The 55,511-nt window shown below is 38.5% G+C and overlaps 2 protein-coding genes across 3 annotated transcripts; one reads left to right on the top strand and one right to left on the bottom strand.

The window, feature by feature from the left end:
• Window positions 1–4,298: 4,298 nt before the first annotated feature.
• sytl2b (synaptotagmin-like 2b) lies at window positions 4,299–33,744 on the top strand. 2 transcript variants are annotated; one of them, XM_047392401.1, is made up of 20 exons: window positions 4,300–4,722; window positions 6,564–6,720; window positions 9,747–9,910; window positions 10,052–10,163; window positions 13,784–13,832; window positions 13,948–14,047; window positions 14,125–14,557; window positions 14,635–14,831; window positions 17,210–19,582; window positions 22,736–22,849; window positions 22,939–22,989; window positions 23,085–23,179; window positions 23,274–23,387; window positions 25,574–25,737; window positions 27,070–27,172; window positions 27,263–27,424; window positions 27,565–27,649; window positions 29,264–29,366; window positions 29,457–29,662; window positions 33,474–33,744. In XM_047392401.1, the coding sequence occupies exons 2-20, from the start codon at window positions 6,620–6,622 to the stop codon at window positions 33,620–33,622; spliced, it is 4,875 nt and encodes a 1,624-aa protein (XP_047248357.1). In that variant the 5' UTR covers window positions 4,300–4,722; window positions 6,564–6,619; the 3' UTR covers window positions 33,623–33,744. The 2 variants fall into 2 exon arrangements, with proteins under 2 accessions (XP_047248358.1, XP_047248357.1); XM_047392402.1 differs by lacking the exon at window positions 23,274–23,387 and having other exon boundaries at window positions 4,299–4,722.
• A 1,587-nt stretch (window positions 33,745–35,331) lies between these two features.
• Window positions 35,332–42,190, bottom strand: si:dkey-4p15.5 (zona pellucida-like domain-containing protein 1). Its single transcript, XM_047392403.1, has 10 exons — window positions 42,048–42,190; window positions 41,455–41,570; window positions 41,123–41,349; window positions 40,824–41,008; window positions 38,437–38,509; window positions 38,243–38,340; window positions 38,080–38,160; window positions 37,782–37,953; window positions 37,579–37,678; window positions 35,332–35,853 (listed from the first exon to the last, which is right to left on the bottom strand). Exons 1-10 carry the CDS (start codon window positions 42,173–42,175, stop codon window positions 35,777–35,779), a joined length of 1,257 nt encoding a protein of 418 aa, XP_047248359.1. The 5' UTR covers window positions 42,176–42,190; the 3' UTR covers window positions 35,332–35,776.
• Between the last annotated feature and the right edge of the window lie 13,321 nt (window positions 42,191–55,511).

The raw sequence follows: 55,511 nt of genomic DNA, 5'->3' as shown, positions 1-55,511 counted from the left end.
ATGAAATCAGCATCTCCATAAAACTTGGCTGCAGAAGGAAGCATGAAGTGCTCTAAAATTCTCCATAGATAGCTTCACTGATTGGACTTCAGAAAACGCAGTGAACCAACACCAGCAGGTCACATGACTCCCAGATTATTACTTTCTGGAAACGTCACACTGGACTTCAAGCAGCATGGATTCTGTGCCTCTCCACTCTTCCTCCAGACTCTGGGACCTTGACATCCAAATAAACTTTAAAGAGGAGTTTGGTCAAGATCTTTTTCTTGGCCCAGGTGACACTTCTAATGACACAAGGAATGCAACATTTGTAAGATTCATCTGTGCATAGTGGCTCTTGATGCATTAAAGCCAGCCTCCGTCAAAATGATTTTTACACGACAATCCTGTCAAGGCCATAAGTATCCCAATTGCTGGTGAACCTTTTCTTACCACAGGTTTTCGTTCCACTCAACCTTCAATGAATATGTTTGGATACAGCACTCTGTGTACAACCAGTTTCTTCAGAAATTGCCTTTTGTGGCTTTTCCTCCTTGTGGAGGGTGTGAATGACATCTGTCCAGTCAGCAGTCCATCCCCACGCTGTGTAGCCTACGGACCCAGACGGAGAGACCATTTAGAGGCTCAGGAAACCTTTGCAGATGTTGATTTAATTCTCAAAATATTCAAACTTTGAGTCACTGAATGTTGGGTTTTTATTATCTGTAAGCCATAATTATCAAAATTACAAGAAATAAAGGCTTGAAATGTTTCACTCAAATGAACCTATACAGGTCCTTTTCAAAATATTAGCATATTGTGATAAAGTTCATTATTTTCCATAATGTCATGATGAAAATTTAACATTCATATATTTTAGATTCATTGCACACTAACTGAAATATTTCAGGTCTTTTATTGTCTTAATACGGATGATTGTGGCATACAGCTCATGAAAACCCAAAATTCCTATCTCACAAAATTAGCATATTTCATCCGACCAATAAAAGAAAAGTGTTTTTAATACAAAAAACGTCAACCTTCAAATAATCATGTACAGTTATGCACTCAATACTTGGTGAGGGAATCCTTTTGCAGAAATGACTGCTTCAATGCGGCGTGGCATGGAGGCAATCAGCCTGTGGCACTGCTGAGGTCTTATGGAGGCCCAGGATGCTTCGATAGCGGCCTTTAGCTCATCCAGAGTGTTGGGTCTTGAGTCTCTCAACGTTCTCTTCACAATATCCCACAGATTCTCTATGGGGTTCAGGTCAGGAGAGTTGGCAGGCCAATTGAGCACAGTGATACCATGGTCAGTAAACCATTTACCAGTGGTTTTGGCACTGTGAGCAGGTAGCCAGGTCGTGCTGAAAAATGAAATCTTCATCTCCATAAAGCTTTTCAGCAGATGGAAGCATGAAGTGCTCCAAAATCTCCTGATAGCTAGCTGCATTGACCCTGCCCTTGATAAAACACAGTGGACCAACACCAGCAGCTGACACGGCACCCCAGACCATCACTGACTGTGGGTACTTGACACTGGACTTCTGGCATTTTGGCATTTCCTTCTCCCCAGTCTTCTTCCAGACTCTGGCACCTTGATTTCCGAATGACATGTAGAATTTGCTTTCATCTGAAAAAAGTACTTTGGACCACTGAGCAACAGTCCAGTGCTGCTTCTCTGTAGCCCAGGTGAGGCGCTTCTGCCGCTGTTTCTGGTTCAAAAGTGGCTTGACCTGGGGAATGCGGCACCTGTAGCCCATTTCCTGCACACGCCTGTGCACGGTGGCTCTGGATGTTTCTACTCCAGACTCAGTCCACTGCTTCCGCAGGTCCCCCAAGGTCTGGAATCGGCCCTTCTCCACAATCTTCCTCAGGGTCCGGTCACCTCTTCTCGTTGTGCAGCGTTTTCTGCCACACTTTTTCCTTCCCACATACTTCCCACTGAGGTGCCTTGATACAGCACTCTGGGAACAGCCTATTCGTTCAGAAATTTCTTTCTGTGTCTTACCCTCTTGCTTGAGGGTGTCAATAGTGGCCTTCTGGACAGCAGTCAGGTCGGCAGTCTTACCCATGATTGGGGTTTTGAGTGATGAACCAGGCTGGGAGTTTTAAAGGCCTCAGGAATCTTTTGCAGGTGTTTAGAGTTAACTCGTTGATTCAGATGATTAGGTTCATAGCTCGTTTAGAGACCCTTTTAATGATATGCTAATTTTGTGAGATAGGAATTTTGGGTTTTCATGAGCTGTATGCCAAAATCATCCGTATTAAGACAATAAAAGACCTGAAATATTTCAGTTAGTGTGCAATGTATCTAAAATATATGAATGTTAAATTTTCATCATGACATTATGGAAAATAATGAACTTTATCACAATATGCTAATATTTTGAGAAGGACCTGTATAATACGAGGTAAACGTTGGGAAATGAGTGACAAGATATTTAACTTTTTTACGATATTCTACGTTTTGGAGCTGTACCTGTATAGAACAAGTATTTGTCAAGCTAACAGTGCCCTTGTAACCTTTTCCTCATTCTGACACAATGTATTTTAGTAAGATTCATGTGAGAGATGCACACAAAGTAGCATATTACTTAGAGGAAGAAAAAAGTGCCTTGCATTTGCCACCTTTGAGTGAATACTTTGTAGAATGACATTTTGCTGCTGGTAGGTGAACATCTGTCCTAGTCTAAAGTTTGCAGCTACTTTCAGGTTTGCGCTGTATTTAGCACCATCCATCTTCCTATCAGTGCTGACCTGTCTCTGCTGAAGGGGATTCCCACAGCATGATGCTGTCACCACATCCTCTGAAACCTTCACAGAACAACTATGTTTATACTAAGAGTAAATTACACACACGTGGACTCTATATAATAATTAGGGGATTTTTTTTAAAGGCATTTTGTTTGAATCTTTAGGGATGTGAATGCAAATAGATGTTTCACTTCTCAGATTTTTATGGATACAAACTTTAGAAAGCAATGTATCATTTTCTATCTGTTTTTTAATTATGCATTATCTTCTGTTGGGCTTTCACATAAGATTATAATACACTACACTGACGTTTGTAGTTGTATATGGACATGTTTGGAATGAAATGTGAAAAGGCTGAAGGGGAAACAATACATTTCCAGGACGATGAACAAATGAAAGACCTAATCTTAATTGAACATTTTAGTAACAGTTTTCAGTAATTTAAAACTCACCTGAGGTATATTTACCCATTTGCATCCAAATTACCTGATTTCTCTTAATTTCTTTAACTCGCAAGATTAATGCCTGTTCACTGTTTTGTTTTTGTTAAAAGGTTGCAAGTAATTACAATACCAGTCAAAAGTTTTAGAGCGCCTTTCTCATTTAATGGTTTTCTTTATGTTTATGACTATTTACATTGTATGTAGATTCTCACTGAAGGCATCAAAACAGTGAATATTTTAGATTCCTTTAAGTAGCCGCCCTTTGTTGTGGTGACTTAAATATTAACCTTTGGCCGTCTCTCAATGAACCTTCTTTCAAGACTCTTTGGAAAACCATTTCAGGTGACCACCTCATGAAGCTCAGGGAGAGAATGGCAAGAGAGCAAAGAAGTAATCAGAGCAAAGGGTGTCTATTTTAAAGAATCTAAAATATAAAAACGTTTAGTTATTTCACACTTTTTGTTCACTACATAACTCCATGTGTGTTCATTCATAGTTTTGTTGTCTGTGGTAAAAATCTACAATTTAAATAGTCATGAAAATAAAGAGACCCATTAAGTAAGAAAGTGTATCTAAGACCTTTGACTGGTAGTGTAGATAAAAATGATTCTACACTATAATTCATAGTTTTTAAGTACCATATAAGTTTAAAGCTGCCGCTGTGTTATTTTATTTGCTCAGGTTTATTTGGTGTATGTTTTTCACACCAGCATATTCCATTGATTCCTAACATTTACACTTTTTTTCACATACTTTAAAAAAAAACGATAAATTGACCCTAACATTTGATTGGATAATCTGCACAGCAAGTAAACTTCATACCAGTTAGTTTAACTAGAGCAGGTAGCCCTTAAGACTTACCGGTAAAACAAATTCAGTGTTTGTTTTTACAGAAATAGTGACGTAATATTATTTTTTATTAACAGTATTTTTTATTGTAATATGTATTTGTTTTCAGTATTAATTCATCAGGAGAGTGGTGGACGGATCCTTTAATGTGTCCTGAAGGTCATAGTATCACCTCAGAGTCGCAGTGGGGATGTTTAATCCTCCAAACTGTAGCGCAGATGGTGAAACAGCTTCGTGTTGCGCGGCTTTAATTGCTGTTTGACCTCAGCCTGTCCCGATCATTCTGCCTGTCGGGAAGATGCTCGCACCCTTTCGGTCAGGCACTGCATATCCAGCACCGGCGACCCCTGCTGGACGCTGCCTGTCATTGCAGGCCATAACAATCAACGCCTGTCTGTGACTTCACTCTTCGTGTGCTTTGATAGGAAACCCAACAATGATCATCCAGAGCTGCATTAAACCACAGGACGAGGCCGTAGAATGATATGGAGGTGATATAATACAATGGCTGCTCCTCATCACTGCTCGTCTTTGTCAGATCCTCCCCATCCCTACGCTGAGAGTCCGCCCCCTATCAGTTCCTGTCCGAGCGCATCCAGCAGCGGCAGCAGACCTGGTGGAGAAGTTAAAACTTTGTGCATTTATCCATGTATCCATATAAGAGGCTCTAAAAGCTGCGAAGGGCGCCTGTAAGGTAGGTAAAAACTATACAGCTGTTTTCCAATAGTTTGTGACGTGACATATGTAGATTTGACAGTTTCACGTTGCAGTAAATTCGTACCTTTTTCGTCTTAATTAATTTCTTCAGAAATGTCTTAAGAATCAACCTTTAGATGAAGAAAAGCAGCACGATTATTTGGAGAGGACAAGAAGTTGTCTTACCTGTGGCATCAACTACCTGCTTCTTATGGATTGTTCAGTTGTGGGGTCTTGAGATCGTCTTCAGAAATTTAACTTAATAATAAACACTGTAATGGGAAAAGCTTGTAAAAGCCATTATTGTGAGAGACGGAAGAAGGACTTAGAAATAGATAAAAGCAACTAGCTTTTGATGCTGTTTCTTTTGTCACGAATGTGGTTCAATTCGCCAATTTGAATCTAAGCCTTGTGATCTCATTTCATATGTGTAAACAAATTATCTTGTTGTAATTTGGCATTTTACTGAATTGTGGAGATAATTGTCGCGAAACTCCTCTAATCTAAAATATAATTTCTTTGAACTGTTTATCATTGTCTGAAAATTTTGTACACTCTGTTCTCATTTGGTTCTGATCCCACTTGGGACACTTGACCTTTATAAAAGATGACTTATTTTGACTGATCAAATTAACACCAAGTGACCTCCTGCTTGTAGATAGTATTTACTGGCTGTCATATAGCCACATTTCCTTACAGTAGATTATTTGTCGATTTTAAATCACTGGTTATCCAAATGGGCACAAAACGTTCTAGTGGCGGGGATTATAATTGATGCATGGTTTGCACGAAACATTCCGATGGGGCACTGTTTTGTACCCAAGAAGTGGAGTATGAAACGACTAAAGATGGTATATTGAAGGAGTTGGTTCTAATTGAATCCCTGTTTAATGTTTGTATCTTGAGTTTCATCCCGTTATTTTGTGGGCCAGAATCTTAAACGTTTAGGAACTCTATAACTGAGAAAGCACACCAAGAAGTGTGGCGTAAGAACAGCACTGTTCATTTTATGGTTTTGTAGTTTTGGTCATTTTGTACCCAGTTTTCTCAGGTATGAAAATGAGACCTGATAAAATGAAATGTGGTTTCATCACCCCAATTAATATTCTATATATTCTAACCGGATGAGACCACTTTGGCTTGATCAGGGGTCACGACCTTTCCATTTTATCATGGGGTATAAATCTTTCTTAGAAATTTAGAGCGCAGATGTGTTTATGACCTCAATATTAAGGTGAATGCATTCTGGTTGCAAGGCAGAAACCAGTGGGATTCACTAACCATGCTGTTAGAATTACAAAACAATAACATGGTATTTCTCTCCATTTAACATATTTAAACACTAAATCACCATCTCCACAAACTCCACAAACAGAACTGTGAGAGCCACTGAGATACAAACCTCCAGAAGTTCTAAAACAATAGTTTATACCTATAATTTTTTTTTTTTTACATTTTATATGCCCAGCAGTCTAATTTGATTTTAAACTGCCCGGATTTTGCCCCTCCAACTGGAATTGGGGCCCTAAATAAAACTTTGCTTAGGGCCCCATATAACCTTTGGCCCACTCTGGTTGCAGATGTTTCTAGAATACACATAGCCAGTGGATACCAAGATCTATCAGTCATAATTAGAAGATTGTTGTTGGCAACAAGTCTGAAAATAACCTTTATTGGCTTAATTTTAAGTAGTCCTTCACATGAACTCTGTACGCTTTGAGAGCATTCTTCAAGAACCTTTTTCCTCTCTCTGTCCTTTTCATTTTATTGATACTGCACTAACTACCTGTGTGTGAATACATCCTTCTCAGGAGGTAAACAGGTGTATTTGTTCAACAGAACCAGCAGAGGTTGGGCGTTTCCACACTTGAGGGAAAGCAGCAGGAGGAAGAAGCATGATCGACCTGAGCCACCTGACGGAGGAGGAGCAGGAGATGATAATGATGGTTCTGAAGAGGGATGCCGAACTGAAGCGGGCTGAGGAGGAGAGAATCAGGTGGATAAATTCAAACATCTTTAAACAGTCCGCATTTCTGCAAGACTTTTTTCCGCTTGCTTATTTGACATTAGCTTCAATGTTCTTGGCCCAAATTAAAGTTAATCTCCTGAATTTGAGTTGATGTCTTTTTATAAGTACTTGCCTAATCCCTCCAACACTAGACCTTATGAAGTAGAGTCTTTGCTTGACACAATTACACAATAATAGCCTATTTGGGGGTTGGATGCTGCCTCCGCTGCAGAGATGCCTAAATGTGATCAGAGAAATTATATTACACTTAGGCTGCCCCACAAACAAAGAGGAACAGAAACTCTGTGATAGCCTCAAACAAGCTCAAAGCGCCTTATTTAGGCTTAAAATGCGAACTACTGAAGCGTTTGATTCCTGGTTCTCCTTTGGACCATCAGGAGAATTTGAGGATCCATCTCTAAAAACCAAATCTCAATTCAGCCGCAAAAGTTCACTGCCAAACAATAAATACACCTGATTTAGAAATGTGTTTGATTTAATTTAAAAAGTGAGTTTTGCAGTAAAACAAAGAGCTTTTGATTTGGAGTTTTAATAGAATTGACCTCATTACCTGAATGCTCGCTGTGTCTGTCCAGTCTGCTGTAAAAGGATTAGGCCACCAGCCTGTAATAATTTGCTACCCCTTCCTCACATGACGGCCATGACTCCCCAACCAGGGGGAAGACGAGATGGAATGGGGATTTTTTACACGGAAGGAATTTGTTTTGTTCCCTCTTTGATTTCATTTTAACTCGACTGAGATGTTTTCCAATTTACTCTCCTGAGATTGATCATGTGAAACTGTTATATAACGATGTTGATGGGGATTTTAATAAAAATGACTGATTCATGCTGTTGCACTATGAATCAAATATCACAGAGTACAAAAACATAACAAAAAAAACTCTGACTTTATCTTTATAATCCACAGCACAAAGTAGTTTCCCTTTCAATTCAATTCAATTCAGTTTTATTTATATAGCGCCAATTCACAACACATGTTGTCTCAAGGCACTTCACAACAGTCAGGTTCATACATTCCAATTAATCCTAACCATTGAACAGTGCAGTCAGATTCAGTTATTTATTCAAATTGGATAAAAAGTTTTTCTATCTAAGGAAACCCAGCAGATTGCATCCAGTCAATGACTTGCAGCATTCACTCCTCCTGGATGAGCATGTAGAGACAGTGGACAGTCACTGGTGTTGACTTTGCAGCAATCCCTCATACTGAGCATGCATGTAGCGACAGTGGAGAGGAAAAACTCCCTTTTAACAGGAAGAAACCTCCAGCAGAACCAGGCTCAGTGTGAGCGGCCATCTGCCACGACCGACTGGGGGTTTGAGAGAACAGAGCAGAGACACAAAAAGAACACAGAAGCACTGATCCAGGAGTACTTTCTATGGGAAGGAAAAGTAAATGTTAATGGATGTAGCTCCTTTAGTTGTTTTACCTAGAAAGAAAGAACAGATAAACTCTGAGCCAGTTTTCAAGGTTAGAGTCTGAAAGAGAGCACATAGAGTTTGTAACAGTTAAGGTCAGTCAATCGCCATGTGTAGGAGAGAGAAAGGGTTAAACACTAAAAGACAGGGCCATGTGGATCATCGGTAGAGGGTGAGCATTAAGTTGTTGCCAGCAGAAGCTCGGACGATTCACAGGTAGACACAGAGCCTAAATTCCTTCTGTGTTTGCCTTTTTGTCACTCTTAAATGTTTTGGAGCATCAAACAACGTTTAATATCAGATAACCTGAGCACATATAAAATAGAGTTTTCAAATGATGATTGCATTCATTAAGAGGAAAAAGCTATCCAAACCAACCTGGCTGTATGAGAAAAACTAACTGGCCACCTGTGCCAAACAATGAATTAACTGTGATTAACCACATGTTTTGTTTCTAATTCGCTAGCCACACCAAAGCCTAATTGCTGCAGACCTATAGAGTTAATTAACCACTTAAATAGAACCTGTCTGACAACATGAAGTACGCTGACAGATTTCTTAAAGCAACAAATTATGCACTGATCAGATAAAATTCAGGAACAGATGAGAAAACAAAGTGATTGCCACCTATCAGTCTGGACCATTCCTCCAGAAGAATAGTGAAGAATTTCCATGTGTGTTAAGGCAAACGAGCAAATGCTTTTGGCATACATTGTACAATATAAGCCTGAAATCAAAGTAACTCTAAATTGCAGCAAAATAACATACCACATTTAATCAGTTTTAACTCACTCACCAGTGACTTTTTAGGTACAGCAACATCAGTTCAGTTTCTGGACAGCATGTGAAACTTTGTGCCAGTAGTTTCTGCTGGACAGCTTATATTTATCAATGTATAATGGACTTGAAATAAATTACCAGCTTTCCCATAGCTAACAATGTTTTCGTGCAGTTTGCTGAAGTGCTAGGCTAAGTTAGCCATGTTAGCTTGTTAGCTAACCGTTTTCATATGACTTGTTGATTTTGCTTATAACAGATTTCAATGCGGTTCCAGTTGTTTTCCTGCTTATAAACTAAGTACGGTACTTTGCTTTGAACGCTGTAAAATGTTGAATAGTGTTTTAGCAGCTCTCGTTTAATGCCGACAGCTGTCTGAGCACCTCAAACAGAGCAGGTCACATGACGCAGGCAGACAGGAAGAGGCAGCAGCCAATGCAGTCTCTCTTTCACTGTAAACACAATTCTGCCTGTTTGTGTTTGGTTTAAGTTAAAACTTTTTGAATTTGCTTGTCATCTTTGTAGCATTTTCTTTTAAATATTGGTTTTATGTGTTTTTAAACTCATTGGTTTCTTTTATTTGAATATTAAGCAGCATTTTTCAAGATTTCTTATTGGAAAATTCTAACAACACAAATGATTTTGTCTGTCTCCTTTTTGTTTGCTATTTGCTATAATGTCAGCTCATATTTTTAACTTTAAAGGTGTCTTAAAACTATGTCAATGCAGACCTAAGTCAACATTATTTCATGACAATCCAGACAAAAATCTTACTTTTTTTTTTTTCATGACAGGAAATTAGAAAATGTTCTGCACAGTGGCTCTCAGTCAGATGGCAAGCTGAAGTACCTGTCAGGGGAATGGTTCTACGAGGCCAAGTCTCAAAGACACAGCGACAAAATCCACGGGTCAGAAATCATCTTGGCATCCATGAGGCAAGGGAAGGCGGCTAGTTTAGGTGTGCTTTCTTTGTGCTGTTGACAAAGGGTTGATTTCAGTGTTTATTTTTAATCCTAGAAAAATTGTAACTCAAATAACTGTTTCTGATAATAGCACCTGAGAGTAAACTTTACAACTCTACAACTCCTTTCCGCTGCAGATGGGTCTCTTCGACTCGAGAGAACGAAGACATCCAGCAGCCGTGGCTCAGATGTAGTGTCTCCACCAAAACCGGAGAGGTGTTTTCAATCATCACAGCCACAGGAGATGAAGTACACTATCAGTTTGATCAGTCTAGAGATGTTAACCCTGTTTTCAATTCGCAATTCTGATAATGATAATGTCTTATCATTAAAATAATATCTTCTCAAAATTGTTTTGAGATTCAGACAGGCTCCCTGACATCTGGAAGACGTTCTTTCTCTCTGCCTTTAAATGTCGGCCCTGTCAGTATGAAGACAGTCTTGTGACTCAGCTTATGTAAACATAGGTGGTACTGCCTGGAAAAAGTCTGTTTTATAACTTACTTACTGTGCACTCCAAAGTGAATAGATCAATAGCTAAGCAACGTGTTTAACATTGTATATGAACTAAAACTCTTTGAAATGGGCTTGCTACCCCACTGAGACTATTCAAAATAATAAAACAATTCCATACTTTGTAACTATGGGCACAGCTGAGACTCTGTCAGCACATTTCAATGAAAACAAAGTCAATATTTGATTTGGCTGGGCTGTAAATTCTCTAAATCCTTGTCAGGTATTTACATTCTGACGAAGGCTGCAGTTACTGTGTACTTTTTTAATTTATTAGTGCCTCACATGAGTTTTAAATATAATCATATTAATTAGATTACGCTCATTATCTTCTATCCTAATCTACCACATTTACTTTATTTGGTCCTTGTTTGGAGTTAGTGTATATTATGTTATATTTAATTTGTCTAAAGTGATGTTTTCTTGATTTGCAGTGCCATGGCGTTTTCATATCCCTGGAACTTCTGTCTTGTTACAACCACAAACTTTAGTGGATTCTATTGAGACTTTGTGTGATGGACCAAAATAGTGGACAATTATGAAAGGGGAGGAACATTATACATGGTTTTCAGTTTAATTTTCGGGAGCCTAATAGTTTATCAGAGAAGCAGGCAAAAGCTGCATGGTAACTCTTGAGGAGCTGCAGATAGCCACAGCTTAGGTGGGAGAATTTGTTGACAACTATTAGTTGCGGATTTCACAAAAACAAAATAACCGCCATCATCCTGAACAACCCCAGGCCCCCCACTGTGAAACAAAGTGGGGGCTGGGGGTAAACATATAACCAGAGCTGCAATGCAATAGTTTAGTTAAAATTTGTGTGTTAGAATGGTCCAGTCAAAGTCCAGATCTGTGGTAAGGCCTAAATGTTGATGTCCACTGATGTTATCCATCCAATCTGGGTTAGGGTTGGAGCAATTTTGCAAAGTAGTATGGGCAAAGATTTCAGTCAGTAGATATAACCGGAACAACCTGCAGTTGTAACTGCAGTGAATAGTGGTTCTCAAAGTATGAACTCAAATGTTCTTAATACAAATGCATGCCACAATTTTCAGATTCTTAATTGTGAAAACTATTTTTTAAACCATGTATATTTTTTCTTCTGCTTCAAAATGATATGCTGCTTTGTGTTGGTCTATCTAAAATCACAATGCAACATGTTGATGTTTTTGGTTATAAGGTGACAAAATGTCACAGTTCAAGTAGTGTGAATCATTTGGAAGGTACTGTAGTTATTTATGAGGGTGTAAACAAAGCTAGTCATGAACACCTTGCAGTAATTTTACTTTTGAGAGAATCGATGTCTACCTTTAAAATTACCATGTTAAAATTTATAATCCTGATCAACGTGATTAGATTTCATAAAGAAAAACTACATAAAGATCACAAAGTTTTGTGAAATAGAAATGTTGAGAGAATAAATGTTTTAGATTACTCAATGTTATGGCAGAGGTTCAGGTATGAGGCAGCAAACCCCAGCTGTGTGACTTTTGAGTATTTATTATGAAAACAATAAGAAAAATGAGGAGGAATGAATAAACATCAGAGACCCCTGCTGCTGTAGTAGCAACAAGAGCATGACCCAAGGATGTAGAGTAATGAGCAAGTTTTACCCACCATAGTTCTTATTATCAACTGACAAACAGTATCATGTTGTCTTGTTTGAAATGTCAGTCAGTCATTTTCTACCGCTTATTCCATAGTGGGTCGTGGGGAAGCTGGTGCCTATCTCCAGCAGTCTACGGGCGAGAGGCGGGGTACACCCTGGACAGGTCGCCAGTCCATCGCAGGGCAACACACAAACAACCATGCACACACTCATTCATACACCTAAGGGCAATTTGAGAGTGACCAATTAACCTAACAGGCATGTCTTTGGACTGTGGGAGGAAGCCGGAGTACCCGGTGAAAACCCACGCATGCATGGGGAGAACATGCAAACTCCATACAGAAAGACCCCCGGCTGGGAATCGAACCCAGAGCCTTCTTGCTGCAAGGCAACAGTGCTACCAACTGTGCCACCGTGCAGCCTTGTTTGAAACGTTTCCATCAAAATGGTTTCGTGTGCTTAGGCCAAAAACAAATTTTATTTCTTTTATTACTACTTTATTTCTATTTTTAAGCCATGTGTTTCTTAAGTTGGATGTCTGCTTCACCTTGAAACTAGCTCTCTGGTGCCAGTGAACAAATCTTACTCAGAAATACCTTAAATAGGATTTCATCATTCCTTTGATCCAATGGGTCCATCCAGAAGGAGCAGAGCAGACCCACAGCAGACAGATCTCAATCTGTTTCATTTTTAAATATAAATTCTTGACCTGTCAGCTGTATTCCTTGGTCTTCTTGATGCTGTTTGTTCACTGATGTTCTCTAAGCAGCATCTGAGGTCTTTCCAGATCAGTTGGATTTATATTGAGAATAAATTACACACAAAGAGACTCAACCGATTAGGGGACTTCTGAAGGCCATTGGCCACACTGGATTTTTTTTAGAGGTATGGGGCTGAGTACACATGAACCACACGCTTATTATGATATTTGTAAAATATTTTAAAAACCATATTTCCTTTTCCTCATCACAATTATGCATGGCTTTCTGTTGGTTGTTTACATGAAATCCCTAAAATACATTAAAGTTTGTGGTTGTCAGGACCATTTAGAGTTGTGACATTCTTAGATAACATTAAGAACTGATTAGGTCGGAGTGGCGCATGCCGTAGCGCTAGAGCGTGTGACCCATACACAGAGGCTTCAGTCCTCATCGCAGCTATCCTGGGTTAACAAAAATAAAGGCCTATAGTGCTGCAAAAAAAAAAAAAAATCTAAAAAAAAACCAAAAAAAACTGATTACATGAAGATTTGTGCATCTTTGATGAACAGCATTTCTAAAGCTCCCCTATCTTCATCTCTGTTTTATGTTGTAAAGCCAACATTTATTATAAGTTTGGAAAAAGTAAAGTTTACAGACTTTATTACATGTTTTTTGATCTAAAGATGAATATCTAAGTTTCTAAAGCATGTAAGGGCTGTAAATATTGCTTTATATATGGGTGGCTTTCTTCATATTTTATTAACTAAAGCAGAGAACCCACAGGTGTATACAAACTATTTTACAAAATTAAAAAGGCAATATCAACTAATTTTTAGGCTTGTAGATTCTTTTAGACCAATATTTTAAACTTGACTTAGTATTCACGTTCAAGGAAAATAAGAAGAGCTGGAGTCTGTAAAATAATCTTTTACTGCAGTCTTAAAATGGTATTTGTGTCAACATTATTAGAGATCATGTTTTACATTGTACCCTGTGAAATCATCCCTTTTATCTAAGAATAATAACTATTTATTTTCTCCCTGCAGTGATGCAGAAAAAGAAAATCGATATTCAACCATTCGTTCACCTAAAATGGTAGGCATTTGTCTTAGAAATAAGATGTTAGCTCTCTGTTGTGCATTTTTTAGTTTTTTTGTAGCACAGCTGCAGCTGCAAATTAAATCATTCATCCTTTTTGTTCCCCTTCCAGCCGAGACCCAACCCTTTTAATCGTGCTTCCCTCATTGTTTTTGAACCTCCTGAAAATAATCATACAACCACCCATCTGGACCAGGACCCACTGGAGTCAGGTTGGAACTGACATTTGGAACAAGCATATTTGTAATAGAAGTCACAGTGAAACCTTAACTATCTTTTTTCCACCCAGAGCCGATCTCGCCTCTGAAGACTCACCCGACCAGGGAGTCCAGTCAGACCTCGGGGGGCTCCATCGCATCAGAAAGCTCCTCTACAGGTTTCAGGCCCGTACCGAAGAAGAGGACATTCCTGTCAAGACGCAGCAGCAGTCAATTTCAAAGCAGCGACCAGCAGGGGTTACATGCTCAGGTAAGGCCTGCGGGGATTGTTCCTGCCCCGAGACGAAGCCGCCAGCAGGGATCCATCGGGAGCTCTAACCAGTCAAGTCTGAAGATTACAGATGAAACACCTCAGGAAAGTGTTTATATTCCGGTGATGGCTTCGGCTCAGCCTTCCAAAGCAGCAGATACAAATTTCCAGCAGCCACTGTGTGCTGTATCTCAGGCTTCCTCTAATTCAAGTCTGGAGAGAGACAAGGCTATTGCTTCTATAACAAGAGAGCGGTCAGTAAAAACATGTACTTGATGTATTTAACCAGAGCCTCCTAAGATTCCAGGTTGAACTCTCTGTCATATTTTAGAGCCGCTGCTTACACCAGGACTGAAGTGACCACTGACAGAGAAACTTCAGAACAGTGGGTTGAAGCTCGAGATGATCAAACAGTGCATGCAGCCTCTAACATTTTCAACCTATCCAGCAGAAACATTCAGGGCACCAGCAGCAGCATTGAAACAGCAGGGCGACAGGAAGAGATGAGTTTACCTCCAAACACAGTGGGTGAGTTCACTTTTAATCATGAGATCATCTTTTTTGTAATTCTCTCAGCTTTAATGATACTCTGATAAGGCCTTGTTGCATTTTCTGTGATTTATTCTGTGACATTTAAATTTTTTTTGGCCTCCCTGGGAGAGTTCCTGGCAAAAGAATTTCCTGATAAAAAATAACAAAAGGGTCAGTCTCACATTTCTCAAAAAAAAATAACATCTTGAACAACAGCCAATAGTCATATCTTGGGATCACTAAAGTTTTCAATACAATGAGGCACCATTTATATATCAAGTGGTTGTTTGGGAAGAATGCCACTAAATCACAAAGGTAACAAAGAGAGTTTGCTAAATTTTGCTGAGCCTTACCTGAAACCGTGTGTTTGGTCTGTTAATTTTAAGACTGAGCATTTCTGCAACAAATATTCTTGGTCTGGCATAAAACAAAGGATAATTTAGAGGATAATGTAGGAAAGCTTCTCATCCCCCTTTTTTAGCATGGCAGATAAACTGTGCTGTCGGCCAGTTTCTCTTCCAAAGGCCATCGGAACACTGTTGGAGTGCATAGCATCATAAACTCTTTGAAATTCCAGGACAATATGAATAAATATCTGATGGACTATGCCAGAAAACTGAGAATGGGCCACCATTGGGTCTTTTAGCGAGTTAATGATCCAAAACATATAATCTAATCACCATATAAATGGTAGGTCAGACACAGAATCAACCCTTCCCTATGGTCATCCCAGTCCCTAGATATACACAAAAAATGTTAATGGGTTAACATCTTTATCAGGGATACCATTTAAAGATGGAGTCAAATATTGCCTTTTTTCATTAACCTTGAATGAATTCTTTTTGACAGAGCCCAGAGTATTTCATGTCCGGTGTCACATTACCTTGATTTTAACTTAGCAGTATTCATCTATTCATGCAAATCCTACTGAGCATTTCAAAATAAAAGCTCTCAGTAGGCTGAACACTGCTAAACACATCCTTTTTCAAGAGGTGTCAACAAGTTAAATTAACGATGATGTGGTTTAAAAGCAAATCTGACTCCTGTTGTCCTCAGATGACATTGGTTATACTGTTATCTAAGAAATTTATGGGTAGACTATAACATAATGAATGCATTTAATATGGGCAGAAATGTCTGTATTTCAACTTTACTAATCTGGTTATTATTTTATTTGGATGAAAATGAATATCATGTGCTCTGGATCAAAGATGAAAATGACTATTCAGGTCATTTAGACTTTGCTGATAGCTGTATTAGAGTCAAAAATGTTTAGGGCAACATATGGTGCCCTCAGGGCATATTCTGCACGCATTTTTTAACAGGACAATGCAAGACAGCTTTCGGCACACATGGCGTAGAAAGCAGAGGAATAAGATTCTGGACTCGTAAGCATCCAGTCCTGACATGATACGTGTGAAAAAGCCAGTATTTGAAGAAAACAAACTATGTGAAAGACATGGGCATACGGCATAGTGGTGAACGATTTAAAGTAAATCTGGATTTTATGGAAGAGTGGCAAGAACAAACCCATTGTTGAAAGAAGGTCGCATTTGCATTTTGTCACAAGCCATAAAGGGGACACAGCAAACATGTAAAAGATGTTTTGGCCTTTATGTAAAATGCTATTCATGACTGAAAACTAACTCTGCACATTGTCCTGAACATATTCTCTCCACAGTTGAAACATGGTGATTGTAGCATCATGCTTTAGGGTTGCTTTTCTTCAGCAGGAAAGGAAAAGAGCATCAGAGTTGTTCGGAAAATGGAGCTAAACACAACAGAGCAAAACTGGAAGAAAACCTGTTAGAAATTGCAAAAGACTTGAGACTGGGGCAGACGACCACCTTCCAACAGGACAATTGTTACAACTCTCTAAACAACAAAGATGTTGTCTGACTCAGGGTGTAACACACATAAAAAGCCATTAAATAGTTAATGTCAGTAGAAAGACTAGTTCGTCTTGGAAGGTGTTCCACAAGGTTTAAGAGTGTGTTCATAGTTAGATGAGAAATCCAGAATTGCCTCCACTTTAATTCAACACAAACCTCAAGAAGGCTGAGGTCAGGACTACAAACATTTAAATTTCTATATGTGTAAAGCTGGTAGGGACATACTCCAAAACACCTGCAAAGATGGTTCTACAATAAGTTAACTAGTTTGTTTTAGTCTATGACATAAAATCCCCATGAAAAACATTAACGTTTGTCGTTGTAACATGTGAAAAGCTTGTCGGGTGTGAATACTTTAGCATGACCATGTATTTTCTTTTGCAGGTGAGCTGTTTTTGATGCTGAAAAATGTAATAAATTAAAACAAACCACAGATGTGGCAGCCCTTTGAGTAATTATCTTCTGTGCTTCTTCCTTTTCCAGATCCAATTCCTCCTATGTCATATGATCTCCACTTCATTGACAAGTCCAATCAGCAAGCTCAGAAGTCTGATCAGATTAATGTTTTCAAACTGTCCACTCAGAGAACAAGTCCCACTAGTGAAGAGGAGGACTCTATTACAAAGGTGCTCGACTGGTTCAACCGCAGCACGGACAGCAGCGATTGGCTGGACTCAAAGGACACACCAAAGACCTGCAATAGCTTTGATCGGCACATATCTGTCAGCAAATCGAGGGAGGAAGAGTCGTTTGACAGAGACATCAGTGAAAGAAATGGGGATAGATTTGAAACAAGTAAGAACCACTTACATAGACTCACCAATAAAGATAATGGAAAAGGAAGCAAGGAGCTGCTTGATACTCAAGATTTGCATTCGCAAGACATTACAGATGTTTGTGATGAAAGCCAGCCAATGAAAATTTCTCATTTGAAATCATTCTGGGAGCAAAGCAACACGGGCCCAAAGATACTTATCAGCAAATCTGTGAGGCCTTGTGACAAAGTAGTAATCTCTGCTCAGGTTTCTGCAGTGAAAGGGTCTGATATACAATTTGTTCCTGGAAAGTACAGTGGAAAGGGGATCTATGGTAAGCACACCCCAGATCCTAGTAATGAAAGAGAGCAGCAGCCATTGAACAACAAAAAAATAAAAATGGTGAACTGTATTCACCCAGAAGCTGTGGAAAAATACACGAACAATCCCCAGTCTGCCAACAGAAGAATTTTGGATGGGGAAGCTTTATGTGCAAACAGACCAAACCAATCAGAAAGGACAATTGTAGATCAAGAGTTCATGAACGATTCTGCAGTCAAACCAAAGTTACACCCACACAGCATTTCAGGATACAAAGAATCATTACTGCAAGACCTTCTGTTCAAGACCACTCCTGCATCTCAGCTATATGCAGACCTCCCAACGAAGGTTGGTTTAGACTGCGAAAAGCTTAGTTTGCCCAGAAACTGCTCACTATTGGATGAAAATGAGGAGCAAGGCACAACAAAAGCCAAAATTTACAGAGAAATGGTTGAAGACATGACATTGAGAGATATCGAGGATAAAAACGTACACTCAGGCCTATCTCCCAAAAGAAAAGATGATGCAGCCAATAGGGACAGGACTGGCAGTTCAAACAGGCAGCCATCACAACACCAAGAAAGCACAGCAGAGAGGATAAAGCAGCTGAAATCTTTTTGGGAGCAGGAGCTGAAGAAGCCAGTGCTTTACACCGGTAAACCTAAAGCTCCTGGAGAGGGGAAAGTGACCTGTGGAGTAAATCAGGCAAAACTGACTAAAAGATTCACGAAGTCTGAGTTCGACTTGAGATCAATTGCAAATGATTCAGGAAGCGACGAGGAAGGTGGTAACAAGGAATACCAAAATTTTACTGTCCTACCATTGAGTCATAGGTTAGATAAGGTGAATCCCAGTCTTGGAACCAGTCGTGCTCAGTTTACCTCTCTGCGGGAGTTCTGGGACGAGGCTACCTCTGACTCCAGGGTGTCATTAAACTTTGACAAAACCAAAAGCCCCAAAAGGAAAGAGCCCCTCCGTGCTCAGCTTTCATCCCAGGAGTTAAAGTCTAAAGATCCAGAGATTCATCATGTAAATCCTGCTCTTGGGAAAACAAGAGGAGCTGTCATGAAGTCGTTTCCTTCTCCTCAGAGTCGGTCAAAGTCTCCACATGATGCACAGGTGGGATCTGGGTCAAAGTTACAGAGTGATGACAAAAGTAACTTGCCGAGTTATATACCAGCTGAGCCAAGGCAGCAAAAACAGACCAAAAGGAACCCAAAGGACTTCACTCAAGAAGAGAAGTCCACAAAGCCTCAAAGCAGTGTATCCAAAGAGATTCGATCTCCGAAAAGCAGAAAAGAGAGTTTCCACTTCTCCAGCAGCCGTGGAAGTTCTCTGCGTCGTGCAACGAGCCTGTTTGCTCTAAGTGTTGATGAAGAAAAAGATCCAAACCAACTGAGAATAGACATAAGCCCTGTCCGGTCTCAGAGCAGAAAGCACAGACAGCTCGAGCCGGAGTTTGTGATTCCACGAGCGCGGGCTTTTGTTCCAACAGACTACCGCCACTACCTGGGAATGACAGACAAGACCAGCATTCACACTACACTTGCACCAGCCTTAAATGAAGAGAGCCCAGAAGTCAAGTCTGGGTACGATCTTGATTTGAGTGGACCAGTAAAGGCCAGCATGCCTGTGGGCTCAGAGGAGCGTCATGGCAAGAAGACAAACAAGATGAGCCAGTGGCCAGTGTGGCCGAATCACAGCAGCTCAGACACAGGCCCAGAGTCTTCTGTCAGCAGTACATCAGAAACATGGTCCAACATGAGGAGCAGTTCAAATCGTAAGCACTAACTTTATATTTACTTTCTAACATTTACATAAATCTGAGTTCTTCTCCTGGGTTGTTGTTAAATATTAACCATAGGTTTACCTATGCAGTAAATTTACCTGTTTACCAATAAAGCTATGTCTGCAAGACATCATATATTGAACTGAAATCTCTTTCCAAAGATCCAGTGGTAAATGAGTATTACATATGGCAGCTAAATTTCTAGAAAATCTGCTATTGCTTAAAAAAAAAGCAGTTTAAGAGTAAATGTGACACAATGAACACAACAATGATTAGATCTGCTGTTAATGTGCTCAGTGAAGACAATGCATTTAGCAAAGTGGCAACTGGGTGATTAAACTCTGTTTCAGTTGTGAGAAAATATCACTTTTTCTTTTAGAAGTGAAGAACTTTTTTAACTGCATATAAAGAATGCTAGAAAGACAATTTAAATGTCTGTAGTGATGCTATAATATATTTAAAATAAGCCAAAACAACATTTACACATAAAATTTACAAAACAAATAAAACTTAAAAAGGAAAAAATATTTCTAAAACTGCCACACCCTAAAACAAAAAGTTGTGAAAGAGCAATGAGTGCAGGTGAAAAGCTAAACCTTAAACGCTGTGAGATTTATCTACATTACATCGATTTTGTACAAATATTTGGCTGAAAATATTATTTTTGGAGCTAAAGTAAAACAGATGGCACTTCAGATAATACTGTCACAAAAATATGTAAATTAAAATATCCTAACAGAAATATATGAAGCTGTGGGAGAATTAAGCGGTACTTCCAAGATTTTATTTTAAATACTTACAAAAATCTTACTAATGTAAAGTTATACATTAACGAAGTAAAATAAAAATAAATAACCCATAAAAACAAAATTTCACAAGCCTTGATGAAAGTTGGTGTCTCTGATCATTGTCAGTAGCTCCGGGTCAGTTTGCTGGTTTCTATTCCTATTTTATCTCAACCGTCTTCCAGTTCAATCCAGTCTGTAAACAAACCATTTTCTACCCATTTACATTACTACTGGGCATCAGTTTACTTCAGTTTATACTGTACAAGTTTTATGCCAAAGAGTAAGTCTTTGAATGGAGGTGAATTAAACATAAAAAATGTACAACCCTTTAACTTGGTTATTTTAATCAGCTGAAGTAAAGAAATCAGAAAAAATAAAACTTGTGATTGATTATAGTTATATAAGTATTTTGGTGATTTGATCAAATCATTTTTGTGATATAAAAAAAAAAGGTCTCTTAATCTGAGTTTCTGTTTATTCTGTCTGACAAAAATTGCTCTTAAGGTCTAAACTAAGTGTCTGTTTCTGCTTTTCTCAGTTCTGAAAAGGTTACAGTTAAAAATGATCAAATCCTTACAGGATAAGTTAAATTATTAGATCCTGAAAACACAGCAATTTTATACTAAAATCTCACGCGAAGTCTGAGCGAAAATAAGCTTTTTTTTTAAATTATATCAGTGGTGATTTTTGCCATCAGCTCATCTGCTGCTGCTGCATCTTGTCTCATTTATATTATAAACGTCTCCCATTTCTGGGGCTTTACACAGTTGTTTTGTAGATGTGAATTTGTCTTTCTTTATGAGATGATGGAAAAGCATCCTGGGTTTCAGTCGCCTAATGTCCAGGTCTAGCAACACCTACGGCCAGTACAACACCTACGGCCAGTACAAAATGCCCCTTGGCCTTTTCATACCTAAAAATGTCAGAATAAAATCACCAAAAACTACAAAATTGCCAAAAAAGGTGAAATGATCTGAACCTGATGAATACTTCATCTGCACAATAATGTAAAAATGTAAACATATTATCCATCAGCTTGTAACTAACATCAGTTCACATCCTCAGATTTATAAATGTAACCTGCTTTCTGATGCATTAAATCACCTAATCAGGATGTTACTTACTGTTAAATGAATGGGCCCATGTTTTTTTCAGTGTGGCGTCAGTGGTTGGATGATTCTCATCCTACCATGTGGTCTCAAACAGACCCCATAAGGCATAGCATTCTGACTACATTGGGCACCCTAACTAATTTGAGGTGTATTCTGACAGCGTTCTAGCAAAAACAGCATTAACCTTTGCTCCCTGCATACAAGAATGACTCTGTTACAGGTTTACCACTGTTCCATCATCGGATCCTTCTGCAGTGATAATGATCAATTCAGATCAGGAACACGTCAAAACAGTTGCAGTGTTGGAGATGCTCTGATGCAAACTTCTGGCCATCCTGATCTTGTCCCATGTCAAAATCGTTCAGATTTGGAAATTTACCCATTATTTCTGCGTCAAACACATCAGCTGTGAGAATAGAGGGTTCATTTACATCATTTTATCATTGTGGAAAGACGGATTGTTCATAAAATGAAGAACATTATGGAGAACCCTGAGCATCCTCTTCATGAGACTGTCCTACAACAACAGAGTGTCTTCAGTCAGAGGCTTCTTCAGATCTGCTGTAAGACAGAGCACTACAGGAGATCCTTCCTGCCCACAGCCATCAGCATCTACAACGGCTCTTTGAGGAAACCTTCATAATATGAGCTATAACAACATTTAATTTCCCTTTGGGATTAATAAAGTATTTTTGAATTGAATTGAATTTACTGTGTAACGCTTTCCCAACCAAATGAATATAAATTAACACTATTCACACTGAATAAAACAATAACACAAGACGCTTTAAAGCACCACTTCAAGTACAACGATGATATTACTATAATGCTTTAGTGCATAGACCTAAAAAATTCAGCTTAAATTAAAATGCACTTTAATTATGCAGACATTTTCAATCTTGAAAACAATATTTTAGTTAACAGGAAAAAAAAGCAGTAAGCCAATGAAGTCAGATTTTTTTAAATTATTGAGTAAATCCAAAATCTTATAAATATAGACTAGACCTTTGATAATGCAACTTTGTGTTGGGATATTATTGAAAAAATACATTCACCTTTAACATTATTTAAAAGTTTATGGAATTGATATTTAATATTCAGCATTTTATTGTATTTATATTTATGCATCTGCTTAAATTCTGGCTCATTGGTCTAATGTGAAAGAGCACTGAGCTGTCAAATAACATCTCCTTGCGAAAATCTATCGTCTCGCCAAGATCATAGCCTTTTCTTTTGTAATGCAGGGGGAAATGATGAAGATGAGCAAAATCCAGTGAGGAAGGCGCTGCGGCGAGCAGAGACACGACCTAAAAATTTGGCTAAAAGTATGGAGGACATCACTGCATCTGTAGCACCACGTGAGCACGTCCTTCACCCCAGAACTTTTCTATGTTGTGCATCTGTAGAGGTAAGTGGCATTACTGTTTGGTTTTCTTTGTTTTTGCAGGACAAGAAAGGAGAGCAGACCCGGCTGCTGATCTCAGGCACAACAGTGAAGGTAGAAATGCACTAAACCTTCTTTATGACGGATATTTGACATCCGTATGGCAAATTTACTAATTATTCACTTGTTTCTCAATTGATACTCCATAGTTTCAACCGTCTCTTCGCCTTCCTCCTCCTCTTTTTCGGATCCGGACCACTTAAAGAAGATGAGCAAATCTGTTCCCTCGTTCTTACAGAAGGAGGTAAAACATTTCCTGTTTCCTTAAGTCCAGAAGGACAAATCCTGCATGGCCTCCAGGTGCACAGAGATTTCTTCCCCTACTGTCTGTGTTTCAGGACCATGACATTGACACTGACTCCTGTGAGCGCAATAACCCTCTAGGAAGACAAACAACAGGCAGCTCAATGACTATTCTGAGCAGCTCCTCTGGCATGACGTCTGTGTCTTCTGTATGTTCACACACTACTGAATGGACTGCTTATGCATGAGCATCCTTCACTGCTTTCATAAACAGTTCCTGCTACACTGCTTTTGTTCTTAATCTTAACAGGGTTTTCATGTATTTTCATGCAAAAATTGCACTAAAGCTCCCCAGCAGAATAACGTAAATACAATAAATGTCAATAAATAAATAGTAATAAAACAACATCACAAGCTACCGGTCTGGCTTTTTCCCATTTTGTCACGTTTCTCAACTTCTAACTTCATTGCTTGTATTGTTTTGGGAAGGAGACTAACACAACGTAATGCACAATTGTGAATTGGATTAAAACTGATACATGTTTGCAGCATCACAGAGTCACTCATTTGTAGAAGTACCTTTCGGTGCAGTTACAGCTGCATGTCTTTACCAGCTTTGCTCATCTGGAGACTAAAGATTTTGTGCATTCTTATGTACAAAATAGCTCCAGCTCAGTCAGAAATAATGGAGCACTTCAATTTTCATTTCTTGTCAAAATTCTCACTCAGATATAGGTCGTTGTGAACCATTCTTTTGTGGCTGTGGCTGCATGTTTTGGGTTGTTGTCCTTGTGGAACCTCCGCCCCTGTCTCAAATCAGGTTTTCTTCCAGTATTGTCCTGTATTTTGCTATATCCCATTTTTCTTTAAATTTGCACTGGATTCCCTGTCTCTGCTAAAGCACAATGCTGCCATTACCATGGGGTTTTATGGTAGAAATTAGGTGTTCGGGTGCATCATAGTTTTACCAGCAATGCATAGTGTTTTGCCTATATGCCAAAAGGTTCAGTTTTACCCTGATCTTCCACATTTTTTCCGTGTTCCCTACTTGGTCCTGTGGGAAACATGACGTCTTATGACTATTTTCAACAATAGCCTTCTTCCGTTAAGGCCAGATTTGTGGTGTAAACAAGTAATAATTATCTTATTGAAAAGACAACTTTTGGAAAAACCTTAGCTGTGGATCTCTGTGACTCCTCTGGAGTTACCATGCCACTCTTTGACTCTTCTATGATGATTGCTCCTTTGCATGGCCACTCAGCTTAAATGGACTTTTGTTTTGTAGCTTTTTTTTAGCTTAGGAGTTGTGCCATTCTTCCATTTTTTAAATGATGGATTGATCATTGCTCAGTGAGGTGTTCAGTGCTTGTGATGTTGTTTTATCACCTAAGTCTACTTTAAACTCTGACAACTTTACCATTGATCTCTCTGCTGTGTTCCTCTGTTTTTATTAGCTGTTTGTTCACTAATATTCTCTAACAAACCTCTGAGGCTTTCACAGAACAGATGGAGTTATATTGAAGTTAAAATACAAACAGGTGGAGTCTATTTACTGATTAGGTGACTTGTGGTAGCAGTTGGTTGCAGAGGATTTCTTGCGCGTTAAAATAATAAAAGTGGATGATTATCTCCACATTTTCAGACTTTGATTGGTAAAACTAAGTCCAAAAACATGAATGGTTTTCTGTCTACCTCTCAGTTTTGTTTCTTTGTGCTGGTCTATCCCAAATAATCTTTAAGTATTATATAGGAGTTTGTGGTTTCGCAAGACATTGTGGTACAAGGAATCCTTCTTTTTTTTAGTATTTTTTGGTCATTGTTCCACAGACATGTTTCTTCTTCTTTTTTCAAAAAAGGGGAATGTATTGAGAACAAAAGATTTCTCTCTCATTTGACAGCTTGACATTTTCCTTTCCTCTAAAACCTAAACCAAGAAATAAAATTATGGTTCTTTATCAACGAAACCATGAAGTGGTGGGTATAACACTTGATGGATAATCTATTTCCAAAGGGTTCATTTGTGGTTCTAGAGAAATCTTTAGTAGAAGCAAAGCCAAAAATGGCTCTTTGGTTTGCAAAGGCTGGTGAAATTCCTAAATTAATAAATGTCGTTAGTTTGAAATTTCTATAAAGTCTCCAGGTTCCCTTAATGCTGGAATGAGAGATTTCCAGCTAAAAAAAACATACTGTAAAGGTGAAGTGACTTCAAGCTGTAACTTCCTGAGCTACAACCGCATATGATCCTAAGATGGTAAATCTGGTATAGCCACTACAAATAGACATTCTTCCTTCATGCCAGAACCTTTCTTCACACAACTTAACCTCCTATTTTCATAAAACTGTAAACAACTGGACTGATCAAATTCTAATTTTTTTTTTTTTTGTCTGCTCTCAGCTGAGTGGAAGTGTGATGACCATGTACAGCGGGGATTTTGTTGAAGTTCAAGGAACAATCCAGTTTTCCATCAACTACATCCAACGGCTTCGGGAGTTTCACATCTTTGTGGTGGAGTGTCGTGATCTGGCTCCAGTCGATTCAAAGAGGAACCGCTCCGATCCGTTAGTACTAAATTCTTAATAATTAAAACCAAATCATAATTATACTCATTAACTTTAAAGTTAAGTTTGTAAAGTAAAACGTGGTTGAAACTGTTCATAAAACGGAATCATAAAAAGTAAAAAAAAAAAAAAAAACAAATTCTGAAGTATCTGCCAGTATGAAAGCTTTGAAAACTGATGAATATAAAACTGTCAGGCAATGTAGAAATTAAAGTTTTGCAGAAATTGAACATTATTTCATAAATGTAACTAAGGTCAGTGGCAATTATAAATCTCACACGTGATGTAGGTGAGATGTAGGATTCCTCACAGCTCCATTCTCAGGCCACTTTTATTCAATATCTACATACTCTCCCTAGCTCAGATTATGAAGTATTACAGCATCTCTTACTATATCAATGCTGATGACACACAACTTTATATCACCACATGACCACTGTCCCTTACAGTGTCTGATGGATTAGAATATCCTCCTGCTTAGCAGAAGAAAGACAAAAATCGTCAGAAATGAGAAGATTATTGTAATGGTGTCTGTATTGCTGTTTCTAGAATTATATATCTTAAAATCTCTTTATTGGTCTATTGGGGACTAAACAATCACATTTATTTTCTCCGCTCCTCAGCTCTAGGTTCAGTTCCCTCTAAACCTGAGATGCATTAAAACTGCTGGCTACGTCTACACATAATTCTTTACTGCAGCTTTCATGTAAAAGCAAAAGCTAATTTTCAAGCTGCTTATTTGAATTTAGTTAGCATTTTATTGGTTATTATTATGTAACCCATACCTTTTAATAAGAGTTTTCCACAATTTAATATAATCTTTCATTAATTGTATTTTTTTTTTTTCTGTGAAGCACTTTGAACGCCCTCCTACACATTAATTAATCATTTTGCGTTCTGTGTTTAGTGCAAAAGTTTAGACTATTGCTTTGGGAAGTATGACGATTTAAAACCCTCTTACTAGACTTTATCACCTTGTGATTAAAGCTCATATTACTCTTTATGTTGCAATTGTGCAACACAAGCCTAATTGAAGGAAAACCCTGTTAAAAAGATTAATCTCTAACTCCCATAATCTCTAAATGGAAAGTTATAGCAATGACCAACAAAAATGCTAACTTGCAATTGTGGTTTTCTTTCATCTGGAATGAAAATAAATTTTTTTACATGAAGCAAATGTGGAGTTTTGGTATTGCTTGCTGATGATAATTGTTGGCTAAACTTAGAAATTAAGTCAATATAAATAGCTTTCCAACATTTTGTTAATATCTTATAGAAACTAAATAGAAAATGCATTCCGCTCTGAGTATAATTTTTTTGTTTCTTTTTAAGGTATGTCAAAAGTTACCTACTTCCTGACAAAGCCAATCTTGGAAAGAGGAAAACATCTGTAAAGAAAAAGACACTGAATCCGACCTTCAACGAGATCCTCCGGGTAAGACCGTGGGCTCAGACACAGAGGATTTTTTTCCACACTGTAACACTCGACCGACAGCAAACAAAAGCATCTCCCCTGTCCTTACAGTATCGTGTTCGCATGGAGTACCTCAGGACCCAGACGCTCATTCTCTCTGTCTGGCATCACGACACCTTTGGTAAGAATAGCTTCCTGGGCGAGGTGGACGTGGACCTCTCCAAGTGGGACTTTGACCACACCCAGATGAATCACTTAGCGCTGAAGGCTAGGGTAAACACCAACACACACACACAGTTATACAAAAGCCGCGCTACTTCTGTTCTCATCAAATAACAGACGTTTTCCTTTTTGTTCAGTCTGTATATTCATACCCATCAGTCTGCTGATATCACACATTTCCTCCTTTTCAGACGCTACCTTCTATTGCACCATTAAATGGACGTGGGGAGATGAGACTGGCTATACGCTACCTGCCGCAGATCACCCACAGTAAAGGTCTTCGTACAATCATCCTCTGTTTTTTAAAAATTTGGTTATGGATGTAATTTATACATTTGAGTGGAAAATGTGCCATTATAAAGGCCAGCAAGAAAAAGTGGGAAGAAAACCAGATTTAAAATTACTTTATTGTTTTAGCTTCTTTCAACTCTTTTGTCCTGTTTAAATGAACCTGTTACAAACAGTGAGGAGATTCTTATTTGGTCATTAAGGACTCTTGTTCAGTGTTGGTTATTGGTCAAAATTTGAAACAAGACATATTGGCAATTTAACAATTATTTAATTTAACAAATAGGGGCCTCAATATACGCAGGAGAACTGAACACAACCACAACGCTCTGGCGCCTCCAACTCATACCGGTCACCAGCTTGGTCACACACTGCTGTGGAATGGCATCCCATTCTTCAACCGGCATCTGTTGCAAGTCAAACAGTGTGATTTTGTTTGGTCACTCTGGCACAAACAGAATGATGAAGCTGATCCAAGTGTTCAGTGGGGTTGAGGATAGGCCAGCAGGCAGCCCATTCAATCATCTCCATTCCAAAATACTGGAAGTGGTCAATGATAAACTCGGCTCTGTTGGGTGGAGTTCTGGTATCTTGGATAGAGTTCAGTCCCCAGGAGTAGAGAAAATAAACAGCATGAAAACAGAAAAAAGTATGGCACAACTCCAAACCCACCAAGACAGACACCTCCTCCTAAACTAACAGGCCAGACAGGGAGAGATGCAGGTCCATAGTAACTGGAGGAGCTGCAGAGATCAAGAAGAAAGTTCTTTTTGAAAAAAAAAAAGCCACAAGACATTCTGTTTGCAACAAGGCCCGTGGGACGCAGGCACCAAGAAAGTGGTCTGGTCAAGTGAGACAAAAACTGAGCTTTTGGGCCTACAGGAACGACTTTATGTATGGCTAAAAAACATTATACATCACTCTTAACACAACATTTTCACTATTAAACATGGTGGGGGCAACATCATGTTGTGGGAATATGGATGGAGCTAAATACAGAGCAATCCTTGAAGAAAACCTGCTAAAGGCTGCAAAGACTTGAGACTAGGGCAGAGGTTCAACTTCCAGCCGGAGAACGATCCTAAACAAACACCCAGAGTTATAGTGGATTGCTGTAGATAAAAGAATATTTGTTAGAGTGGCCCAGTTAAAGTTCGGATCTAAAACCAGTTGATTATCTGTGGTCAGACTTGATAAAAGTATGTCTCTATATGTACAAAGTTGTAAAAGGCATACCCCAAAACACCTGCACAAGTAATTGCAGCAGAAGTTGGCTCTACAAGGTTTTGGTTAATGGGGGCTAAAAACGAATGTACACCCCACTTTTCAGATTATTGTTTGTGAAAAAAATAAATAAACCCTGTATCATTTTTGCCTTAATTAAATTTTCCTTAAGTTCCTTCTTGTTGGTTCATAACAGAGAATCCCCAAAAAATACATTAAAGTTTATGGTTAGAATGTGAAAAAAAGGGAAAGGTTTTGTGCTGTTGCTTTAAAAAGTACTGTTTGGTACTTTTGAAAACGTTTGCAGGTCACTGATGCCCTTCAGAGGTTTTGTCAGTGTGGTCCCAGCTTCATGAACACATTTCCCTTTCTTTAAAGGTGTGACGAAAGATGTTTCCAACACTGGAGAGATTCATATTTGGGTGAAAGAATGCAGGAACCTGCCTTTAATCAGAGCCATCATCGACCCTTATGTTAAGTGGTATGCTACAGATAATTAATCACAAATAATATTAACATTTCACGCCTGATGTCTCAATAAATGTGACCCATGTTTCTTCTTTATTTCAAGCTTTGTGCTGCCGGACACAAGCAGGAAAAGCCGTCAGAAGACCCGTGTCCTGCGGAGAACTGCAAACCCAATGTTTAACCATACCATGGTGTATGATGGCATCAGTGAGGCTGATCTAATGCAGGCCTGTGTGGAGCTCACTGTATGGGACCGGGACAGGCTCGCAAGCAGCCTGCTGGGGGGGCTGAGGCTTGGAGCAGGAACAGGTAGCGATGGATGAACCTTGTATAGTACCTAACAGGTGTCACAATGTTTACCTGTGATTTTTACTTTTCTTCCAGTTTGCCAGACTTTCTTTAAATCATTTAAGTGGTCGCGATCAATGGTTATTAAGGCTTCCGAGGGTCTTTCAAGGTTTTTCTTTCTTATTGGCTGCTTTTTAGGACGCTGGCTGCCTGTCCAGTTTATGTACTCGATCAGGGGAGCATATCATACAATTTAAACTTAAAAATTAGGTAAATGTTTAGGAGAATGATAAACAAAGAAGTGTCAGGCTTTCAGGCTTACTATTTCCACCAGATGAACAGTATCTGAACTTCGTGTCTTTAGAAACAAAAAAGAATAAATCCAGCAAACAAGACCTGAGATTCATTAGGAATCTCGTTGTTTATGCTAAAATGCCATTTAAATTTATTTTTCATGGATTCAGCTAAAGGAACAGAAACAAAACGTGTTCTTTGGACAATCTGCCAGCAGCAAAGAGCCAAATATCTATTATTGAAATAAGTTGGGTTGTATATTGTGTGTAGACACAAGCCTGCTTAAGTCTAAAGAAAATACAGATCAAAATCTCTTCAATTGATTATGTTAACGTCTGACTAATTTCGTTGTCCGATGAGCTAACCCCTCCCTCCTACTTCCCCAAGTCTAAAGGGATTGCTCAAACCAGCTCTCCATCCAATGGGTCCTGACTTCCCCAAACCTGAAAGGTCTTACTAAGCAGGTTTACTGAAAGTTCTGTTTAAGCTGGTGTCGGGAAATGACTCGCCTAGCCTCTGACAGCCTTCATCCAAAAGTCTCGCCCTTCTTCAACTGGAGGTCTGGACGACTGAGTAGCCTATCGCAGTCATCCACACTTTCAACAGTCGCTTTTGTTCACGGCTGCTCATTCCCTAATTTTACAACTGGCTCTTGGTATATGGGCTAGGTTAATTTTAGTGGCTCGGCACGAGCCCCAAGGGCGCTGTTTTAACAAATCTGGCTTAAGGCAACCTCTAAAAACCTCCTAAAATATCTTAGAACCAGGCAACAAGACTTTTTACCACTTATGAAAAACCAAAAATACGGTGACTCAAATAATTGAATGTCCACGATTTAACTAGAATTTTATATGCTTTCTTTAATTAGTAATGCTTTTGCAGGGGTCAGTAACAGCTTAAATTCAGCAACACAAAATAATTTAAATTATAAAAATGAATCAATCAACTCAACCTGTCTTTCCCTGATGCCGAAACTAGTGGGTTTGAAGAGGCTTTGAAGACGGATGCTCATCCATGCACCTGATGGAGAAGATTCTTCTGGTAACAACGAGTGGTTTCTTGAAGGGAATATGACTTAATCTTCAGTTTTCTTCCTTTAAGTGGCAGGCACTGATGCTCCAGACTTTGATGGTTAAACAGGATCTTTGTTGTTATTTGTCTCAGAAGACAGTAGTTTCCAGAGGTTGAAGAGTTGAAGGAAACCCGGAAACATAAATGAGGTTGATTCAGGACTTCCAGAAGCCTGAACCTTAGAGCAATCAGCTGTTCACCAATCAAGTCCACTTCTGTTGTCTGGATAAAAAGCCTTTAGATTAAATCAGATTCTTAATCTTGAGGCACGGTCCTTTCTGGGTCCACGGGTTGATCCTCTTTTTAATGCAGTCGATCAGTTGGGCTGTGTCTCTGTTCCTTTTCCATCTAAGCTTCTTTTCTCCGTCCGAGCTTGTTCGCTGGTCTTCTGCGAGGAAACAACCCCGTTCCCTCCGTCAGCATTGCTTTTATGGTGCTTGATGCTTTCACCAGTCAGCCCCTTATTAGGCTTCTTAGTTATTGCGCAACCTATTCAGCTCAGCTTCTTGATTATTGCTCAATACTTTAGTCATGGTCATTGTGACCTACTGATTCTGCTTCTCAGCCTTGGAGATGCCGGTAATAGCCACACAGCTGGTCTGTAGTCGCATCCTCCCTTGCTCCCGTTTGCCTTGAAAAGGTTCGCTGTCAGCATGTATCTGGCTCTCGTCTCTCCTTGTCATCCTACAGTTCTTTCCCTAATCTGCTCAGTTTTAAACTTTACACAGTATTACACATTTCATTCTTCAGCTTTCAGCATTTACTTTAAAACACAGTTGCAAAACCATCACTTCATTCTTTTATTCTTGCTTCACAAATGATTAACGTTATATCTCTTTCATATATAGCTGATTGAGAATGTCAAACCTTAATGTTTTTTTACTCTAATTCTCAGTTCTTACCCACATTTCAATCATATGTCTTTTAACTTGTTAATCAAAGGTTACTAATTTCATTTAATACATGTGAAAGAATGTAAAATCATCATACATCATTGGATACTTATTGTTTATACTTCTGCAAAAGATAAGACAGATAATATGTGGCAGATAATATGTGGCTCCACACAGGCCTCTCCAGTCTCTCAGCTCCAGAATATGAGAACATGATTGTTTCACTCCCCACTGCTTCAACTGTGTGTTTTAATAATTATTGCATGGATTACACATAAGCATATTTATTGTAACTTTTATGGAGTTAACTGTGAGCAGTTACTAAATGTTTTATGGATTACATGGAAAGATGTCACCTTATTTTCACACTAACTAGAAGGAATACGTAAAGACCAGGTACAGCATTTAGTTCAGCAGGGAGCAAAAGCCTTGATTTTCCAAAAACAATTATCATCAAGTCAGATAATGGAAAATAAAAATAATATTAACTAATTTATGATAATAGGTTTTAAATCTGTCTACTAACTACTTATAATTAAAATATAACAATAAAGATATTTTTTAAAAACAGTATTATTACATTTTCAGCTACGAATCCTTAAAAACATTCTTGCCCACATCATCAACCCGGTGATTGGTTGGCTCGATTTTTAGCTGCACACATTTACTCCACACACTCAAAATGAAATAAATATAAACGGAGGACAAACATTTAAATGTGCCGCTGAAGTCCAAAGATTTTTAAAGACTGAAACATTATGAGTCACTTGATATTCTTATAGGACATTTTTTGTTAAAGCTGTCTGAGCCTTTATTAGGTTTTCTCATTTGAAATCAGCTGCAGGTTTTCTGACTGGCTGCTTTCCAGAGTCCTTTTTGCTAAACAAACTAAAAAAAAAAAAAAAACAATAACCGCATGTGGATTTCAATTCAATTCAAAAATACTTTATTAATCCCAAAGGGAAATTTTTGCTGCCTAAACACTGACAATGACACATTCTATTGAAAGCTTTGGCAAAAAAGATTTTTTTTACAAATATATTCTCCCTTGGATTCATGTTTGGCCGTCTAACTTCTTAGAAAACAGCCAAAATGAACAGAAATGCTATTGTATCTTTCCACATATTATATAGTTTGTTGTTTTTTAAAGATTTTGAGTATTTTACACATTTTTGTGAATGAAATCTATGTTTAAAAAAATGAATTTTGGTCACTTTTACTTAATGGGCCCCACCAGAAAAGTAAACACAGATGAATCAAATTTTACTATAACAAAGTCTAGAAAAAATGTCAGAAATCTAAACCACAAGGACGCTGTGATCTATTTAAGATTTGAATTATGTTTTAAGATCAAAGTGTTGAGAAAATAGCAAACCCTAACCTTCATAAAAAAGACATTAATTAAAACACATGACACCAGTGAAAATGAAAAGTAATTCTAAGAATGCTGTACAAAAAAGGCTAAATATTTAAAAGTCTTATAGTAAATATAGCTGAGCCTGTTATCCAGACGTTACCACCGAATGATCCTGTATTTGCTGCATGTTTCTGGATGTTTCCTTCTCTCTGCGCAGGAAGAAGCTATGGAGCCCTGGTGGACTGGATGGATTCTGGCCCGTATGAGGTGGCGCTTTGGGACCGCATGATAGCCTCTCCCAGTGAATGGGTGGAGGATGTGCTGCCGCTGAGAATGTTATATTCTGCTAGAACAGCTCTAAAATAAGTACACCCAACTGCTATGGGAAGTATTTATTTGTCTTTGTTAAATTATTGTTTTAAACTCAGTTACTGAAACTGTATCAGGATCTTTATAACTATGTTTGAGAGGTTTGAGCACATGATGCAGAAAAAGCGAGCAATTATTTGTATTTTTCGCATTTTGAAGTAAGAGTGTAATACCACTATTTATTACTCATTTGCCATTTTGTCAAATGAGTAATAAAAGCAGGTTTGGATACTGCTGTGAGTTTTTGGTGAATTTATATTAAAAGGTAAGAAAAGCTTCTATTTAATTTTATCACAGCACCTTAAAGCTCTTGCTGTGACATTTAGATCTTGCAGCTCGTACCTTGTGCCAAAAATACTCAAATATAATACAAATGAACCACAACGGGTCATGTATTTTGTAATTTTTAAAACTTAGAATGGGATTGCTTAACTTTCTGAATTATGTTACACATAGCCTACTTTGAGTCACAAAATTCTGGGAAGTCACATTTACAAAATATGCATCTTCGCCATTTTCCTTATACAGTATATATCTAATGAGATATTATGATCCGAAGCTGTTTGTGTTTTATTATTACACCTACCTGTTTTCCATGTAGGTTTCTCACCTTAGCTGTATTTAAGGTCCTGTTTTCTGTCCCTTCATGTTCGGGTTGTCTGTTGTCACCATTGCTGTCTATCTGGTTCCTGTAAGTTCATCATTTGTTACAATAAAATACATCCATCCACCAAGCACCAGCTGATGTCCTATTGCCACTTCGGTCCTGCTCAAACACAGTCCGTGACAAGGTGGCTCTTCTACATGATCATGCTGATATGTTAGCTGTCAGTGTGGAACCCATACAACTACAACCTGCTGTTTGGTACCTTTACGATACTTATTTTAGAATCAGCTTTATTGGCCAAGATTGTGTGCACAAACAAGTTGTTTGAGTTCGGTTTCAAGAGCTCAAAGCGTACAGACTTAAGTATGAATATATTAACTTTAGAGGAAATAAAGATAAAATAAACAGTATGTACATGTACTGAGTGTGTATATACAGCCATTTTTTTATGTAAAGAGAAAGAGAGGTGGGTTGTGATAGTACAAATATACTTATTTTTGTTTCACTGTAGAGTAGCTGACGACTCAGGCTGTAAGGTGTTCATCAGAGAAACTGGGGGAAAAAAACTGTGTCTGTAGTGGCTGGCTTTTTGCAAATAGCACTCTTTATATTTGTCATTTTGTCTGTAGTGAAACAGCCAGTAGATTTTATTCTGTATCCTTGCTTTGTTGCTTTAAAACTGTAATTATTTCAGCTGTAACTACTAAAAATTCCTTTGACTGAAGATGTCTCAATTCAGTCCCAGGTATTGTCTCTCCAGATTGAGGTATTTTTAAATACTGCTGTGTTTACTTTCAAAGGACCTGGAGATGACCTATCCTCTAGCTGATTTCAGCTAACAGCTTTTTGCAGCTAAAATTCTATTTAATATATATCAAAATGTATTTATAGATGTGACCAAAGACTTAGCAACATATTGTGTCTTTGTAACATTGTGACAGGACCTGAAGATCCAATTTGAAATATGATCTCTACAAATTTGTGTTATTTGTGGACAAATTATTTAATCCTTGGTGTAAAATTCACAGATCAGTGTTTTAAAAGCCGTTTTACTGTGTTTTCGTTAATTCAGAGTAAAGAAAAAAACTACAACAGAAACTGTTTTGCTTGCTTATTGATTCTTATGATCTACATACATATACCATACATATCTGACTTGACAAACAGGAAGATGTAAATGAAAGGTTTACACCAACATCTTGTCAAAACAAGATTTGTTCTGTCTTTTACAAAAGAGTTAAACACTTTTTGTTATTCCCAGCAAAAAACTATTAGAATAATAGATAATAATAATCATTAAATACTTCAACTTGAGAACAATAAAATGATCATGACGTACAATTCACTGTTATTTGACACCAGCTGAGCCCTTGTTTTCTTATTAACAAATAATAAAAATTATATTAACTGTAACATTGCATTTAAATTTCATGACTACTTCATCTAGTGTTGATCTAGTGTTTTGCAGATGATGCTGTGATGGGTTTTAAGACGGCCTTCGTTCTTAGTCAGATACTGTTAGCCCATGAGATCTCTTTGTCATCTTATGTGGAACACCAAGCAAGCACCAATGAGAACAGCAGTGATGAAAATGCAGACACAATACTCTGAGCTGATGAGGCTAGAAGGAATAAAGAGAAAATGATACAGTAAGTTATTTTGCTTATAGCAAAAAAGGGAAAATCTAAACACAAACATCAGTTATAATTAATTCTTACTTTGAAAAACTGACATGCTTTCATCATTTTCAAAACAAAGAGCAAAGAGAATATATTCAGCGTGTCAGTAACTTAATCATTCAAATATGTTGACATATTTAAATTAAAACTGTGAATATTGCATTTTTTTTTCTTTTATTGACGTGATTAAATAAATAGTCACAAGGGGAAAATCTTTTTAATAGTCTTAGAAAACTGAACATTTTAGGAAATATTTTTATTACAACATACATCATTCCCAAAGGTCAAATAAGCAAATTGTAAAAACCACTGAGGGTTAGGACAAGCTAGAATGTCTTTTACTATTATTTACATCCCTTTTAAAGATGTCCCTAAACATTATGGAAGCTTGGTGACCCATCTAGATACCACTTTGCTGCAGTTCCCAACAATGAGCTTTGGAGATTCTTTTTTTTTCCTTTTTTTACCATCCTGATCGCTCTGGAGGATGGAAAGATTAACATCCTCTTTCAGTTTACCAGAGCTCCGTTTAAACTGTTCAGTTATTAATCTAACTGTCCATACTGGACAGGTTTAGGAGACTATTTTCTTTCACTCAGTTTCTGAACATTGGTGACCAATGCACATGCATGCGTACTTAAATTGTATGTTTTCTTCTATTTCCCATTTTGAAAAATGACTGGGGCATATGTATTATGTCATACCTTCTCTTCTCTCACACGCACATATTTTAGTGGGCATACAAGGTTAATTACAGGATTTAAAAGGTTACTTAAATCTTTCAGAAACATGGCAGAAAACTTGAATAAGCTAATTTCTTCAATCTAGTATTTATTTATGTTTTGTTATTTCTCAGTAAAGAAAAAAATGATTGTAATATTCTGTAGAATATCTTTGTGCTGAGGTTTTTTGCAATCTCAAACTGTATCCTGCTAAGGATAAAGTGTGAAATATGATTTTTTTTTCCTCTACTTACCTAATGTGGTCTCTTTTCTCATCTAGCAAGGGCAGCGCCTGTGAGTGGGCAGCAAAGCCTCGGTGACCCGTCCCCCCCTTGTCTTGTGTCATGATGTATGTTTGGATGGGTTGTACTGGAATTCTAATTTCCCCTCGGAGATCAATAAAGTATCTTTGAATTGAATTGAATTGAATTGAATTGAATTGAATTGAATTGAATTGAATTGAATTGAATTGAATTGAATTGAATGCAGCCTTTACTTTCCCAGAACTAAAAAGTTTCCCAGTATTTTCTGGAAATTACAAAGTACTTTCCCAAAACGTACTAAGTACGTTGCTTGAACCTTTCTGGAACTACTTTCTCAGACGTTACCAGGTTTTTTCCTGGAACAGGTAATTTTTCCAGGATGTTACTTTAAAGTTTGGGAAAGTTCCATGAAGGTACCTCATACGTTCCATGCAGGTTCCAGAAAAGTAACTTTTACATTACCAGAAAGTGCCAGGAAAGTATCTGGTTAGTTCAAAGAAAGTTCCTGGTAGGGTTCACGAAAGTTACCTTTAAGTTCTGGGAAAGTACAGGTTGTGTTATGTAATGCTACCTAATAGTTGTATTCATAAATTTTACAGCTGTGTATTCTTTTCGTTTGAGACTTTGTTACTCATAGTGTTGGGGGAATGAATTTTTAAAGTGTTTTAGTTTAAAGACGCACCGGTGGTCTTTTGGTGAACAACTATGGGACGAGAGGTGATTGTAGCATTGGCCGGCACATCCTCAGCTGCTCTTCTTCTACGGCCTTGAGCACCACAGTTCTGTTGTAAAGAAAGAAAAAGAAACATCAAACTGAGGCCTGTTAATTCTTCCTGCAAGGCTGTACATAATCTTTAAATTGTTATTGGATTTTAGTTGGCTCACAGGCAATAAGGAGCTACATGTGGCTGTCTCACAGAGTCTGGTGACGCAGTGCAGGAAGAAAGTGGAAACTGTCATATTTTTGTGCTCCACGAATCTGAAGGCTTCAAAGTTGAATAGAGCTTTCTGCGAAACTCCGTTTGCCTCTATTTTAGTTTGTGAGTCACGATTACACCTTGAATGCAACAAGACACGGGTGGTTTGTTAAAACAGTAAAAGTACAAAGGGTTCCCAGGAGGGTTGAGTGTCATATCAACAGGAAGAAGTTGTCTCTTGATGCTGTGACATGTGTCCGACTCACCCAACAAAGAGGTCATAATAGGTCGTTTGCATGGGATAAGGAGTTGTGGTGGTGTAACATCTGTCCAGCAGCAAGTTGAACCTTTAGGCAGGAGAGGTACAGTTTCAGTGTTTTTCTTCTTTTGCACTGATGTGGTTGTTTTAAATTGTCAAAGATGAAATACCTCTCTGTTAGATTGGTCGCTTCTACTGCAACATAAATCTTGGTTTTAAGGTTGAGTCCTGTTGATGGAATTGTTAGTAATTTTGTGTATTGTGAATCCTGTTTTGGGAAAAAGGAAAAAAAAATCAAATCAAATAAACTGACCAATTTCAATATTAGGATTTTTAAAGAATTCAAGACGAGAGCAGCTCTTACTTGGTAGAGTTCCATTCTCAGTGTACTGACGAAGCTACCATTGTTGTCTCGTATGGCAACATTAACACCAGATCTGAATGAATAGAAAAACGCCTATGTGATTAGAGGCATCAAAATATACCAAGAAGTTTCAAAATAATTACCGTTTCAAAGACGCTAAAAATTTCTGTTAAAATAATTTTAATGAGATGTCTACAAAAGTGAGTGACAGGAGTTTTATCACTGTGTGGGTGATAGACATAACATACTGCTTCCCTCGCCTACCTGTTGCTGCTCACTGCAATTCAGCTGGCTAAAGAGGCCAATGTGTTATTCTGTGAAGACCACAATGACTAAAAGTTGTATTTTGGACCATAAGCATGTTTACTTGTTAAATTTTGCAGGTGTTTCCATTGTCAAAGGGGCTGCATTGTAGGAATTATTCATTTGTCGCTTTTTTAATTAAAACTGGAAATACTTTGAAAAAGTTATTCATAATTATTAAAATGATTGAATAATTTATGAAATACATAAATGTATGTTTGTTTATAATGATTACATGGTTTCTGAGTATCTTCTACTTTTTCTTCCTTATTACTCAGTTCATGCTACCCCACAGCTGCAGCAGCACATTTGCTAAACTATATTCACCCGTTCCACGCTCCAGAAATCATAGTCTCATTATTTAAGCTCCTTCAACTATGACTTGCTGGATTCTATTGTTGTTCCTCCCAGGTTTCCTGTATTACTCTGCATTGCCTTTGTCCAGCAGTGTTTACAAGTTCCCATTTTGTTTCATATTAAACAGCTCCTCTTATGATTCTGCCTTCCCTGTGGTTGTGTTTGGAGCCTCCAACTCTTCAATTCTGTCAGTTGTCTAATTATTTCATAGTTCTTGTACTACATTGCACGGCTACATGATTTCAGTTGTTACTTTAAGTTATCACATATGCCTCCCCCATCACATGTTTTATAGAAAGTAAGCTTCAGACCAATGAGCATGAATTGAACAGTTTTAGCACCATCTTTGACAGGTAAGGTTGACATACTGTATACAATTATTTCATGATGAGTCCCAGCACATTATTCAGTACTCCATTATTGAGTGTCTCAATGCGACACATAAATTAATTATTAAATAAGAGTTTAATCATCTATGGGTCATGACCGAAAGAACGAGATCTCAGATACAAGCGGCTGAAATGAGCTTCCTCCGTAGGGTGGCCGAGCACTCCCTTAGAGATAGGGTAAGGAGCTCGGCCATCCGGGAGGTGCTCGTAGTAGAGCCGCTGCTCCTCCACATCGAGAGGAGCCAGTTGAGGTGGCTCGGGCATCTATACCGGATGCCTCCTGGACGCCTTCCTCGGGAGGTGTTCCAGGCACGTCCCACCCGGAGGAGGCCCAGGGGACGGCCCAGGACGCGCTGGAGGGACTATGTCTCTCGGCTGGCCTGGGAACGCCTTGGGTCCCCCCGGAGGAGCTGTAGGAGGTATCTGGGGAGAGGGACGTCTGGGTGTCTCTGGTGAGTCTGCTGCACCCGCGACCCGGTCCCGGATAAGCAGAAGATGACGAGTACGAGTGTTTAGTCATTCCACAACTAATTAAAAAACAATTAAAATTTAAATCCCTCAAATGTCAAACCATATATAGTTATTTTATGGTTCCTGCTGTGCAGTGCATCATGGAATAATATACTAAATATAATACTACTTTTACTACAAAGAAAGTGCCAAATGCTCTTTAACATCTGATTGGTTAGCCTGCACAGCAAGTAAACTTTAGGGCAATCGCTTTGTTAGCTGCTGCACCTAATTAAACATTGAAACAAGTGCATATTTTTTGCAGCATATATAATTGAAAATGTTTTCAATAAATTATCTACAATTTTGTATTTTATTTTGATTAGTAAGACATTCAAATAATCCTAGCATAATTTAAAAAAATATATAAACTGTGGCACCTTTTGATATTTATAGTTTGTGACCAAAAAATGAATTTACATATGTATTTAAAATTACATCATGTTAATCACATGTTTAATAATTACATATTTAATATTAGGATTTGTTTTTTACTGTATTCTTTTCAGTTACACATTTGAGTAATTATTAATTGGTGGATTTATATAATAATTTTGGATGTACGTTTTATAGCCAAAATAATAATTAGAGATAATTAGATATATAATAGATAACATTATTATAGCTCTAATAATCATATTGTTAAAATATATCAGCAGCAATATTAATATTTGTTTCTTTTCTCTTTTGAATAAAAGCAATTACATCATGGTGCACATTTATTACCTTTTTCATGTAAAAACCATGAAAATGCAGTGTTTTTACTGAGTCATCATCCCCCAGGCTCCCATATGAGTTACACATATGGCTGTCTCCTTGCATACTCACACACTGAGCTGAGTGTTGTTGATCAGGTACTGCATCGGGTACTTGCAGGAGAACATATATTGGATCTGTGGTCGATAGGTGATCATGCCTGCAGCTGGGTCTACAGAGATGATACTGCCGGAGATGTTCACAAACTGGACCTTCGAGAAGTCTGAAAATTGTCCGGTTCCAACCTGATCGGTTATCTGTTAAATAATGATATTTAACACAAAATATAAAACACAATTAAAAACTTCAATAAATATTTCACTAAAATGTACTGAATTTCAACCATGTTGGAGGTGAGGTGAATTAAATACCTGAAACTTATTACCGCAGTCTGTGAGAGATGTTTCATTTATAGGGAATCTAAATTTTAAAACTGGTGGAGTAACATTCCAGTCGGCTTTTCCATAGCATTGAGGGTTCTTCATTATATTGTTTGGGACCATCATTGACTCATTGTACTGAACATTATAAACAGGACAAATGTAGATGCTGAGGTCCATAAATTTGGTGCCACAGGTTACGTTTATATCAGAGTTGTCTGGAAGTGGTAAAAAAAATAAATAAAAAAATAGAAAAGGGTTGTGGATTGAAACAATGAAAGTTAAAAGAAAAACATTAATACATCCAAGAAAAGAAGTCGAACCTGGAGGTCTATAAGTACTGCTGAGAAGGCAGGCATCTGGAATCTGGGCATCAGCCTGCAGAAACAGGCCAAGCTGCCACACAAGGATGACCAGCATCATTGAATTCAGAGTAGATCTGTAGGAAAGCAGCAAACAATATATGAACTGAGGCTTGCACCATGTCATTGAGAGTGCTAGGGCTTGTGAAGGACACTTTTTAAAAACAGACAATTTTTATTATTGTCACAGTTGCCTGAAAGAGTCTAAAAGACACGTTTGTTACATGACAGTTTTTGCGACAGTTGCTTAAAGTTTAAAAAAAAGTTTAAAAATATGCTCTGTTGAGATTTTTTGTCTTTGTTAATTTTAGAAAAAAAATCTTTCTTCACATGAAGTCACTGATATGACCCAAATTCAATAACATTCCAAACTCTTGTATTTCAGGAAAATGTAAAATAACATTGAATTACATCAAATAGATCTTAAAATTGAAAGAATGTTTGTAATTCTGTTTTTGCAAAACAAAAAAGGACATGAGAATTTTACTGCAGTATAATAATAATAAATAAAAATCTGAAGAAACAGACTAGAAGAGATTTTTTTCCAGACTCACCTGTATGTCTTCATCTTGTGTCTTGCTCTCCTCTGTGGCCGAATCCCTCCATTTATGTCTGGCTCTACATGGGTGTGAGCACCAACACAATAGGGTAACCTGAACTGGCTTTTAATTTCATTTTTCATAACACTTGACGTATTCTTCTGCTTCTAAGTTTCTGCTTCTATGAATAGTTTGTTTTTTGAGTGAAAAGTTGAAACTGGACATTTAATTTTAAATCTGATTATGTTTAGTCACCAGAACTTTTGTAAATATTAACCATTTTTTGCGTATATGGCCACTGACAGACAAAGTCAATCCATCGCTGTCATTGTATTTTCTGCTGCTTCAAAATCCTAGTTGAAGACAACGGGAGAGCTCCTCCCTGACTAATAATAGTAACAGAGACCCCAAGAAATCAATTAACCTCATGCAAACAGCAGATCTCTATCAGGACCCTCTTACATGCTTTAATCATATTTTTAAATCTATTACATATCTGGATCAGTGATTGGATGTCAAGTGTTTATCTTTCAGTTCTTTTCAACTGGTAAAGGTCTCCCAATTGTTTTGTGGGAGCGAAGGTATTTTTAAGGGATCCTTTTTTTTGTTATGGCCTCAGGCTGTGAACTTTAAATAGAAAAATAGAAAAATGTCCCAGCTGTTTTGTACACTCTGCAAACAAAAGACACACCTATCTGAGAGGTATCCAAACACTTTTGTGGAGCATCCTGACACCAAAAGGAACCATGATTCCCAAAGGATGCTATCATAATACAAAAGCCTGAATGAGGGTTCCCAATAGGTTACTTGAAGTGTATCTAATGTCAAATACCAGTTTTAGTCTCTCTGTTATTATTGATAAACAGTATTTGTCTCCCAGCAATACCATCTGTGTTAGTGCTGACACAAACCCTGGAGCCAGAAGCACTCATTGTAGTCACCCAAGGGGGAGAGTGACAAAGGAATACAATATGGGTCAGGACATGTACTCAAAGATGAATGTACATGCAGGATGTTTTGCAAAAAGCTTGTGCTTTATGTCATCTTAAAACAAGAAAAACATTGGGTTTTAATAAAAATATGGCTAAAATATATGGCTATGGATTTCGTAAAGAATTTGCATTGTTATATCGTTAAATACAACACTTAAATACAGTAAATTCATTAAATGCAGAAAACCTGAAATGTTTAAAGCAAAAAAGGCACGCAGCCAGTTAAAAGACAAACACCTTTTCACAGTGATACATCGAACTGTAAGGTTGGTGGAAAAGAGAGCCACTCCAAAGATGTCATCACAAAGGAGGAGTTTGACATGATCTGAAGGTGTGTTATAACTGAGGTAACAGTGTTCCTAAAAGACATGGTAAGCCGTTGGAGTCCAGAATCAACCCTGTAAAATCTATCAAACAAGGTATGAAGATGGTAAATAATTTCCAACACCTATATTCTGTTTTAATCTTTTTCTTTCTTACGGTTTTGAACTTGAGAAATTATTAAGGTTTTAAAAGCAGTATTATTATGGTGTGAAAATTATTACATGACTTTTGTTTTGTTTTGTTTTTTTAAAAACATTTTATTAGTGTTAGTCTCTGCCCGAACCTGCCTCACTCCTGTCCAAACACTAACCTCTGAACCAAAAATGAACTGTTGAACTCTGCCTACCAAGAGGAACCCAGTGACTCTTTTCACATGGCTGATGACTGATGGTTAGCCCCAAAGACTGTGAACTTCATCTCATTCTTCAGAACTAAAGGGGGGATGTTGGGACCACAGCCATGGTTACAATGTGAAAGGCCAGTACAAACTTTTTTGGAACTTTCAAAATAAATTGCATTAACCTACTTCCGGCACAGCCAGGAAACGGGGTAACTGCGGACTTCCAGTGACGTCACTGGTCAAATAAAAGCATCGCTCTTGCTACATCCTGCCTCTTCCACACGGCCTCCAGAGGGACCGGATAAGGGAATGTTGAGTGTTGAGGTAATGCTATCACTGATATTCTTGCGGCCTCAACCTCTCCCAGTCCGGATGTCGTGAGAAAGAACAGATGAAGAGCAGGAAATTAAGATTAATGCAAGTTTAATTTGGAAGATAATAAGTCCAATGATTTCTAATGCAAAATGAATATACAAAATAACACAAAGAAAGAAAATTACATTAGGCCCTTACGGAGAGAGATCGCAGATTTCAGCAAAGCATGGCTGTCTTTACCCAGATGTCTCTGTCATTACAAGTTTCAGTACATCTTTATACCGTTGACTTCGAAGCTTACTGACTATGCCTTCCCCTTTTGCCGTCTGGTGTTGTAAATCAGCCAAGCTCCCTTGTGGTGTCTATACCATGCCCAAAAGTTTACCTTTATTGCTTTATTGTCCCTACAGCCAGCTTTTACTGCTTGCAGCTGTTGAGAACTTCCTAACCTCTGTTTCACCCTTGTTCTATCCTGACTCCTGCTGTGATCTGTGATCTCTCGTCAAGGCTCACTCATGTTAAATCTCAGTTTAATGTTCTCACATGCAAACTAAACTAATAGCATGAAATTACATGATTTTAATTCTCAACAGGAGGCAGTGCGCTAATATCTCTTTGCTGGCAAACAGACATAAACTCTTCAAACTGGATCCAAGGGTGTCATAAGATCATGCGATCATATGCACAAGTTAAGTACTGATGAATTACTGTTGAAAGAATCCGGTATTCATTCATAAAAGGGAGATTAAAGTATGAGCATTGCTTTGCTTTCTCTCTGAGGCCTGCAGAAGCAAACTGTGTTCCAGAGTTCCCTGCAGAGACGCGGTCTCTACGAAGCTGAGTCTGAAGGAAGGACAACAGGAGCCTCATCCTGTGGTAACGTGCAGTGTGGTCAGTGGACAGAACGGGCCGCCCATCCACAGCTACGGAGGTTAGCTGGAAGCTAACCCTTTGTTCACAGGGGACCTTTCTTCAAACGTCGTCGTCACCTGGACAACTCCTAAGCACAGTTCATGAGGTTAGGTTTTGGGCAGCGAGATAGAAGTGATTTAGAATGAAATAATCTAAACATTTTTCCATTTTATGAAGTTTGGTTTTGTTAGTGTTGAACTCAGCAACTTGGTGCCAGCGGACCATCTGCAGCACACATGCTCAGCTTTGTGTTCTGTGTTTGTATGTTTTTAAAGTTAAGACAAACTTTACTTGAAGGGTGATTTTAAACAGAAGATTGATCATAAAGCGCCGTCCGCGCTTATGCATTTTAACCCTTTTATTGACGGCATTTTTAAAGGTGTGTGTTTGATTCTGGTGCTAAGCTATCAGCCTCCTTTGTTAGCTTCAACTGCTAACAGCTAAGGACACGTGCTTGCTGCCAAATAACATTTAACAGAATTGTTGTTAGTTTTCAAGCTAGTAAATAATAGTCCCTAAACATTATTTTACTAAATCTGATAACTAAGTAAACACCATTAAGCCCCATTTCTCCAGAAAGATTTGGCTCTTTTCCAAAATATTCCCTTAATATTTCTTTAAATATGATTTTAATAAATAAAGGCAGTTAATGAGACACCGTTGAGAATTAGTCGTCCAGAAGGTTGGATTTACTCAACAGATCATTCTTTAAAACATTATTTTAATAAAATAATATTTTATCTGATCTTGCATTGTGAAGGGTGGTCTAAAGGTTTGCTGATTATTGCCTAAGTTGGTTCCAAGATTAACTTCACTTCCAGATTCTTCAAGATAATCCTTGGTTCTCAAACATAAACATTGCATGGTAATGTTGCATCACTCTTTTGGTCATCATCTTTAATCAACTTGTTTATATTGTACATAGCCAATTAGTCTTCGTTATTCTTTAATTCTGCTTGGTAGTTTAGTTGGATTGTTTTAGCATAGTAAAGAGTTTGTTGATTGAAATATGTTTTGACTTTGAGTTGACTTATTTTTGTTAATAAATTCTTGTATTTTAAGAAATTGTGTGAATTCATTCCATGTGTGTGCAGAGTTTATGCTGTTCAATAATGTCAGAGCTCGTCTCACATCTTTCTATTTTGTCCTAATACCATCGCCTTACTGGACTAGTATTCACAGGATAACCCTTGACAGACCGAAATATTATTTGATAAAATATTAATATTAAATATTGAATAATATTCTTAGAATCATAATCACAACACGTTTTACAGCTTTCTTTCAGGAATGGCCTTCTACAGGCAAACTCGTAGCATACATGACTAGTAGTTGCTGTATGAGCAGATTCTCCGCATAAACTTTGGATTCCTGCAGCTCTTTCAGAGTCACCATGGTCGCTTCTCTAATGAATGCTATCCTTGACTTGTTTACTGTAGTTGTATGACCATATCTCCAAATCTCCATTTTTGGAAAATACTTTAGCCAGTGCTCCGTAAATTGGTTTTCAGATTATTATGACCTGAATACCACACACTGTATTCTTAGAGACTAAAACAAATTTTTGCAGTTGTATAGAACTTTATGAGAGATAATATTCTTTTATTTTTTTAGGTGACTAACAAAACAAAAGCAGTGGAAAATATTCCATGTCAGTATGTTGCTAGATACAACATCCTTTACTTTGGCACCAGCTTCACATTTTATAAAGAACTGAACATGTGTGTGTCCATAACTTGATCCTTTGAGATGAAGGAAAATAACAGAAACAAACTTTCATTGGCAACAAGAATGGACGATAACAATGAAGGAAGAATGGCAGTTAAGGTAGTGTCATATCTACACCTGTGACAGAAAAGTCAGTTCAGTGCACATTCATGTGAGATTCTCCAGGGAGTATAATTCGAAAAATGTTAATATTTTGCAACTCAACACAACTTACGTGTTCTTATAATTTGACAATGATGTCTTTGTTATCTCTCAGACATTGTGAGCACCTCATTTTGTTGTTTGGACAGCCCATTAGTCAAAAAGAACAACTTGTATGGGAAAATAAATAATGACCTCCACTCTTCTCATCCGTTTATTTTTTATGTGTTTTGTGTGCGTATATGCAGAAAAAAACATTTTTTTTGTGTACCAGAGCTTATTTCTTGCATCCATCCAGATCATATTCCTTTTTTCCCGCTTTCTTTGTCTTTTACATTTACAGGATCAAATGATGAAAAACGTATTGAATTTAAAATGTTTAAAATACAATAGGGTTCCAAAGAACAATTGACTGTAAGTAGACCTTGCAGTACTATGAGTCACTGCTGAAAAACATCTATCTAAGTCCTCAGTAGCATAGGTAACATAGAAGAGGCTCTCCATTTTAAAGTGTCATATCAGGACACCTGTTGCATTGTAAAGGTAAACCAATCCCCGTTGTGTTCTTTTATATAACCTTAGTATTTGTTCTTCTGCTGATCTAGTTTCATTTTAGAAATATACCTTTAGTTTAGTTTGTGCGTTGCCCTGCGATGGACTGTCCAGGGTGTACCCCGCCTCTCGCCCATAGACTGCCGGAGAAAGGCACCAGCTTCCCCGCGACCCTCTATTGAATAAAAGGTAGAAAATGACTGACTGACTGACTGACTGACTGACCTTTAGTGTACATAATGATCTTTGGGTGTGGGACGACCGGCCTTGTGGGCATGGGGAGAGCACCATGCGGTGTCCCCCCTCTGCTATATTTGGCCTGTTCTGCACCTCAATTTTAATGCGCTAGTGTTACGATGGGGTCATAAGGTGCTGTTTTTTATACATCCAAATTTTATTGTGTAGGTGCCTATCCGTGATTGGTGGATCCAGAAGATTGATGAATGCGGACTGGTTGCCTGGATGGAGACAATGCATAAAAATAAACTGCTGCGAACTGTCCATCATCCATCCTCTGCTCATTCCAACGGGTCACATCATTCTTCGTGCACACTTTGACGAGTTTGCAGGGGTAAGCTGCCATTTTGTTTGGTCCCTGTCTTCTTTATTGTAGTTAGCAAGGTAAAGTTATTGTCATTTAGTTTATTTATGTTTACTGGGTCAGTTTGGTTGATATTTCAGATAGTTTCCTTTTGTTTTTTGTTTGGGTGTGAAGCTCACCCTGAGGTGAAATCCAACTCCTTTTTTCTACGTAAAACCTCAAACAAAATAACAAATAGAAATAAATTTTTCTAAACTTTTCAACTTTGTCCTGTGGCTGCTTGAGGTCTGACAAAAATGAATCACCTTCATGTTGTGATCTAGCCACCCTAGACAGATCATAACAACTAGAGACACTTAGGGCTTTGGGGTTGGGGCAGCCTCTGCTATCAACAAGCAGTGGGGTTTGGCGGTGACTCGTTGGCCTGGGTGCTGCTGCTCCTGTGCCTTACTGGCTACCTACTTCGTTGCGGGGAGCATGGCTACCCTGGGGCGATGCTTTGTGTCTGAATGCCTGGGACTGCTGCAGCCTTACTGAGCAGGGTATACCTGTCATTTGCTGCTCTTTGGTGATGTGGATTGTGGGCCTTCTACCATTCTTCCCACACTTACAAATGTACACTAGCACTCACATACACCCACTCAACACACATACTTATTTCTACACATATGCTCACCCTCACACACACACACAGACCAACACAAAATGACTCTAAATGGTTGATGGTCATACAAACAAGAGTTACTATAACATCAATGTGGGTTGCCTAGAGCAAATCTGAACTGCATGTCTAAAGGTGAACTTGGGACATGCAGCGAGACAATAATCTGCACGTACACCTCTCAATGATTAAGAAAAAGCCAAAAGAACGGTTTTGGAGGGGTATAATCAAAGTCCGAACTGAAATCCGACTGAGATGCTGTGGCAAAATCTAAAACAGGCCATTGATGCTCAAAAACCATCGAATTTGGCTGAATAAAATTAAAAGTGATGCAAGTGGAGTTCCGGTTATGGCACTGTACTGAACACACGTGTGTTGGAGGTCCCGTGCGGAATCTAGAACAATCAGTCCTAATGCCTCCGAAACAAGCTGCAAAGACATGAAAGCAGCGATTGAAGAGCTAGTCTCAAAGTGGACGACTTAAAAAACCGAGCCCGCTGCTCGAATCTTCGCCTGGTCGGTCTCCCAGAGAAGGTAGAAGGATCTGATATGTGTGCCTTTCTGGAAAGGTGGATACCCGAAGTGCTTGGTGAACATCATTTTCCACGACCCTTACTGATTGAGAGGGCGCACAGAATCGGCGGAGCCGGCGTTAATGATGCTGAGGCAGGGGGCCGCTCTGGTGTGCGTCCCAGAGTGGTTATAATGAACATTTTAAACTACGCGGATATGTTTCGGCCATGAAGGCTGCCAGGAGCAAGGGGGAAATACTCTACGATAACCAGAGAATCATGTTTTTCCCCGACATTTCCGCGGATCTGGTCAGACGGAGGAAAGTCTTCGACTCGGTGAAGAAAGAGCTGGCTTCCCTCTCCATCTTGACTCTGCGATATGGGATAATTCATTCACTATTAAGGGGAGACAACACATCTTTGATACCGCAGTGGGAGCGAAGGATTTTGTGCGTGGTTTGAAGGACGATAGCCTGGGATCCGTGGATTTAGAGACAATCTGAGACCTGTCTATTTGGCTGGTATGTTTAAGTCACTAAACTTTACTTTTTTGACCTCACAGGGAGTGTACCCAAACACTGTTTAATTTGTGCAAAATAACTGTTTGATTGATGCACACGTAGTTTTACTTATGTTAATGTTATGTCATGCGGGGCTTTACTACGGTGGTGGGGCATGCTGTTCCACGCTGCGTTGAGGACGTGGGTGGACCAGATAGGTGTCATGGTTTGGATGCGTGTTCTGTGGGAGGTAGGGGTGTATCTCAGTTGGGGATGTACACTCAGGTATGTTCATAATGTCCCTGGGCACATATTTTTCATTTCTTTATTCTTTTTCTTTTTTTCTTTTATATTATGTCTTTAGTTTTCAGTCATTTCAAGTTTACTACAGACAACTTTACTGTCATTACAACATGTCCTCTGACCTTCAGTTTACATCTTGGAATGTAAGGGGTTTAAACAAACTTGTCAAGTTAAAAGTGGTTATGAGTAGGATCAAACAATTAAAAGCTATAATAGTTTTTTATCCAGGAGTCACATTGACCCCTGAAGAGGTAATCAAGGTGAGGAGGAGGTGGCCTGGTCGTGTATTCTCAGCTTCTTTTAGTTCACACTCTCTTGGAGTAATTACACTGATACAGAACTCTGTGCCTTTTCTTCTTGTTAATGTGGATGAAGATCGATTAGGCAGATACCTCATTATTCAGTGTGAAAGTTTCTCAGTTCGATTAAATGAAGATAATCTGTCCTTTTTTAGACACCTGTTTCTCTCTTTGGCTACTTTACCTGGTAACTTTATCATAGGTGGGGACTTTAATTGTGCTCTACAGCCTGGAATGGATAGATCTATTGGAATTGATGCTTCCCATAATCAGACAAGAAAAGAGCTGCTACAGTATATTAAATAATTTAATCTATTTGACATCTGGAGAAAGAATCTCCCTGACCAACTAACTTTTTCATGTTACTCTAGTACATGTCAGACATTTTCCAGAATTGACTATTATTTAGTCTCTGCCTCCTTGGTCTCTACAGTCTCCAAAATTTATAGAGTTCATTGGTACACAAATTGATTTTTATTTTGAAATTAAAACCAATCAGACATCAGCTGCTATACGGTTTACAGTTTATGGCCTTTTTGAGGGGCCCGATGATAAGCTTTACAAGTTTTAAATATAGACAGTCTAGGTTGGAGATGGAACAATTGGAAAAAAAAAAGATAAAGGATACTGAAACGAACTACTTTGCAAATCCTTCTTAACATTTATTTGTGGAACTTAATGAGCTAAGAGCTAAATACAATGTTTTATCTACAAATGAGGCAACTAAAAATTTGATGAAACTAAAGCAGTCCTATTACGAACAGGGTGAGGAGGCTAATAAACTCTTGGCATGGCGTATTAAACAGGTGGAAACTGAAAGAGCAATAAATACAATACAAACAGATGAAGGCTTGTTATCTAGTGACCCTACAGAAATTAATAAGACTTTCTCAAGCTTTTATGAAAATGTATACCGTTCGGATTATACGACTTCAGCTTTTCAAAAACAAAAGGAATTTCTTGATTCATTAGACTCTGTCCCCCAAAAGAAAGACTCTCAGGCGGCTCTTGAACCGCCTGAGAGCCGGCTCTTGAGCTTGACCTAGAAGCCGAAGAATTGTATGTGGCTATAAATAGCATGAAGTGGGGAAAAACCCCTGGACCGGACGGGATTCCCATCGAGATATATAAAACTTTTAAAACTAAACTAATGCCACCTCTGTTAGGGATGTATCGTGAATCTTTAGATAGCGGATCCCTTCCTCCTTCTCTTAATACAGCAGTAATTACTTTATTGTTGAAACCAGGGAAGACACCTACTCTCTGTGGATCTTACAGGCCAATTTCACTGCTTAATAATGATCTCAAAATCCTTTGTAAAGTATTGGCTAGACGGCTTGATCTCAGTTTGCCAGAAATAATTCATTCTGATCAGAATGGCTTCGTGCAGGGAAGACCGGGTTTTCACAATATCCGTAGAGTACTTGATATAGTGTTTAATAAATCTGGCTGTACGGACACTGCCATTCTGTCTTTGCATGCCGAGAAGGCCTTTGACAGGGTGGAGTGGGTGTATTTATTTGAGACTCTGCAAGAGTTTGGTATAGGGGGGAAAATTCTTAGCTGGATTCAACTTCTTTATGCTGCTGCACAGGCTGTAGTTCTAACAAATGGGTTATTTTCATCACCTTTTTAACTGCATCAGGGGACAAGACAGGGTTGCCCCCTTTCGCCTCTGTTGTTTACCCTTGCTATCGAGCCACTTGCTATGGCGATTCTAAAAAGCACCAATCTGAATGGAATAAGGATAGGAGATATTGAACATCGCATAGCCCTATATGCAGATGATGTAATTTTGTTTTGTTCTAACTTGAAACAGACTCTACCTACTTTACTTTCTCTCACGAATACTTTTGGGGTCTTTGCAGGTTACAAAATAAATAATACCAAATCAATACTATTTATGAATGAAAATGAGAGACTCAACCCCCCAATTCATACTCCTTTTCAGGTTTCATTGAAGGGCTTTGTGTACTTGGGTGTGTTGATTACGCTTATCATTGACAAAATTGTCCCAATGAACTACAAATTTTGTTTTGTTCTAACTTGAAACAGACTCTACCTACTTTACTTTCTCTCACAAATACTTTTGGGGTCTTTGCAGGTTACAAAATAAATAATACCAAATCAGTACTACTATTTATGAATGAAAATGAGAGACTCAACCCCCCAATTCATACTTCTTTTCAGGTTTCATTGAAGGGCTTTATGTACTTGGGTATGTTGATTACGCTTATCATTGACAAAATTGTCCCAATGAACTACAATCCCTTAACAGATAGAGTTACAGAGCTCATAAACAGGTGGACAAAATTACCTATGTCTATGATCGGGCGCATCAATGTTTTGAAAATGTCAATTTTACCTAAGTATTTGTATTTTTTTCAATCGATTTCACTTGCTCCGCCACTTTCTTTCCTTCGGTCACTTGAAGGACTCTTCTCCTCCTTCATTTGGAACAACAGGCGTCCTAGGCTTAGGCTCACATTGCTGTATCTTCCATTTGATAGAGGTGGATTACAGCTACCAAATCTTATGTGGTATTACTGGGCAGCTCAAATCAGAGCAGGAATGTTTTATTTTGCGGAGGGCCATCCCCCAGCTTGGGTTCAAATAGAATCTCACTCAATTAATATTCCTTTGAATTTATATATATATATATATTCAGCCAACAAAAACAAATTAGCCAAACAGACCAAGAACCCTTTCCTCAAAAATACTCTAATGATCTGGCACAGTGCTTTGGAATATTTGGGAGAGACTTGTAAGCTATCACTGTTTTCTCCTATCTTTGGTAATGACAAGTTTCAGCCTGGTAGAGCAGATGGCGGGTTTAAAATATGGGCATCTCGAGGAGTGGCTAAAATAGCTGACCTCTTTAAAGACAATCGTACTTTCATGTCTTTCGAATAACTTAAGGTCACATATGGAATACCCTCAAAACATTTATTTAAATATCTCCAACTGAGAAGTTTCGTATTGGGTAGGCAATGTAATAAGTTGATACTTCCACGACTGTCTGCTCTTGAAGGTTTTTCCAAGTGGCAGGTGTCCTTTCTTTATAACTTGTTTGTAAGTAAATTCAAAGAGTCATCACAAATCATTTTAGAATCCTGGAGAGCCGATGTGCAAGAAAATACAGGTCCTTCTCAAAATATTAGCATATTGTGATAAAGTTCATTATTTTCCATAATGTCATGATGAAAATTTAACATTCATATATTTTAGAGTCATTGCACACTAACTGAAATATTTCAGGTCTTTTATTGTCTTAATACAGATGATTTTGGCATACAGCTCATGAAAACCCAAAATTCCTATCTCACAAAATTAGCATATTTCATCCGACCAATAAAAGAAAAGTGTTTTTAATACAAAAAACGTCAACCTTAAAATAATCATGTACAGTTATGCACTCAATACTTGGTCGGGAATCCTTTTGCAGAAATGACTGCTTCAATGCGGCGTGGCATGGAGGCAATCAGCCTGTGGCACTGCTGAGGTCTTATGAAGGCCCAGGATGCTTCGATAGCGGCCTTTAGCTCATCCAGAGTGTTGGGTCTTGAGTCTCTCAACGTTCTCTTCACAATATCCCACAGATTCTCTATGGGGTTCAGGTCAGGAGAGTTGGCAGGCCAATTGAGCACAGTGATACCATGGTCAGTAAACCATTTACCAGTGGTTTTGGCACTGTGAGCAGGTGCCAGGTCGTGCTGAAAAATGAAATCTTCATCTCCATAAAGCTTTTCAGCAGATGGAAGCATGAAGTGCTCCAAAATCTCCTGATAGCTAGCTGCATTGACCCTGCCCTTGATAAAACACAGTGGACCAACACCAGCAGCTGACACGGCAACCCAGACCATCACTGACTGTGGGTACTTGACACTGGACTTCTGGCATTTTGGCATTTCCTTCTCTCCAGTCTTCCTCCAAACTCTGGCACCTTGATTTCCGAATGACATGCAGAATTTGCTTTCATCCGAAAAAAGTACTTTGGACCACTGAGCAACAGTCCAGTGCTGCTTCTCTGTAGCCCAGGTCAGGCGCTTTTGCCGCTGTTTCTGGTTCAAAAGTGGCTTGACCTGGGGAATGCGGCACCTGTAGCCCATTTCCTGCACACGCCTGTGCACGGTGGCTCTGGATGTTTCTACTCCAGACTCAGTCCACTGCTTCCACAGGTCCCCCAAGGTCTGGAATCGGCCCTTCTCCACAATCTTCTTCAGGGTCCGGTCACCTCTTCTCGTTGTGCAGCGTTTTCTGCCACACTTTTTCCTTCCCACAGACTTCCCACTGAGGTGCCTTGATACAGCACTCTGGGAAGAGCCTATTCGTTCAGAAATTTCTTTCTGTGTCTTACCCTCTTGCTTGAGGGTGTCAATAGTGGCCTACTGGACAGCAGTCAGGTCGGCAGTCTTACCCATGATTGGGGTTTTGAGTGATGAACCAGGCTGGGAGTTTTAAAGGCCTCAGGAATCTTTTGCAGGTGTTTAGAGTTAACTCGTTGATTCAGATGATTAGGTTCATAGCTCGTTTAGAGACCCTTTTAATGATATGCTAATTTTGTGAGATAGGAATTTTGGGTTTTCATGAGCTGTATGCCAAAATCATCCGTATTAAGACAATAAAAGACCTGAAATATTTCAGTTAGTCTGCAATGAATCTAAAATATATGAATGTTAAATTTTCATCATGACATTATGGAAAATAATGAACTTTATCACAATATGCTAATATTTTGAGAAGGACCTGTATAACAGAAGGAGAATGGGCCAGAGCTTGTTTAACAGCTCAAACTCAAAGTGTGAATACAAACTCTAAATTACTACAATACAAATGGATAAGCAGACAGACTCCTCAATAATTCTCTGTCTCCCTCTCTGAAGGCTCTTTTTTTCTTGTTAAGCAGGTCCTTCAGGTCACTGGTGATCCAAGGTTTGTTATTGGGGAAGCATCTCACGGTTCTGGTGGGGATGATGTTATCCACACAGACGTTTATTTAGTCGGTTACACACTCAGTCATGGCATTGATGTCCTCTCCATGTGGCTGGCACAGTGCGTCCCAGTCTGTAGCCTCAAAGCAACCTTGCAGAGCTTCTTCCGCTTCCTGTGACCATTTTCTCACAGTCCTCTTTATTACAGGTTGCCTCTGAACAAGGGGCTTATATTTCGAGCAGAGAAAAACAAGATTGTGATCTGATTTGCCTAGAGGAGGTCTTGCTGTAGAGATGTATGAGTCCTTGACATTTGCATACAACAAATCCAATGTTTTGTTTTCTCTGGTAGAGCAGCTGACAAACTGTTGAAACGTTGGAAGTGTAGCAGAGAGTGAAGCATGGTTAAAATCACCAGAAATTGCCAC

The sequence above is a fragment of the Girardinichthys multiradiatus genome, chromosome 18, assembly GCF_021462225.1.
Source record: "Girardinichthys multiradiatus isolate DD_20200921_A chromosome 18, DD_fGirMul_XY1, whole genome shotgun sequence".
In the NCBI taxonomy this organism is placed as follows: domain Eukaryota; kingdom Metazoa; phylum Chordata; class Actinopteri; order Cyprinodontiformes; family Goodeidae; genus Girardinichthys; species Girardinichthys multiradiatus.
The sequence above is the reverse complement of the archived record's forward strand: the minus strand, read 5'-3'. Positions and strand labels throughout refer to the sequence as shown.

Excerpts from the sequence above, each read along its gene's own strand:
- sytl2b (XM_047392401.1), top strand. The coding sequence starts at position 6,620 with ATGATCGACCTGAGCCACCTGACGGAGGAGGAGCAGGAGATGATAATG. Across the intron at positions 9,911-10,051 it reads AGGGAAGGCGGCTAGTTTAG|ATGGGTCTCTTCGACTCGAG; the intron begins GTGTGCTTTCTT and ends TTTCCGCTGCAG. Across the intron at positions 29,367-29,456 it reads ATCGACCCTTATGTTAAGTG|CTTTGTGCTGCCGGACACAA; the intron begins GTATGCTACAGA and ends CTTTATTTCAAG.
- si:dkey-4p15.5 (XM_047392403.1), bottom strand. The coding sequence starts at position 42,175 with ATGAAAAATGAAATTAAAAGCCAGTTCAGGTTACCCTATTGTGTTGGT. Across the intron at positions 38,341-38,436 it reads TGAGAATGGAACTCTACCAA|GATTCACAATACACAAAATT; the intron begins GTAAGAGCTGCT and ends TTCCCAAAACAG. Across the intron at positions 38,161-38,242 it reads GCGACCAATCTAACAGAGAG|GTTCAACTTGCTGCTGGACA; the intron begins GTATTTCATCTT and ends TCCTGCCTAAAG.